Here is a 72,089-nt window from a genome sequence, read left to right on the forward strand (position 1 = left end):
CTGTTACATTGAAATATATTTTATCCAACTGCTTCTCAGCGCATTTACGTTTTTTTACGACTTCTATTGCTCACTTTGATGACTTCAAAGATACAAATTATCAAATCCTGAAAATAAACGAAAGTCCTGTACGATTGAAAGTCCGAAACTAAACATATCAAAAACGGCAATATCAATCTTGTGTGCAATGTTCAATAATTCAATATATGCTGAAAAACTTTCATGGTCATAAATATATTACATTTGTATAAATTATCCAAAATATTTAGAATTTAATTTGAAGACGAACTTTTGAATCTAACGGATTACAGTCGCGCCTCGTTGCCTTGAAACCCCACTGCGTAACAAATCAAAATAATACGTAAAACGTAAAATAGTCTTCATTCATACGATTTCGGAAACATAACATATATTTGGGGGAGAGATCTCGAGAAAGTGGTTCTTTCTGTCATTGACCTCTCGTCGTTATTATTAAACAACAGGCGTGGTTATATATCGGAACTACGGAAGAGTGTTAAATAAATCAAAAGAAAAGCTTTACTCAAACAATAATTTATCTGTATCGGTAGATCTACTCAATTAAGTACATGCAACTAAAAAGGGGTGATCTTCGCACGAGAGCAAGCGACCATATTTGTGTACGAGGTTATGAAATGTTGCGCACCAAGCGTCGTTGAAAGCAGCCAGACATCTTTTCCTCACAGGACCTTTTCACATCCAGATTAAAAGCAGTATTTCCGGGTAAAATAAATCAGTTCATTATAATGTGCTTGCTAGCTGTTGTGTTTAGTTAAAGGCGTAACATATGATTTGTTGTTCTTGTGATAACAATAAACAGAATTATTCGCATAATTTGTTTAGCTAGGTCCTTATTGAATAATAATCTAGCGTTTCACAAACTATTAATATTGATTCTGCACCAAATGTCGGATTGTTTCTCTCGCTGATAATTTCATTGATGACGTTTTTGCAGGCGATAGTAGTAATGGCTGCATGTTAAGGAGAAGTAGGTGGGTGTAAGTAGAATTTATTTACAATGCAATTAAATCGAATGTTAAATGCGGCATGATAAATGAATAATGTTCTTTAAGTTTCTAATTTATTCGACATGTATTAAGTGAAAAATATTCAGCTTTTACCCCATTAGTTCAGACAGTGAATTTAAGCCCATCCCACATATGTAACAACAAATTTGATACTCAATATTCAATAACAATGAGGTTTACATTCAAAAGACCCCTTATGACCGATAGTGTAATTAGGATGAAATACTATATTATATTTAATAATTTTGTTTTTTCAGTCGGAATCAGGGAAAAGTTGGATTTGAAAGAGTATTGGAATAAAATCAATGGAAAAAGAGGAGGTGTGCCCTACTATTTTTGGTGTTTGCAACCGAACCTAAACTGCCTTTTCTCAAGGCTATTTTTTTTTACAGATAGTATTTGTGAAGTTCAGAAAATGCACCGAAACCTGTTATTTTCTACAACATTAAAAATATATATGATAAATACAGAATGAAAGATGAAGTCAAAATATGGGTGATCAATATGTTCAAGTCTGAACAATGCTTTCTAAATGTAGACAGTGAAAAAAACAACGAGAACGAGAAAATGTAAAGACATGAAATACCTCAAGCATTTAAAAGCCTCCAGACATCATTTCCTGGCAGGAAGTTTTTATTTTCAGATTCAAACCAAGATTTCCAAATAAAGGAAATCATTAAATTACAGTGTTACTGCTTGCGGTGGTGTTTGGTAGCTCGTGAAAAAAATGTAATGTATGATGCAGGAATGTTTATGTAATTTATGTCTCTCATGATAATTATAGACAAAATATTATCCCATAAATGTAAAATTAACTGCGAAATAGTTGCAGTTTCTCATAAATATGCAGTTCTAAAAATTAATGGGCGAGGCGATTATTCTGGAAAAATTATCAAAAAACTGGGCTTGTAATGATTATATTTTGTAATACGTATCGTGAGCTTCTTTGAGTTTGCTTGGAAAGATATCGATCTAGGATTAAGAAGACATTCCTCACAATGTATTATTAAGAGGATTGCTACGAAAGAATGGAAAAATGACGTAAAACATAAAACAAAATTGGATACACTGACAAGCCTCGATCTATATACATTATAATACTCGTACAGTACACTCTCTCGAGCTTAATTTTTATCGGTGGAGAAATTTCGATGTTGTTTGTTGAAACAGAATAAAAAACATAAACCTAATGGGGGTTTAAAATAAGTGCATTGGTTCATAACCTAATGACTGGTAATATCTTTTTATAGAATCAGTCTCTTAATGGTCGTAAAATATTTATTTCTACTTTGTAGAGCAAAAACTATAATGACGGACTTCACAAGAATAATTTGTTGTGGAGCATAAGGAGCCTATGTATAAGTATATCATTCATCTAAATTCTGAACCATCTATTATGCAAAATTTAACTTTTCAAAATCACTCACTCAATTTTCATTTTATTTCCATATTTAATTTAGTTCCATCATTACTATTTATTAATATAGCGTTGCAGAGTCTGTAAATATTAAATCTACAGCAAATTTATGACTGTTTTGCTGGTTAATAATTTCAATACTGATGTTGCTACACGCTATAGATATGGTTACATGCCTTTGAACAAGGGGGTACAAATATTTAACCTAATCCCGTAATATACCAATCAGTTGTTATAAATCTGAAATATACCTGATAAGCTATAAAGAAATGCCGAAGCCACAAAAATGACTTATGAATTGTATTTTTCTGGGTAATTTCATTGAATACACGAAAAACGCCACTGTCTTCACGTCTTGAACAAATTGCGTAATTGTTCAACGTGTTCAAGTCTAACTATCGTTGCCTGGTAAATCAAGTATAATATTGAAATGTTTCATGAAGGTAGATTTTAAATACAATTCAGATGGAATTGGCTATCGAATTCGCAGGTTGGAGCATTTTGTTAACATTTGTTAACATTTACTATGATATCATTTTTGCGCTAGACTAGCTTGTTAAACTTGAGTTCACCATATTACGTATTTTAAACTCATAATCTATAAAACAAAATCATTGCGTGAAATTATAAATAAATATTGAGAAAAGGGGCAAAATGGTGGAAATGCGACGAGAACAAAATAGAATGATTCGATCTATTAGCACAAGTTGTTATCTACACCTTGCTTTTTAACAGAAAAAAAAAAGATTTAGATAATAGGAAAGGAAATATTTTTCTAATTTTCCTATTGATGTTTGCTATAGAATATGTCTATTATTATGATACAAAATTCTGTATTACTTTGTCAAAAAAAACATACCTATATTTAGGCTTATCATACGTCCCGATTTAGGCGGGACAGTCCCGCTTTACAGCATATTGTCCAGCCGTCCCGACAAGTCAGCCAAAAGTCCCGCGTTGGCGTTCAGCCATCCAGCATAATACACGAACATGTTCTCGTTACTGTTGTGTTGTTGCTGTGTAGCGCAACGATAGCCTACTTACTGAAGGTGAATGCGTTGTTCTGTTTGTTTCGTTGTTTCCCGCTAACATTGTTCATCAATCTAATTGGCCCTGTTCGAACGTTCACGTGAATGTAACATTGAACAACGTTTTTTTGAAGGTGTTATCTACATCTTGTTATCTACATCTTGCTTGGGCGAATAAGTCAATTCTCAATACTTGAAAACGGCAGACTATTTCATTATTCTTTATTACTTTTGCTGTACATAAAAAAATCTAAATTCGGATCATTTGTATCGTTAGCGTATATTCCTTTCTATTTTTCGAACTGAACCCGATATTTAGACTAGAATATGGGCATGAACTCTCGATGACAATAGGGTCAATAAGAACAGCCGGGATGGCTTCAAATGTAGGCCTATGTAGTAAAATCGGAAAATTTAAAGTTACAGGATCACAGCTAAGGGGTCGTGTCTTTGGAGGCGTCCCGCTTTGAAGTCAAAAAAATATGGTAACCATACCTATATTAGTTATAGGATCAGTTGTGGTAGTTTTCTAATGTTACACAAATTTGCTGTAAATATGTTTAACATAGTGATATTAATATTAGTAGTAATGATAAACGTTAGCAAATTATTTTAACTAAATATCAGCTTATGGTTTTCTAGAATGATACTTTAATTTTTAGGCGCAATAAGAATAGGATTACCCACGAGGTATTGATTGATACGGACTGCGGTATTCAGTATAGCAGAGATCAGATTCGCTGTGATAATCTCTATTCATGCATGTTCAAATGAAATGTGAAAACAAATTCTGATCTATAGAAAATATTCCAAAATACAGCACGCTATCGTGAAGCACCTCTCAATCTCAAGTCCAAATATACAATCATGGAACATGAAACGAGGTATTCTTGAGGGGCCACACAGTAGTTTACTTTCAAAGGGCTGAATATTGCATTAAAAGGCGCCAGTACACAGAGCAAACATACATAAATAAGCTTACGCGGATGTTTGTCTTTGTCATACATGTGATTGAGTAAGAGTAGAGATCCAAAAGAATCTTTATCAATGGTATTACACAATCAGTTTTGGTTAATCCTATTGTACATAGCTAAACCTGCAGGATCGAAGCTTGCTAAACTACGATGATTGTATTAAGCATGCAATAGGAGGCACGGAGCGTTACTAAACCTAGAATGGCGCGCATAACGTATTTAAAAATGTTTTTTTTTCGAGCCAACAATAAAACTGACCTATTCCCATATTTTAATCGTGAATTACGTGTTTTGCCCCAAAAATGAGTTCTATGGTGCCATTTTGGTTGACTCATGTTAAAGAACCGTGGACAATAAATTCTGATTAATGGAAAACAATTCAAAATACATAAAGGTATTGTGAAGCACCTCTCAATGTCAATCATGAACATACAAATTTATTTTGCTGTAAGTCATCTAGAACTAACGAGAAAAGCATTTGAGTGTAGAGAGTGGACTCAACACTCAATACGGTAGAATAGCCAGGCATCAAGCAAAGCCCAGTAGTTGCATTTTTCTCATAGTATATCAGTACATAGAAATGCATATGTAAGTAATAGTTGACATAATTGAGGTTCAGAATAAGAAAATCCTATTGGACATAGTGGTTGTTTAAAAGCTTGCAATAAGATACGGTTCTAATGCCTAGTGAGATGTACCTAGCGTATTGAGAAATATTGATCAACATTTATTTCTTCAAGCCCAATATAAAATTGACGCGACCTATTTGGGCTATTCTACAGGACAATTCCAGAAATTTTGCATGTTGTTAGACGCACAATATATTTTTAAATGTTTTGTTTCATTGTCCAATCAGTTGCTTTATGGAGTTTGAACAAAACTGCACGAAAGTTACACACAAGACTTACTTAGTTGAGATAAAATATGTCCTAAAATATAGCGTGATTCTACAGGACAGCAAATCCACCATGCATTAACATTTCATTGTGTTGTGATGTAAATTTTCGCGCTGATACAGCGGGAGCCCTCAATATTATCTGGTGAAGTAACTGAAGGACCCCTCTATGTGCCACTCAAGTTACTCAATGTAACACTGTAGATTCATGACGATAATGTGCACCTTGTACGTGACTCTACAGGACGTGAAACTACTGGACATTTTCCCACTTCGGAACAGCGTCCACTATCTTCTCTTAAATTCTAACAAGAAATCGTTAAATAGGTACAGACAAGTCCTACACTTAATCTCAATCAACTTAAGTTTAGATCCTCATTGCGAAATAAATTAACTGTACCGAACAATCAAACACTTTTTGTTACGATTCATCACAATAAATGTCAATTATATCAAAATTTCTACTTTTTAGGCCATTCTGTGTTAACCATCAAAAACCTGGGGGAAATTTTAACTTTTTCCATGAAATGAATGCAGTTCAATAAAATTCAAGTGTCCTTTAATATAAAAAATACAAAACATTTACTTTTACTGCACTTTTTAAAAAATTGATGAAATTCAACTTTTGCTTGGAATGGCCTATTTACAGATCATAATTGGGAATTACGTGTTCTGGCACGGACCTTAGTTTGATAGTGTAAACTAGTAAAACAACCGCTGAAAATATATTCTGATTTATAAATAACACTACAAAATACTAAAAGTATCTTGGATTATCTCTAAATGTCAAGCATGAACATACAGTGGTAAAGGATTGGCAAATTTCTTTTGTTATCGGTCATCAGAACTAAGGAAAAATCACCTGAGTGTATTTTGACTTATTAACACGATAGAATGGGCAGTATGGCAGTCATTGCGCGTAGCACTGTTGTTGTGTTTTGCTGATAGTATAACGGTACGTAAAAAAGTCTTTCATAAAAAAAATATGTATGTGATAGATGACCTATTTGAGATTCATATTTTATGGGATGGGTTATGCGATTCATACGTTACCTCAGGCATCAGTGAAAACAAGTGAAACAACCGCTGAAAATATATTCTTATTGATAAAAAACACTTCAAAGTACACAAAAGTGTTGTGAAGTATCTAACAATGTCGAGTATGAACATACAATGGTAAAGGATGGGCAAATTTCGTTTGTTATCAGTCCTCTCGAACTAACGATAAAAGCACTTGAGAGTACTCAGACTTAACACGATAGAATGAATGGTCGGTCAGTCATTGCGCGAAGCACTGTAGTTGTGTTTTGTTAATAGTATATCGGTACGTAAAAATTCTTTCAGTGGTTGACATATTTGAAATTTATAACTTTTGAGATGGATAATGCGAACCATAAAGTTAATTTAAACTTTATGGTATACATTGGTTAGTAGTGATATCGTACAATTTATATAAACGACCTTTATTATCGCAAATTTCGAGATAATGATTATGTCTGAAATCTTCATCTAGAAACATTATCAGGTCAATTCATTTTTTTGTTCTTTTTTTTTTTTACATTGTGCAGACATTGTTTCAAATAAAAGATGTAAAGTATAATTTGATGCATCTTGAAATAACGATAGAAAAAAATATTTAACTGCTATTCTGATAGAATTCTTCAACTTTGGTATAAAAACTTTTGTCAGACATCAGTTTGTACACGTGTACTTGAGATGTTTACCGCTCAATTTGGCGGTGGTGGTATCTGAGTGTGAATTCGTTGAAATTGCAACCATTTTTATGCGCGAAATATTAAACTTGCTGATTTCTTGTATAATATTGTCCTTCATTAATATTTCAATTGTTCTGTTAGATATCAACTTAGTATTTCCTGGACTCGGAATATGAATTTTGGTGCTAATGCCCGGCAATTGTTCTTGCTTGTAATGTCATTACTAATGCTGTTATATGCCGTAAATATGGTTGCATGTCAACAAGGAGGAGAAAGATTTGGAGGGAGAGGAGGAAGAAGAGGAGCAGGGGGAAGTAGGTAGTCTTAATGCTGAAATTATGCAATTGAAATATATGTCAAATTCATCTTGATTATAAATAGTATGTCATAGGAGACGCTTTGAAAACGTTTCAGCAACGCGACATGAGAAAGATATAAAAGAATAAATTGAAATTATTACACATTTACGAGTGGGTGGATGGTTATGTTGTTGTCCGATTTTAAATATTTGTTGGCCAGAGAGTAAATTGAAGCCCACTTGAATATCATTGATTGAATCTCACGTTTTGCCAACCCGAGTGAAAACTTCCTATAAACTCTCAAGTTATTATTTATTATTTTCAGGAAGATTCGTTGAACAATTGGAGCATGAAATCATCGAAGAATAAGGTGATAATATATTTTAAACTTTTTTTTTTTTTTGGCCACCGGAATCAAATGCATTTTTGCTTAATAAATTTTGTATTTTATTACAGGTGTTCTGCACGAAGTTCAGAATATGCATGAAAATATATTGTGTATAACATTATTTGAAAAGCATCTGATGAGCAATAAATAAAAGCAGAATTGAAATAAACCGAATAATGATTTGTATCAATATGGGTAATTTCAATACATACACAGAAAACGGCAACTGAAATATCATCTACTCTACTAGGGGTGGTGGTCCTGGTCCTTGCATTTTCCAATAAAATTCGAAAAAAGAGTGTAAATGTGGGCAGTTGGTATTTTCAAAGAAAACCAGTCCATTAAAACCAGATGAAAAGTGATAAGATTCGAATGAGAGGGTTCCTGGTTAGATAACAGTCTCCTGATGCATGTAATAAACGTTAGTTAGTTTGTATGCTAGATCAAATATCTCGCCGTATTTAAAACTCATTAAAAGGATGAACACAATCAGTACAAGTAGAAAAAACTGTAGGTCATAAATTTATTAATGGAATCCTTGTTTAGGGCAATGTTGTAAAAATCAAGAAATGACATGTTCGTTAATTGAGACTTAGTGAATAAAGCCTCTCAAATAACTCTAATTCTCATGATCAGTTCATATCGTAGAAAGCTAAACAATAAAATAAACAAGAGAGCTATGCTCAAATATAAGGACACGTAGAGTCACATTATTTTGATGACGTTATAGCGAAAAAAAAAAAAGTAATAGCCTTCTGCAGAAAATTGTTATCTTTAACCAATGAAAATTTCAAAGCAATTGGTTCAGTATTCGAAGAGAAAAGCCATTTCTTCAAAACGTGTTGATGGAGACAAATAATAACAATACAACAAATGTTTGAAACGATCGTTATGTCCACTACGTGTCCAATAAAACTTTGTTCACGAACCTTGAGATATTGATCTAAACGTGACAACTTCCCGTGACGAATTGATGCCCGCTTTTGATCATGATCAGAATTATCACCCTCTATATTGTACATACTTTGAATCTTGAAAGAACCCTTCAGCCTTTTCACAAAAAAGAGGTTATGAAAAAAAATTCAAACTTATCGTAAAGTATTCATTTTCCACGATATAAACTAAACCGCAATATTATGTATTATGATCCTTACTCATTAATATTGGATGGACATGATATAATATTGCTACAAGTAACTGTTCTGCAAATGCCTTTTCAGTCTCCGTCTACGCAATTACAGAAATATTTAAAACACCACACCACAGCAAGGAGGAAAAACCAAAAATAATATTTTATTTTTCTGAGTGCCGGACTCTGTCGGTATGTCTGTAATTACTGTGAGATTGTGAAAAATTAAATAGGAGTCAACTGACGGAGGGAATAATTTTTAGAGATTTTTTAACACATTTTAAACGGACAATATATACATGTCTGTATATTACAGTAACAAACATTCTAATCTCAATTAATAACAAGAGATACAGAATGCTCATTGTCAAACCTATTAAATAAAAAGATTGATGCGCATGAAAGTAAACTGTCACTTTTGAGCGCAAAAGAATATCAGAAGCAAGAAAATTTACCAAGTAGACAGACAACACTTCGTCACAGGAAATTATGTATGGAACTCTCAAAAGAGGAATTAACTCTTCGTTCTATTGGTTTAGGTTGAGCTGAGCGCATTGAAATTTTATGCGAAGTGACATTGTGTTTTATTCAAAATTTATATAAATGTGTTGGTGTACCTATTTCCTTATTTGATAGAATTTTACATCATCATATTGATGGAGGATATGTGCTGCTAGAATCTATTGAATTGAATGAAATAAAAAGTTTTCTTTTTTAAACTGGTTTTGAAAAAAATGTTTTGTTTTGAGATTTGCGCAGTGAACGGGATGTATATTTTTTGTATCATTTCAATCGTTGAGTTTTATCATTTCTAAATATCATTTTACATCTCCAAGAGTCTAAAGATGTAATATATGGCTAGAAAAGAACTGATGATATTGTGGAATACCCTGAACTGTTATTGTGCTTGGAATAAAGAGAACTGAGAGCTTCTGAAGCATACATACATCATTTTGTCACAGGAAGCTGAGGCACGCAATTAATTTTAAAATTAATATCTTGATTTCTTAAAAAGAGAATTAGGTTTCATTCTATTGGTTTAGTTGCTACGGCACGCAATGACTTGATCATAAAATTAATGTGAGGTATAATTTATTTTTTTTAAAATAGAATGAACAAATGTGCTGCATTTCTGTTCCATTTTTACAACTTTGCTCTGAACAAGGCACCCAGACAGGGATTACAATCAGCAATTTTTGTCCAATTGGACTGGTTTTTATTTTGTTATCTGTGTCCCAATCATATCTACTTATAATATTCATTATTTTGAATTCTTCCACTTTAGATTTATTATAGTTTTATAATTTTTAGTTCCATCACTAACAAAAATTAATTTAGTATAACACATATGCAAAATATGAATTTTGGTGCTAATGCCCGCCTATTGTTCTTGCTGTTGCTGTTTTAAGCTGAAGATATGGTTGAATGACAATATGAAGTAGTAGAAGAAGCAAGTAAGTAGCAATAATGCTGAATCAGCACGATTGTAAATAGGATTTTCTAAAACTCTAAAGTAATCTTCGGTTATTAACAATCACACAATATAAACTATACAGCATAACTATGTAATATAGAATATGATCTGTGCACGGTAGTTTTTGTTGGACATGATATAATACTGATACACGAGCTGCGCTTCAGATGTTTTTTTACGTATAAGGCATTGTTGTTAATCGCAAAATTGTAACAATCGTTCAGAGCATTCAACGCACACCGCAGCAAAAAAATAGTAATATTATATTAATTTCTGGCGTGGCGGCGCCAACGGTAATTCCATAAAAGCACAGCACATGGGAAACTGAAGTTTAGGCTTTGGATGGATGTAAAGTTAGTAGAATTCTATATTATTTTCATGTTTCTATAGGAAAGACAAAAATATAATTGGAAATTGTGATAAGATATCAGAGGCCCGTGGAATGTAGAGAACGACTAACACAAAAAAAGATCTTAATATTTTGGTTGGTGTCAAATAACAGTAAGATAGTGAAAAAAATTTAAAATGAGACAACTGCTGGAGAGGATAATTTCTAAAACTTTTATATCATCGTGAAGTGTTAGAAATTGCAATTTTTGAATTGCAATTTTTGAAATAGTAAACTATATATATACATGTGTGTATGATCCTGTAGCCAATTTTGACATCCTGATTATTGACAGGGGTAAACTACGCAGTATGTCAAACCACATAAAATCAAAAGGATGGTTTTGGGCATGGTAATGATCTGTCATTTCTGTGCACAACAAGAATGCAACCGCGCAAAGAATATAAGAGCAGACAAACAACATTTCGTCACAGAAAGTTATGTCTGGAATAGGGATGTAAGTTTTCTTTCGAATCGAATATTTCCGAATCGATTCTGATTAATACAACATCACTTTTTCTTCGACTTTATTCAACACACACAAGGTTATTTTTCAGTAAACACGCATTTTATGCAAAAATGGTTCTAATGTTTAATTGAGGTGAACAATAAACCAGCAATCATTCACTGCTGCATCAAACTTCGGTTGCAGTGCAAGAAGTTCAACTCATTTACGTATGTGCCACTGAGTCTGGTTCTCAATCTGGAAACTGTCAGACCAGCAGTAAAGAAGGCTCTTTCTGCTGGTGCTGATGTACACGGTATAGCCAAGTACCGAATGGCCATTTGTGTAGGGATGGAGAATCAGTTTTTTGGGCATGCCACCACAATAATGAGTCTAGCTGTATTTCGGTCCAATTTCTTTTTCAAATACTGTGGAATTTCCTCTGACATTTTAGATGCAATTTCCTCCGATTCAGAGGAGCTTGACTGTTCAATGCCTATCGAAAAGAGTCTTTGGAGAGGGTTTTGTTCAACGTCTGGAGCAGTAACCACAGAATGTTCAACATGTATTTCATCTTGAATTTCTGGCATTGAGGCTCAGTGGCTTCCATTTCTAAAGAAACTTTGACCTAAAATAAAAAAAAATATTAGATGGGTTTGTACAAGTCTATAAATGATATGAAAGGGATAATGTTAGTTTAACCATTTATAAAACTCACATAATGAACAACAGAATCCTCCCAACACATGTAAAAGAAAAAATCACAGTTGTAAATTAGGAACATCACAGCCTATGCGTTTGAAAGAGTAGTTTTGACCTGACTTCACAAATGTAAGTAATATGGTGGTATACCAGATTGTAAGTGAATATTATCTGGACCCTGAAAGAACGATCAAATAATTTCCCTTTATGACAGGGATAGACCCACGTTACTTTTTGGAACATGTTGACCTCTTCTTGACTGGGTGTTTCCAGTATGGAACGAAATCGAAGTTCAAGAGAATTTATGAGAGTGTTCCGAAATTCATTCGTTATAGCAGATAGTGTCCCGTCCTCATTTCTCTTTTCCTCACAATGGCCCACCCGCCCTTTTGCGAGAGAAATCAAAGAAGAAACTGTTACATAGTCAGATTAGTCACCTTCAAGGTGGTCAAAAGCAGCCTGTCAAAATATAAAACAAAATTTTTATTTTTATTTCATACATGTATGTGCTAACTACATTGAAGAGTTCCAAAATCTCTGCTAGCACTGTGAAGATATTCCATGTTGTTTCACCTAATTCCAGGTGGCTTGCTGCTGTTCCAGAAGTAATTGTTGGGTCACATAATACAGATCGAATATTTCATTGATGAGAGATCAAATTTTTGATCATAAAATAGGTGGAATTCCATCTTGTAGATACGACGATTGGCATTTCTATTGATGGAGATGTGCCATCCTGAGCATGCCGATGTCTTAAAGTTGTCATAGCTTTCGTTGATCGGCAAAAGTACTGCACCATATAACGAGCTCCAGCTGCAAAACGGAAGAAATTATTGCACTTAACAATACAAACACTAACAATGAAATAATTACCCATGCAGTTAAGAAGATATGCCCTTTTTCTTTCATAAATTGGGTTTTTACAAAGACAAGTAGTTTTAGATAATAAACCTTTTCAACAGAAATTAAAATCACCTAATACATGAGATATTTATTCAACTTTTAGGCCATCTTTGATGCAAAGCTGAATCGTATGCGCAGCGCATCTAACATGGTACCAACCATATTCTTCATAAAGTGAACAACAAGCTGACACCACATTTGCTCCATTATCTGTTGTCACTGTGAACACCTTTGTCGGACTGATATTAAACTCACTCAATGGTTTTAAAATTTCTGATTTCATATTTTCTGCCGTTTGAGCCTCATCCATATGTTCTGTTGTCAATACATATTTGAGTAATCGACCATCGCTTGGATCTACGGAATGGGCAGTGACAGTTATATATGCTTAAATTCTTGCACTTGTCCACATGTCTGCTCTAAGTGAAACAGATTTTTTGTTTGAGGCCCCTATTATTTTAATAAGCTTTTCTTTACATTCTTTAAACCTCCTTTCAATATGTTTGGTTACAGTGTTACGCCCTGGTAATATATAGCCTGGCTGTAAGTGATATATCAGTGTACGAAAATGCTGTCCCTCAACAAGGCTTATTGGCCGGAGGTCTCCAACAATAACTTCAGTAATCAATCTATCTATTGTCTCACACTGATCCTTAGTTATTAGTTGAACTGGGCAGGCAAGCTGCTCTTCTGAATTGAAGAAGTTCTAGAATTGAAAAAGAACATTAGGTTAACCTCATCTCAAGACCTGCAAGAGGATTTATTGAAAACACTCCATTATCTGACTATGATTATCCAACAACTACAGTAAGACAGAAATTCAGAGCGTTAGCGGACGAAATTCAGAAAACAAGAAGATACCGGTATTGACTTACCCAGCATGAACAGTGTTTTGGGGAGCAAAGGTGTCCTTATATGTAGGCCTATCGTTCACTTCCTTAGGCCGGATAGGGCTTGAAATGCCAGTTGTGATTGTCACAAACGTATGCTTCCTCCGTAAATGGTTTAGCAAGTTTCTGGTAGTGTTTTGATACACAATTTTTTTCTTGCAAACAGAGCACACTGTTTAAAACGTGCCATTTTCCTCCAGTGGCATACAGAAATAATCCCATACAACAGACGTCGGCCTCCTACTCTTTTTTCTAATACCGGGTTTCGACTTCCTATTGATGTTTTGCATTTATCAGTTTATGAAATCTACGTTTGAGATAATCTATGGCTTTACAAATGCACGAAGCGAGTAAAATAAACATACGGAGCTCGCTCGCAGCCACAATAAACATGTCTAAACCCTGTATATATGGGCTTTGGTCTAAACTTGTCTCGGCGACATAGATGAAGCGTCGATAAGGCGAAAATATACCAATTTAACGATTTTAATCGCTGGACAACGTGACGTTAATCTTGCGACGCGGAGAAGACATTGTTTTAAATAAGTTTTTTTTTAATCAGAATCACGGCCCTTACTTAAAAATTGCTTCGAATCGATTCGAATCAGACTTGAATTCTGAATTCTTGAACTCTGAAACTTACATCCCTAGTCTGGAACTCCCAAAAGAAAAATTTACGTTTCACTCTATTGTTTTGTGTTGAGCCGGGCGCAGAAAATATTTCATAAGGGAGAAGTCATAGAATTTCCATACTGTTGTAAGTTGAGTTGATGTAATTACTGATATGATAAATTTTAATAAAATCACCCTGATGAAAGATCTGTGGTGTTGAAATCTATTGAATTAAAAAATCCCCAAAAATCTTCTTTTCTGAACTGGTTCGTAAAAATTGTTTTGTTTTGAGATGTACGCAGTGGAAAAATTTGTGAAATGACGTAGTATAAATTTTTCGCCATTTCTTTCATTTTATCCGTTTAGTTTTATTATTGATAATTTTTGATTAACAGCTCCAAGACTCTAAATACGTATTATATATGTAGAATAAAACAGGACTGATAATTCATTATGCTTGGAATAAAAAAAGCCAAGAGGTTATAAATCAGTCATCCCGTGATACAATGCATTCTTTTGTTGATGTGCAGTGAGTTGATCATAAGAATGAAATGTATAATTATTCTATTCAAGATACAACTAATAAATTACAATAAACACCAGTCTATTTAATACAGTACGCATTCACCATTTTATGTTGTTGTCAGAGTCCCAGTTAGATCCCCTGAATGCATTTTTTCTTTTAGTCTTTCAACTTAACATTAACGTTGCAGTTCAATGAATGCAAATAATGAATGTCAAATAAATTTAGGAACAGTGTTGATATTTGTTAGTCAGACAGTAAATTGGAGCTTACCATTCCATGCATGTTTTAAATATTTTGACACACAGTACCAAATATTAAGAAGAGTACCTGTCCAAAGACTCTCCATGGACATTGTAAAAATGCTAATCTCTTCGTTAATTTTCAGTCCAACTCGAAGAACAGTTGGAGATGATAGAATATGCAGATGAGGTTAACATATAATTCAAATTGTTCAATTTTGCTGTGTCACAATGTATATTTATTTAAAAATATCGTATGTTATATCAGACATTTTCCGAAGAATTAGGAATATACAGAAAATCCGTCTATATCTAATATTATCATATAATATAAACCAGTGGTTCCCAACCGCCGGTCCGCGGACCGGTGCCGGTCCGCGAAGCTTTTTTGCCGGTCCGCAAGAAGTTTTGTTGTTTTGTTGTTTTTATGCCGTTTCAATCGCTTTACCGTAGGCAAAGTTGCGTTGGCTCATTACGCAGTTCTCTTCTGCCGTCATATTACGACGTCTTTCGCGACATGTTGGCGCCGTATTACCCGACATCTTGGCGCCGATCACTCACACTTTTCGCTTTTCCAGCTCCGATTCATCGCGAATGCGCTCCATCAAATCTCGCAAAATTGAGAAGCCTAAAAACCGGCACGCGTGCCTTTACTGTTCTGCGTGCTTTTCCTGATTAATATGACCATTCATATGAAACGTAATGGATATCTCCTTGTTTAAACTAGAAAACAGTCAAGAACAGTATAATAATCCAGTAAGATATGAACTTGTTGCGACTCCACAGGTGGTCACGCGATACACGCAAAAAAAAGCACGAGCCGCAGAGATCTTTTCCAGACACAGTAGGATTTTGAGCTTGTCGCCAAGTTATCGACGACTTTGTCATTGTAATGCAAATTCATTCCGTTTGAGGCGTCGATTAACTGCAGAGGGATTAATATTATGAACCCAATGAAAAAGAAAGGGCTTGATTAAAATTGTGATTCTTCTTTACAGTCCAGATTGAAAAAGAATTACTTATCACAATTTTAGATATCTCTTGATAACGAATACCCATCGCCAAGTAATCGAGCAATCAACTGTGGTCCGTCTTTTCAGCCAGTTACTGCGTTATGCGAAAAAACATTCTCATCACTCGATTCAATTAAAACCTCACTTTGATTAAAACGAGGCAAGGAAATCGGCTGCACGCGGCTGCAGAGCTATGTGTTGCAAAAACTTCTTTGCCTCGTTCGCAATCTTGTATTGGAAACGAAACAGCAGCAAAATTCTCACAGAAGTTAATTGTGCATTATTTTAATGTGAGAATTTAATGCGTGCCTTTCTCACGCATAATGGGTGTCCAGCACTGCATTTCGTTACGCAAATATATGGTATTATTTTATGTTTCACTCATTTTTAATTTTTGGTCGACACATTATTTGATAGTTATTCTTCGTGTGAAATGTTTTAAAGTGTGCTTTTTTGTCTAGAAGCATATTGAGTGCCCGACATTGCATTATAAGACGCAAATATATGTTATTCTTTTCTGTTACGGCCATTTCAATTTTTGCCGGTCCGCGAGTACATTTAATCTAATTTTACCGGTCCGCCAGGGTAGAAAGGTTGGGAACCGCTGATATAAACTACCTAAAATATATATATCCAATAAATCTTATAAAATCTAACTAAATGGAACTGAAATATATAAACTTATAAGTTGTGTCATTATGTGTTTGATTTCGATAAATATACAGAAAACAGTGACTTAAATTTTTTTTATTCTTGCGTCAACCAGAAAATTGCGTGACTGTTCAAGTGTTCAAGCCTGATGAATGCTTAGTGAAATACGTGAAAAGTTAGAATGTTTCAAAGAGGTTGTGATTAGTTTTGTATACAAATAAATTACTCAACCTAATGACCCCTTGTGTCCCTGGGTAATTTTGACACCCCTCTATAAGTTTTTTTAATATTTTATTAACTAAAAATTCCGAAAACATCATTAATGTGTCCTTGAAAGCGTCTTCTTTACGCCTATTTGAATTACAACGCTAGCTACGCATAGCAAATTACGCCTTCGACGCGTGACCTGAAAAAGAGAGAAATTTAAAAAATTTTGTCGAAGAAGTTTTCTAAGTCTGCTACTTATAGTAACCTCAGAGGAGATATGAGCAAAACTTCTTGTTTATCGTAACGCGCATACCGTCAGCATTGAAATAAAACATGAATGAATCTCATCACACAATTCAGACGCGATATATTGAAGTAAATGTCATCGCTTGTCGAATACTCGTCTGCAATACTAAACCTTGTTTCTTTGTGTTTGCTGTGATACACGATTACATACACAAAGTACCACAGTAGTAGGATAATACACACACACATGTAGATCAGGACTTATCTCTCCTTGTTTTGCGTAATAAAGAGTGGTTGGTGGCTCGAAATACTTTTTCTTGTCTAGCAAACATAGATTTGTTCATGTCTGGAAGATTTGGATAATTAAAAGGCGTTTCACAACCTGGACTCAGGGCAAAAACAAAAAGGTGAGAAAGCAAATTTGTCACACAACCTGTGACATAGCAAAAAAAGATAGGAACAAGCATGGATCATGGTTGAATCCAACCATTTGGAGTGTTAAAGTTTAGTGCAGACTACTATGGGATAATATCGAACCTTAAAATAAATTTATATTAATCCTAATCACAAATTATATCTCGGATTAGCCTATTGTGGGTGGGCCGCTACCCAAAGGTTGACATTAAACTTGCAGGTTCAAATAGCAGGTTGTTGCCATTTTTGATCTTTCTACATATTGTGAGGCCAGGATCAAGTATAAAAGATTTGACAACCCAGTTACCTAAGAAAAGTGGCATTCACTAATTCATGATATTTATTCTCTGGAACCTATTATTTATCTTCATTTTGCTTCATAAATTTAATCAAATTGTGATGATGAAAATTACGCCAGCGAATACTGAATGATGAGGGATTTGAAGCATTGTAAGTTAATACAAACATCTATGTAATATTAAATTCCCGTAAGGAAATTTGATATAAAAACACCTTTTCGACGGTTGACTAGAAGTAAACATATGATTGTACAAGGCAGAAATGGGTATAAAGGGAATAAGAAAAACGTTATACCTAGAAACGAAAATTGCATGAAAGAAAAGGGAAAAGGAATTGGTAATTGAGAAATGAGAGAATTAGTACACTATAAATAGACGATTGTTCTTATTACGGCCGCTGTTCACGATGCTACGAATCTAACAGTCTATTTAACCCTTTTGTCGCAGACTCGCAGTCGTATGTTCCGCCGTGTAGGTATAACCGTCGTTTAACTCACTGCTGTACTCACTGAAACCTGGAAACCCCAAGAAACTGTCCAACACAATGTTTTGATGTTACTTCCAAATCGTGTTCAAAGATGACCAAATGAAATAACTTAGATGTTATGAAGCGTTCCAAAATAGTGTCTCAGTGGACTGATGAAATGTTCCAATATAAAGTCTCAATGAATTGAAGAAGTGTATAAACTGCAATTAAAATAAGAGTAAAACTTATAAGCAAAACACAACAGTGATGATCTAAAAATACCAGAGACATTGGCAAAATACAGTATAGGCTACCGGTACTTGATCACACGATAAAGAAGGCATGAATAACTTATGAATAAAGAACAGTGTTTTACTTATACTATACTAATATGAATTTGGAATGAAAATCATATATTAAGCAAGTAGGAACACTCAGCAAATGAATTCCTAAATACAGAAATATCTTCACATAAAATATGACTTACCGATTTTTTCGGCTAATAATATCACAAACAAGCAGGTACTTCAATATTTAACATTAAACAATCTTAACTGTATGGAAAAGAATAATATATTAGACCAAATCAGAGAAGCACAAACCCTGTCAGCCTGTTCAACAAAATCCTGAAAATGGCGCAACCACGAGACAAACTTGCGCAACAATCTAAAGTACCACAATGAGGCGACAAAGGGCAATAAATAAAATGACGGCTGAGCCATCATTTACATGGCTCCCCTAGAAATGCTATTTCTATACTAAAATAAAATTACAATTTCACAATGTCTATTTCTGGCTCCCTCGTCGGGAATCTTCTCCCGTATCTCCACTCTCCAAGAAAAGAATCAACTTTTGGATTGGACGATCAAGAAAGAGAACATCCTTTATACGCTTTCCTCTCTCATCGAGTGTTGAATCTCCTATGTGAACTCGAACTCTTCGAACATGACCATCTGCATCGGGATAGACATCAACAATTCTTGCCATCTTCCACTGATTTCTTGGTGTATTTTCGTCAACGACTATGACAATATCACCAATTTTGAGGTCACGTTGAACTTTGTTCCACTTTTGACGAACTTGGAGTGATTGTAAATATTCTTTACGAAATCGAATCCAAAATTCATTGGCTAAATGCTGTACTCTCCTCCATCTTTTACGCAAGTACAAATCTTCCCTTCCAAATACACCTGGTGGTGGTAATACAAGTCTTGTCTTCGCAGTCAACAAATGATTAGGCGTCAGAGGCAGTGGTGAATCAGGACATGACAAATTATCCACAACTAGAGGACGTCCATTGACAACTGCTTCAGCCTCTGCCATCAGAGTGCGAAGAGAATCCTCATCTAGTTGCCTTCCATTCTTTTCCAGGATGGATGAAATAACTGCTCTAATACTACGAATTTGACGTTCCCAAACACCTCCCTGATAACTTGCAGCGCTGACATTGAACTTGAATGGGAAATAATCACAATTTTCTCTAAGTAAAACTTCTTGAATTTTTGAATGATTCATTGCCTGTAGACCCTCTTTTAATTCTCTTGATGCTCCAACCATGTTGGTTCCACGGTCACATCTCAGTTGTCTGATTGGCCCATTTCTGCAAATAAATCTTCTTAGAGCATTTATAAAGCTGTCGGTTTCTAAACTTGGGGCGATTTCAACACGAACAGCACGCGATGCCATACATGTAAATAAAACTCCATATCTCTTGAGTTCTTTTCTCCTTTCTTTGATAATGAAGGGGCCAAATAAATCTGTAGCACAAAATGAAAAACATGGACTATCATCCATTCTGTCTTTTGGTAAATCAGCCATTTTCTGTTCTTGAAATGTTCCTCTAAGTCTCCTACATTTTGTGCAGTGATGTATAAAACTTGAGACAGCAGCAATGCCAGAAACTATCCAAAATCCAGCAGATCTTATTTCATTGAGTGTAATTCCACGTCCTTGATGTTTCACGACTTCATGATAATGCTTGATTATCAGAGTTGTAATATGATGAGACTTGGGCAATATGACAGGATGCTTCAATTCTTCAGGCAAACTTGAATCTTTCAATCTTCCCCCAATTCTCAACAATCCATCAGATCTTATACATGGATCAAGCTTGAATAATGATGAAGATTTCTTTACAGTATCGAATTTCTTAGGTTTGTTCAATATTTCGATTTCATCTGGATACACTTGACACTGCATAAGTTTTAAAATTATCTTCTTAGCATCTTCCATCTCTTGTACAGTTATTGAATCAAAAGATGAAGTCAAATTCTTGTTTCTACGATTTTGAAGAATTTTCAGCCATCGGCATAGAATGACAACAAATCTCTGAGCTTTGTATAAACTTGAAAACATTGACAATCTCTCCAAAAGACTTGGAAAGGATTGCTCTTTTACTTCAGTCAAAAATGTCACAGAATTACGTATTTCTGGATCTGAAGCATCAAGCTCTTCGAATTCATGTGAAAACTCTTTTTCCACTGTAAGTGGTTTCCACAGAAAATCAGGTCCCTTTAGATATCGATCATGTTTGGTCAGTAGATCTTTTGGACACAAACCTCTTGAGGCATCATCAGCTGGGTTGTTCTTTGTATCCACATAAAACCATTGATTTGGCTCACTATGATCACGAATCTCTTGAACACGGTTTGCCACATATATGTGAAATCGACGAGAATCATTTGAAACATAACCAAGAACAACTTTACTGTCTGTCCAATATGTTTCCTTGATGTTGACAAAATTCAATTCTTGCCTCAACATGACTCCAACCCGAACAGATACAAGTGCCGCAGTCAATTCCAATCGAGGTATCGTGATAGGTTTCAATGGTGCTACTCTAGACTTTCCCATCACGAATGAACAATGAATTTGATTTTTCTGATTGGTCAGTCTTAAATAGGTGCACTGGCCATATCCACGAGTCGAGGCATCACTAAAGTGATGTAATTCAGTTTCCTTGATTTCACCAAAATTACTTGGCTTGAAACATCGTCGAATTTTTAATTCGACAAGATGATGAAGATCATTTCTCCATCGCTCCCATCTTGGTTTCAAATTATCTGGAACGGGTTCATCCCATTTGCACTTATCACAACACAACTCCTGAAGAATGCGTTTTCCTTCTAAGACAACAGGAGCAATAAATCCAAACGGATCATAGATTGAACATACTGTTGACAGAATTCCACGCCTTGTGAAAGGACGATCTTTCAAAGTAATACGAAAAGTGAAACTGTCATCCACAATACACCATTGAACACCCAGTGCTCTTTCAACTGGTATTGGGTTACTTCCAAGATCTAAATTCTTGAACTTTGTCGAGCGATCATTCTCATCAACAGCTTGTAAAACTTCATTATTATTAGACACAAATTTTGTCAAATTGAAACCACCTTTAGCACACATTTTCTTACTTGCTTTGATCAACGATGTTGCTTCTTCAACACTATCAACTGACTTTAAACCATCATCAACGTAGAAATTCTTTCTCAAGAATTGAGCTGCTTCTTCACCTAATTCCTTTTCATAGTCATCTGCAGTCTTCTTGAGGACAAAATTACAGCACGATGGACTCGACGTAGAACCAAACACCATGACTCGCATCCTGTAACAACTAGGTTTTTTCGTGCAATCTCCATTGTCCCACCACAAAAATCTGACAAAATCTCTGTCTTCTTCGTTAATTCGAACTTGATAAAACATTGATTCGATGTCTGCCATGAACGCAATTTCCTTTTCACGAAATCGAGCAAGTACTGATATCAGTGAGTTGGTAAGATCTGGTCCTTGTAGCAAATGCCCATTTAAACTTTGACCTTCAAATTCAGAACTGCAATTAAATACAACTCTGATCTTGTTTGGCTTACAAGGATGAAACACTCCATGATGTGGAATATACCATACATATCCATGATTACCATTGTCACCATTGGACAATCTCTCAGCATATCCCTTTTCAATTGCATCTTTCATGAATGCACAGTAAAGCTCTTTAAACCTTTCATCGTTCTCAAAACGCTTCTTAATTCCTTGTAAGCATCTGAGAGCTAATTGCTTGTTGTTTGAAAGCTTCACTTCTTTGTTTCGAAAAGGGAGAGACATCTCATAATGTCCATCCTGTGTCCTGTGAATACTTGATTGACACTTCTGCAAAAATCTACGATCTTCGATAGAAATAGGTTTGTTCGATGTACCATCAATTTCTTGCTTTTTGATATTATTCTTGTGCATGCATTCAATGAAATCTTGTTCGAAACTTCTCAAAATCATGCAAGGGTTAATGACTTCTTGAACTGGATTTATAGGTACAAATTGAGGAGAAATGATGTCAGGTGCATACAGGTCATGTGATATCACTTTGTTACAAGTTTTTGTAGCATATCCACCAACACATACTGCATCAATCATTCCAACAACTCCCCATCCTAATGCTGTGTTGATAGCATAACTTTCTGTGTCGGCATCTGATATAATTTGCAACGGACGCAATGCTTGCATACAATCAGTGCCAATGAGTATACCAATATCAATATTAGGATCATAGTCCGGGATTTCATCTAGAATATCTTGGAACTTTGTATACTTGTTCAGAACCCTCTTGTCTATAATTTGATTACGATTTACTGGGATGGAATCTCTTGTGTAACATGGAGGCAAATCTATCTTGTGGCCATTACAACCTAAAATTTGCAAGCCCATAATCTTGTATGAATCCACCACAGTCGAACTGGTCATTGTAGAAAGGTTCAATCTCACCTTAAATCCATTTGATTCCAAGCTTCGTCTGACATCATCCGAAATGAATGTGGTATCAGACTGTTCATCTAAAATTGCATAAACTTTTAATTTCTTGCTTGGTCGATCAGCACAAAGTATTTGTATTGGTACAATCCTTGTAGTTCGAATAACTTCTCGAGCTTCTGATGCATGACAGATTATACTTTTCTTACAATCAGCATTCGTTAAACTATTTTCTTCATTTGAATCTATCTTCGTCTTGACCTTGCGAACGAATTCTTCTGAATGTATGGCAGTAGGGTGACCTTTACCACAAGTTTTGCAAGTCTTTCTTTTGGTGCATCCTTTCGAACGATGACCTTTTCTTAGACATGCAAAACATATGCCATTTGACTTGATAAATTCGATTCGGTCATTGTAAGATTTCTTGAGAAAAGCTGTACAATCATTCCGATCATGTGATCCTTTACAACACACACACGAATCTGAGAAATGGGTAGTTTTCGACTTAGCTGTTTGTCGAGAACTGTGAACTTCTTCGCTTGCATCAATAGAGTACGAGTGAGAACCTCTATTATAAGTCCTTCTTCTAACGGGTACATTTGCAGCTTTCTTATTGTTAGCCACAAGTTCATCAAGTACTCCAGTTCCATACAGAGGAAGTGTAGTTACTTTAGATATTTTCTTGACATGATCACAGAATTCAGAAAATGGTGGAAAGCTTCCATGTTTTCTGTGATATTCACATGCATTTGACGACCATCTATCTCTTGCCGACTTTGGCAATTTCAAAACAAGAACTTGGATTAAGTCTTCATCATCCAATTTCTTCAGTAACGTAGAATTTTTTACCAATAGCTTACAACTAGTAAGAAAATGACAAAACTCACGCATTCCTTTTCCGCCATCATTCATAGGTATGATAGGCCATTGCTTCAGTCTTTGCTTGTAAGCTCTGGATATTGTAGCCGAATCGCCATACCACTCCAATAGTGTCGCTTTTGCTTCATTATATGCGTTTTCATCATCTATGCCCATGAAACCTTCAATAGCCTTTCTTGCATCTCCAGTCGTATACTTCAAAAGATAACGAAGACGCCTGTTAGGGTTTCGAACATTTCTTTCAATAAGATCTTCAAAATCTCCAAGCCATATAGGAAATTTCAATAAATCACCATCAAAAACTTCTGGTTCTTCATTTGGCAATGAAGCCCTTTGTTGAATATCAACAACTGTTTCAACTAGTCTTTTAATTTCTGAACTACTAGCGCCATCTGCCGATGGGTTTTGTGGTGCAGTAGACAAATTCAATGGATATGAAACTTCGTTTTAAGCAGTGTTCGAATAAGCAGGATTTGCATTCATATGATTTGTAACAAATGGTACAGCTGTATTTTCAGGTGCCGGTACCAAATTTTCATTCGTTAAAGCAGTTTGTTCAGCAGTATGGAATTGATGCGGACTTACTACAAAAGGTTCGTTCGGTGCAAAATGTGTCACATCACGTCTACTAAAGCTATCATTTTCACAATCAATTTGAGCAAAAATATTCTCTTCTGCTTCTGCTTTAGCAATTTCCTTTTGCAGATTCAGTCTTCTCTTGTCAGCTTGTAATTGTATTTCAGCTTGTTGTACGTTTGCTTGTAGCCTTAGAGCTTCAGCTTTGAGTTTTGCTTCTGTTTGTGCTAATTCTGATTTCAATTTTGCCTCCTCTTGTGCAATTTTTACTTCAGTTTCAGCAAAACTAGCTTCTGCTTGTAATGAGGCTTTCTTGGCAGCTATTTCAGCCAGCCTAAACGCCACAGATGAACTCGATGATGAAGAATAAGATCTATGAGAATATCTTGAAAGACTGGTATGTACAGAACTGACATCTTTATCAGTCTCGATGCTTCTAATTTCTTCAATCGCTTTAGCACGAAATTCTTCAAACAAATGTTGAGCATTTATGAAAATATCATTTTCTTCATTAATAGCATTGGCATCAACTAACAATGCTACATACTCCTTATGTGCTGTACGATAGCCATGAAAACATAATTCGAAGGTTTTCAAATCGTCTTTTATAGTACGCAATGAGACACCATCATCAATACTTTTCAGGAGCTTCATTCTTATTTTTGAAAACAATTCAAATTTCGACTTACACCTTTCCAGAAGCATTTTAACTTGATATTCTTGTCCTTTTTCTGTAAGTGTTCTGCTACGTTCAGACCTTCTGGGATTTTCTCTCATATCATTACCAGAATTAGAGTCCACGTCATCACTTGCATTTGTAGATCTTGCTGTAGCCATGATTAATAATGTATATTCCCTTTCCTTGGTATAAATATCTTGTATTCACTGATAGGGTGAAGTTTCGCAAAATTACAATAACATGTTTATTGATCATCAATATTCTGATATTGTTCTACTGACTTGCTTAGTAGATCTTGAAATCTTTTACCAACTTGTTTGCAATAGTGTAAAATTGTTTACTAACTTGGTTAGTAAAGCCAAATCGTTTACTAACTTGGTTAGCAATCGACAAAATCGTTTACTATTACGGCCGCTGTTCACGATGCTACGAATCTAACAGTCTATTTAACCCTTTTGTCGCAGACTCGCAGTCGTATGTTCCGCCGTGTAGGTATAACCGTCGTTTAACTCACTGCTGTACTCACTGAAACCTGGAAACCCCAAGAAACTGTCCAACACAATGTTTTGATGTTACTTCCAAATCGTGTTCAAAGATGACCAAATGAAATAACTTAGATGTTATGAAGCGTTCCAAAATAGTGTCTCAGTGGACTGATGAAATGTTCCAATATAAAGTCTCAATGAATTGAAGAAGTGTATAAACTGCAATTAAAATAAGAGTAAAACTTATAAGCAAAACACAACAGTGATGATCTAAAAATACCAGAGACATTGGCAAAATACAGTATAGGCTACCGGTACTTGATCACACGATAAAGAAGGCATGAATAACTTATGAATAAAGAACAGTGTTTTACTTATACTATACTAATATGAATTTGGAATGAAAATCATATATTAAGCAAGTAGGAACACTCAGCAAATGAATTCCTAAATACAGAAATATCTTCACATAAAATATGACTTACCGATTTTTTCGGCTAATAATATCACAAACAAGCAGGTACTTCAATATTTAACATTAAACAATCTTAACTGTATGGAAAAGAATAATATATTAGAAAAATTCTCTATACTTACACCAAGTATGGTGCAGTCAAAATCCTAATTTTCAAAACGTTAAAGGGCCGGGGATGGAATGTATGACTGAAAGTACATGATAAACCAATAATAAGGGAGTTTTTTGTAGTTCATTTCCCGTCTGAATCACATCAACAATTTTACATGTCTGAAGGACAATTTTCAAATCGGGTCGGTAAATGCTCATAAAAACGTGGTAATGTATGATACATTATATTTTGTGACAACGATGAAGAGGGGACTTTTTCTAGATTTTTACGAATTGGAACAGAAAAAGTCTTATGGTCAATTTGCAACGAGCTGTAGTTAGCACTTGTATCTATACCTGTCGATATCAGAGGAAAATAAGTTTAGCGATGTTTTGTATCGAAGTACTTAATGTTTCTCCGACTGGAAATATTCATTTCTGAGCACATGCTAAACTATTGACTTTGTACATACATTTGATACTGATATTTCTGCAAGCCATGTACATTGTTGCAAGTCAAACTCGACGAGGCGGGCGTAAGTAGAATTAATATAATGCTCTAATGTGAAATTGAAAAATCGTCTCGAATCATTTCATTTGGTATTTAGTATTAGTATAAGTATATTTAAGTATTTTCTCCAAAAAAAGTCTCCAAAATTAAAAATCCAATCCTACCATTTAATTCATGCTGTATACGCTCGATACGCAAAACTCAATTTCAAAGAAAGTGTCCGAAGACTCCTGAAGGGTGCAAAAACGTCCATGGACAAAACGGACTCATATCAATTTGGCATTTTCAGAGGGATAAAAAGAAAAGTTGCTGATGAACGAATATTGAGCATAAACTGTTAAAGGCTAATGAATTTATTACAGTTAAAGAAACTGCATTGAAATGGATTGATTTAAGAATTTTTATCAATTTGAGTATTTTCGATATATACCCAGAAAACAGTCTGTCTGTCAATCTGACATTTGCATTGTTTAGAAATGTTTGTGTCTAACTTTTTTTTCTAGTCAAAAGTTAAATTAAAAAGGAGCAATGACGTGGACGGCCACTTGACATAATAGATTTTAAATATTTCTGCTTCGAAATAGATGAGGATTGGAAACACGGATAGGAAAACGAGCTACTTGGAAAGCTATGATGAATAATGTCTAGTAAAACAACATGAACATAACTCATCTATTAGAACACAGTTTATAGTTGAGTGCCTTGTAAATTTTGTGTTAGTGAGAAGTGGTCTTACGCGACCAATTCTTGGCAAGTCACGTGAAATCAAGAGAGCAATGATGACATATTAGGACACGAAAGCCAAAACAATGTAGTATCAAATCTTTCACAGTACCGGTAGTCTACCTTGTCAAAAAATTTCCAGAATTCGATGAGCTTAGAAATGCAACAGCGGAACCCCCACAGAGGCAAAATTTCTAATTTTGATGACGTCATCGCACAACACTTTGAAGTAAAATTGAATATCATCGATCCCTCAGAAATTTTTGAAATTAAAAAAAAAAATCTTAAACACTGAAAATTTGGAGAATGGATTCCGTAGTTTCGCCCAATGGGAAAACACCAAAAATATTCATATCACTTACATCAAACCTTTATCATAAATTTAATACATTTGTTAATTGTTGGCAAATGTCGGTACTTCTCGAAGTGAATAATATTGGATTTTGAAGTATTATAGAAACGTGAAAAGGGCAATATTTTAGTTAGATCAAAAATTACAAATATATAATGGAAAAGAGATTACATGAGAGAGAGAGAGGGAGAGAGAGAGAGAGAGAGAGAGAGAGAGAGAGAGAGAAAGAGAGAAAGAGAGAAGATTTTGGCGGTCACGCCTCGTCGATCTCTCATCCCAAGTTTTTAGCAGACCAGGGGAGTTTTTTTAAGTTTTATGCATCTGGTAAAAAGACACCAACTTTGTTGTGCTATGAAACTTGAACAAAATTGACGAAGTATTTCGGTAAAGATATCCGGAGAAACAAATAAGAAAACTTAAAAATAATTTGCAGTGGTTATGTTTGACCATGTTAAGACTTAGTTGCTCTGCCGGTGACAATATGGTTGTTATTTCACATTGTATATTTGTGTGAACATTTCATTGATGACAAAGAAGAAATGAATCGTTCTAATCATTTTAAATTTAAACACTCGTTATTTTCTTCTAGGAAATAAAGTATTCCATCGATTCATAATCAATATCTCGATCATTTCCTCGGCTTGGAAAATCAGTTCATTGTAATTACTTGGAGCTACGAGGTGCTGGGAGCTGTTCACAAGGAAGAATCGTTGTTTCTTGAGGTAGCGACTGAGAGAATAATGTTTTGGATAAAAGTGCACAATCACCATTTTAAAACTTTCACATAAAAGATATTCAATCTAGCGAAATGCTTTGGTTTTTCTTGACTTCTGTTATTTGTTAAAATGATATTTTATAGATACTAATTAATGTTTCACTGTCTCGCAATATGAATTTTGGAGCAAATTCTGAATTATTGTTTGTATACTCAATATTGATACTGATGTTGTTGCAAGTTATACATATGGCAACATGCCAACGAGGAGGAGGAAGTAAGTAGAATAAGTATAATATTGTGATGATACATTTAGGAATTTATTTCATTCTGATATTTAATGAAACCTAGAACATCTGAGAACTTTGATTCAACATCTTTGATTCAAGTTGGAATTTTATTAAAGAAAAATGATGAACAAAGTCGTTGGTTGATGGTATATATCAATATTTGTGAATGAGAGCGATGTATAATCATTATATCAAGTGTGCATTCTTGCTAGTTCGGAAATTTACTCAGGTCGTCCCCTTAAACCCTAAAGTGTGTAAACTTTGGTAGGCAATGCCTTATTCAAAACTGCCCAACAATACCTTCTATATAAATATAAAACTTTTCACATGTAATCTAATCATTTATTTTAGGAGGCGGATTCGAGGAACAATTCGAGATGAATAATTACATATTGGAATAAAATTATGGAAAAAAAATGAACTATACATATTTCAATATTTTGGTGCATGCGATGCAACCAATTTCATATTTTTATAAAATTCTGTTCTTCATTCCGGGCATTTTTTCTGGATTCCAAAATAAAGCACGGAAGCTAATAGAATCTAATAACATATAAAGATAATAAATATTCAACAATAAAAGAAGAATTTGACCAAACAAAGTTGTGCACTGTATTCAATAGGAGTAATGCAGTAGGCCCGTATATATTCTGAACTAAATAGTATCATAAATACCTCTCTCGATAAATATTGCGTTTTGCGTAAGCAATTGCCATCAAATGACTTAAAATAAAGAAGAGTTTGACACCTCACGTTATCGCCCAAGATCAAACACAGCAAATATGTTCATATCGAACGTGTGTGTACATGCATTGCATGCATTAAAAATCATTTTCATATATTTAATACATTTGTCAAGTAAAATTTGAATCATTTTAAAACGAAAAAAAAGTTTGATTATTGCATCAGATTTATACAGCTAAACAGTAAATTAACTAAAAAAGTTGAATGAGCAAAGAGAAATAAAAACAATTTGTGTTTGACAGGCTAAAATTTAGGTGAAGCGATAACTTGCATAATCTGAAATTTTCACATGGTATATTTTTTGCAAACATTTCACTGAGTGAAGAAAAGGAATTGGAACACGTCAAACATTTATAATTTTAATATCAATCATTTCCTCCCAGGAAGTTATAACATTTGGTTCAAAATCAAAATCTCGAAATCCCTAATATGATAATACTTATTTGCTTGCTACATATAGACAGTTCCTCCGAAAGAAAAGGAATGTACTTATAAATATGACTTTTGAAGGATGATCTGTTTTTGCGTCGCTCAATAAAGTTTAAGTTGGTGAGAAATGTTCATGTGGGGCCATTCCTTGTCGAACCACATGAATTATTACAAAAGGTAGCAATGCTTAAATATATGGACACGACGACAAAAGCTAAGTTGTAGTCTATCTTCACTTTAAAAGTACCGGTACCGTCTTTGAACTTCCGCGTATCAAGAGAGTAGCAGAAGATAAGTTGAAGAACCGCTAAATATTAATTTGTATTAATTTTCAAGAAGTCTTCACACAAAATATCGAGGTGAAAAACGAATCACATAGAGCCCACAAATAGTTTTAAAATAAATAAAATGAACGACCTTCTAGCAAAAAATACATTTGTTAACCAATGAAAATTTTAATTGAGGTATTTTATTCATACTGTATCAACAAAAGGAAAAATACTAACAAAAAAAAACAAGATAATAACAAAACGATTCATCTTCCTGTCCTCTTCGTGTCCAATAATTTATACTTGGATATGGTTGCAAATCGTCAGACTTGATCACAATCCAAACCTCCAGATTTGATTATTTGCAATGTTAGAAGTTCACCTTTCCTGACAGCATTTTCCAACATTTGCTCTGAGAAGAGACAGAAGCGACGCAGACTCACAACTGAATGAACCACTAACGACCACCAGAATCAGATTTTGACATAAGCCGAATTATTGTTTTGTTTGAGGCGAATCTTGAATCAATTTTTCGTAAATGATTTCATATAATTTTCACATCTTTGCTCTGAGAAAAAACCTTTACTATGTTTTTGTTACTTACAAATGAACCTTTCATATCGTTACGTCTTTACCCTTTTATTTTGCCATCAAACACAAAATATTCCAATCAATAAAAGAGCGTGATCATCATATGGAATCGTTTACAATCAACAACCTTTCCCAATTCCACGAATTCAACTTAAAATCAGGGTAACTTTTTAATAACAATGAACAAAAGATACTTGGAACTGGAAACGTAAAACTTGATATTGGGTAAGGTTTTCTGCCATAATAATAGATCAAACCAAATAGCTTACTAATATGGCAACATCACAGTATTACCTTCCAAGAACAACACTTCACAGCAATTCGCAGATAGCGATAAATCACAACTATGTGCAGATTAAATCACACAAGATAAACATACAATATACACAGAAAATGAATCAAGATATCAAGAAAAAAAAATTTACATACCCAACGTTTACATTTTAACCACACTCTGAACTGTTGATTTCAAACCCAATTTAAATTCGTATTGTGTTTATAACTCCAATTCGAACTTTCAGTCCTAAACGCAAACTTCAAATTGTAATCCCAATATGAAGCACAATAAACATTTTCGGATGCAACAAATTACATTGAATATGAGCCAAACAGTGTCAACGCATCCAAACAGCATAATTTATAATTCTTGAGATCATCAATTTGTCGAGTCGATGTTAAATAAGAAAGACGTACTACATTTTTAGTGTACAAGTAACTTTTTCAATAAACCAATTGAAATAAAGCTGGACTGTGTTTGGCTATAATAAAATTTCAAATTGCATGATTTTTGCAAACTTATCTCCGTGTGAAAAAAAGGAAATGAAACACATCAATCACTTCGAGATTAAACGCACATCATTTCCTCCAGTAAGTGGTATCATTTGATTTAAAATCAATATATCATGTTCACCTAAAAAATAAATATTGCTTCAATGTATTTATTTTCTTGCTACGTTCACCTTTATCTGAAAAAGATCTAATGTACTCAAAAAATGGTTAGTGAAGGATTTTCTGTTGTTGAGTAGCTTAATAAAGTTTGAGTTGTTGAGAAATATTCATGTGTGACTCTTCCTTGTCAAGTCACCAGAATTAATAAAATAATTTATACTTGATTACGGTAACAAATCACTAGACTTGGTCACAATACAAACCTACAGATTTGATCATTTGCAATGAGAGCGCTTCAGCATTCCCGACAGATATTTTATAGGCATTTGCTCTGAGAAAAGTCTCGCTCACACAATCAGGAATAACGGAGACTCACTACCGAATGAAATCACTGAGGACCCCCCAGAAATAGATTTTGATATAACCACAATTACTGTGATGTATTACGACATACCGGCGTCTATCGTTTGAAGCGAATGTCAAATCAGTTATTATTAAACGATTTTATTAGATTTTTACATCTTTGCTCCGAACAAAGACATTTTTTTTTCTATCACTATTTAAAATAATATTGCATAGCACAATTGTAAATAAGATTGAATAGAAAAACGTTTGAAATCTTTTCAGTAAAACGTTTCAGTAACGCGACATGATGAAGATATAAAATATTAAACTAGGATATGGGAGAGGTTCAGAATCAGATATACATCATTACGTCACAGGAAGCTGAGACATTCAAATTTAAAATTCATATCTTGAATTCTTAGGAAGAGAATTACATTCATTTCAGTTTCTAGTTCCGAATAAACCGAAAACAAAAACTGCAGCCCTGTTAGGTTTTCATATCTTTGCTCTGCACAAAGCAATCAGCCACAAATAATGGAAATAAGCATTTTTGTCCACTTTACTGGTTTTACCGTTTTATGCCGTCATCGATGTCCCAGTCAATCCGTGAAAATGAATGGATTACTTTAAATTCTGTAAATTTAGCTTTTTCATATTCTTATAAGTTGTTTAGTTCAATTCCATTAGATATTAACTTAGTATTTTCCAGACACGGAATATGAATTTTGGTGCTCATGTCCGACTTTTATTCTTGCTGGTAATTTCAATACTGATGCTGTTGCAAGCTGTAGATATGGTTGTATGTCTAAAACCACCAAGTAAGTACAGTGTCAAGCTGGAATTATGTAAATAAATGATATTTTAAATTCACCTTAATTGTAAAAAATATTATGGGATAGTAAAAGGTTTCGGTAACGCAAAATAAAAGATCATACTGAAATTATTCTAAATTTACGAGTGGTGGATATCTAGGTTGTTCAAGCCGGTAATCTCATTCTTTACTTTCAACAGAGAGTTTAAAAACATCGCTAATTTCATGTCTGATTTTGTATTTCCAGTTGCGGGATTTGAGGAACAGTTGGAGATGAAAAAATATTGGAATAAAAAATAATGTGGTATATGTAAATTTTAAATCGTCTATTTTTGGTATATGCAAGCGATACTAAATGAACATTTATGTACATTTATATCCAAGTATTTTCTGCTAATTTCTGAACAAACATGGAATTCGAATATATTCAATGCTATTCATGTAATAATATAAACTATATTTGACATATATCTACATCATATCCTATAAAATTAAAGCTGGAAAATAAACTGGATTTTATTAAATGAACTCATTTTTTGTATGAATATGAGAAATTCAAGACTTTTGAGTAATTGAACAAAATGCGCGTTTATGAGAATTGTTCTAGTCTGATCAATGGTACGAGAAATATTAAAATGTTTTATATTGGGTTGAGGTTAGATTTATATGCAAACTTGTCCGCCTAACCCACAGGGTGTGTTGAACTGTGTTACATTCTTTATGTAATCATTGACGAATGGATTGTTTGTTGAAACTGATTTCGTTTGGGCACTTTTTTAAATATCATACATATTAGGAATAACCTAAATGGCGGATTTAATCAGAGGTATTACAATCAGGAAAAACGTACGTGGTAGTGAAATTCGTAAAGCAATTTTTACAAAAATTGGAGTTGAAATGAAAAGACACATTTGAAAGAGAAATGGCAGAAAACACTTGATCAAGAAAGAGAGAAAGAATTCGTTTTGGCTATAACCTAAAGTCGAAAATAAATAAATAGAAGACAAATTGATATAAAGGAGAGGATAGCTGGTACTTGAGATACGAGAGAATTTATACACTGTAAGCAATGCTTGTTGTTATTATATAACCACGATGTAGAGCGCGCGCAAGACTTTTCAAGCTGTAAAATAATGTCGCATTTTAGCATTTTTGTTGGAACTCAAAACTTGAAGCTAATATAAATTATCCAACTTCTCTGATTTTTATTGGATGCTCTTCAATTCTTAACAAACTCGTTTAGTACAAATGAGTACTTGTGAATTCATGACTATATGCTTTTGTACAGAGCAAATTTGTAAAAATCTAATATAATGGAAGCAAATTAATCTATCGTTGTCACGAGACCAACAGAAAGTTAACAGAAAGTAACTACTACGTTTCTGCGTGAAAAAAGGAAACAAAGCACTCTAAGCATTTCATATCCTCACATACTCAATTTCTTCCACGGTATATTTTGCGAAACGATGTGAAATATATGTTTAGAAGCTTTGAAACAACACGACCTTGTTTGAAGCAGAAACTCAAAACGTTAAACACTATGATGTAACAAACAATATCAAGTAAATACGCCTCAAGCTACCATTAATAATGATTTCATAATAAACAAAGAAAAATACCGTAGGGTGAATATAAAATTAGGTAATTGTCCAATTAGGTAATTGCTGCCGGTCCGCCAAATATATTCCAATATTAAAATATTATAAGCAAATTGTAAAATACAAAGTATTGACGGCATGACCATTAATTTGGTGATATTTTTTGAACTCTCATTGATTCGTGGTACCGGTATTCGTCAAAAATCCATACTTAGTTAGAGGTCCTCTGCCTTTTAAAACTCCGAACGGCTGTATTTTTGTCAATTCTATCCCCTGAGAAGCGTCATACCGGAGGAGTTAATAGCGCATAGTATGGCAGCGTATCTCAAACGATAAGCATCTTATAATGGACCGCAAACTCGTTGCTAAATTATTCGTATTTTTCCTATTCTATTTGTCTTAGAATTGTATTTAATTCGACTGTTTAGTAGGATAGCAATTGTTTCGTCGTGAGAATCCCAATCTATTCCATAAATTTAAGCGCTCGAGTAGGACTATCGGATGCGCCTGATGTCAAATTTACCAAAAAGCGTGTAAAAGTAAAAATTATTTTTTGGTATCAATTACAGCTTTACTTAATTTCGACGCAATGAGAATGAATGCGTAAACAAGAAGTCTTGCAAGGCAATGGCAGTAATGCAAATAAAGCAACCCTGCAAAAATGTTGCAACCATACTAACGATGAAAGTTCCAATTCTATTTCGTCGTGATTTATATACGTGGAAAGGCGCGGAAAATCGTTTGAAGATTTCTTTCAAAAACGAAACGCCCAGCTGATGGCAAAAAGTGGTATTCGATTTGTTTTGGACAATCCTGCCTCGACTTATTTTACCCTCCGAAACAAAAATGTTAATAAAGGTTGTCGGTGAATTAAAACTTTCCGTGAAAAGATTGGGAAGCGCTGTAGTAAGGTACCTGATTGAGAACTTTGCAGTTCGCACGATACGTAATGTGGCTGTAGGCCTATAGTTTAGCGAGGTTTAATAGTAAAGTGATGGCAAACAAGTCAACACAATACTTCGCCTTGCAGATACTTCGTTAGAACCGAGTTTAACACGTATAATATCAAAAAGACGGCAACAAATTTCTCATTTGATCGAATTGTGTTTTCTTACATCTTCTATTTTGTTGTAGTTGCATTCTTTGTCTATGTTTTGTGCTCATAACATTTTTTGATTAATTTTGAAGGTTCGCTGATCCGCAAAATTTGTTTTGAAATTTTACCGATCCGCGAACTGAAAAAGGTTGAGAACCACTGCTTTAAAGAATATTTTAGTTTTTAGGACAGAAGCAAAATATGAATTTTGAATTAATGAATTTTGTATCAACTTAAAATGCAATCTATCGTCAATTTCCCATACTTGGAATATGAATTTTGGTGCTCATGCCCCACTATTGTTCTTGCTGGTAATTTCATTACTGATGCTGTTGCAAGCTATCGAGATGGTTGCATGCCAATGATGATGAAGTTATACAATTGAATGATAATGAAAATGATGAAATTCAGCTTGATTGTAGATAGTATAGGAAGTGAAACGTTTCAGTAACTCGACATGAGAAAGGTGTAAAAGATCAAATTGAAATCATTCCAAATTTACGAGTGGTGGGTGGATTGTTAAGTTGTTTCCCGATTTCAAATCTTCGTTTGCCAGACAATGAATTAAAGCCTGCCATCTCATATATTATTTTTAATGGACAGTTTCTAAACATCGAATAAATTATTGCTAATTTGGTATTTTCATTTGGTTGGACAGTTGGAGATGAAAGAATATTGGAATGAGGTTTTTGAAATATAATGAGGTGAATGTGAATTTTGAAATGTCCATTTTAGTGTAAGCAACCCGTTCTAATTGAACATTTATCTACGTTTTTCAGGCATTTTCCGCAAAATTATGAACATACAAGGAATCCTACTATATCCAATGCTCTAGGTCTAATATATATCTACATCATATCTTATAAAAATAAAGCTGGAAAATAAAAGTGAATTTTATTAAATAAACTTATGATTTGTAACAATATGAGGAATTCAGGACTCTTGAGTCATTCAATAAAATGCGCATTTGTGAGAAGTGTTCTAGTCTGATCATTGCTGAGTATATTACGTAAAATAATAAAATGTTTTATAATGAATTGAGGTTAGTTTTGAATGCAAATCATTCGACTTTGGCGACGTATACAGATACATACACTTTGACTACATTTGTGATCATTCACTATGTCATTATTGACGATTGGGTTGTTTGTTGAAAATAAGTTTGTTTGGGTACTTCTTCTAAAGCCACAGATCATGCATATTAGTTGGAAAAATCCATCCAGGAAGAATCATCAAGGAATAACGTGATGAAGATATTTCAAAAATCTTTTTCTTAGTTTATGTAACAGGTCCTTAACTCATCTTTAAGTATTATTTTTAATGCATTCTATACACATTACTGAATTTACAAGGAAAACTATAAAAACTATATTAATTTTGAAAATATATTCAATACAAACTACTGATAAGAAACATGTAATGTATGGTTAATTGTCTTTTGTAAACTCGGAATATGAATTTTGGTTCTAATGGCTGACTTCTGTTCTTTTTATTTTGCTTAAAACAGGGTTCCCATAATTTTAAATGACATATTTTAAGATTTAATATTTTCCTATAATTTGTTAAGTTAAATTACATTAGATATCAATTTGAATTTTGGTGATCATGCCCGACTATTGTTCGTTCTGGTAATTTCATTACTGATGCTGTTGCAATCTTCAGATTTGGTTGCATGTCAACGAGTAGGAAATAAAGGAATGGGTAAGAAAGATATAAAAGATAAAACCTAAAACATTCCAAATTTACAAATGGATAGTTATGTTATTGCACGAGTTCAAATTTTCGATGGTCAAACAGAAAATTGATACCCACTTGAATATGTATGATTGAATTGATTATTATGTTTTGCTAAAACAAAGGAAAACTTCTCATTCTGTATTCATTTCTGTATTTTCAGGACGCTTCGTGGAACAGCTGGAGAATAAAATTCTCGAAGAATAATGAGGTGATCATATATTCTGAACTTCTATTTCTTGTCATCGTCACCAAATGCATATTTGCTTGATGAATAAATTTCATATTTTATTTCAGGTGTTCTACAAGAAGTTCAGAATATACATGGAAATATATTGTGTATAGCATTATTTGAAATGTATCTGATAGGCAACAAATAAAAGTTGAATTAAATAAAAATTGACTTATGATTTGTATCAATATGAGTAATTTCAATATATACACAGAACATAGCCACTGAAAAATTATGTACTAAGTATCAATCAACAAGTTTAGCGATCGTGGGTAATGTTTGATCTTGACAATCGATAGGTAAATTACGTAAAATGCTGAGATTTGCCGTAGTAAGTTGCGATGAGTTTTGAATACAAATCACTCGACTTGACGTAGAAACCAGCAGATTCAGATACTTTGTTTACATCCGTGATCATTCATTATAGCACCATCTTGACGATTGTGTCTCTTAAAACGAAAAGGATAGAAATAAAATTTACCAAATAAAAAAAAATGGAAAGAGTAGAAAGCAACAATTGAATAAAAATGAGAAAATGCTTGGTGTCATAAAAATTAAGGTGTTATTACACTGTAAGCTTTGCTTGTTTTTGTTACAACGGTTTTATGTATACGAAAGAGCTTTAAAGCAGAAAAATATATGTCTGGTCTGGAGATCCTATTGATAGTGCGTCAGTTTAAAGAGAAAACTTACATAATTTAAACTACCTTCAATGGTTGTCAAATATGTGATTGAGAATACCATTCTCGCCTAATCATTATCAATGCTAAACATCGGAAAAGCAAAGATTAAAAGTGGCAGGCCGTAAAATCCATGTGACATGAAGGTAAGAGTTACATAGCCAAGCATACAGGCTTGAAACCAGCAAACCTACAATGATTGTTGATAAGCGTGGGAGGAGGCACGTTACTAATACCCAGAATAACGCGCATAACAAATTTATACATCTTGACAAAAAATTCATTTATTTCAAGACAACAAAAAAACTTACGCGACCAATTTCCATATTTTAATCGGGAATTACCTGTTTTGGCCCAGAGCTTAGTTTGATGGTGCCATCTCTGTTGACGCATGTTAAACAACCGTAGACAATTATTTCTAAGTTATAGAAAACACTTCAAAATACACAGCGGTATTGTGGAGCACCTCTCAATTTAGAGCATGGACATACACATCTTTTTTGTTTTTAGTCATCTAGAACTAACGAGAAAAGCACTTGAGTATAGTGAGTGCAGAACGATAACTCTTTGTGCAAAGCACGGTGGTTGCATTTTGCTCACAGTATATCAGTACATAAGAAGGCATATATATGTAAGTAAGATGCAACAATCGCTGTAAATATTTTCTGATTTATAGAAAACTCTTCAAAATATCAAACGTATTGTCAATTATCTTCCAATGTCAAGCATCACCAAAAATCACCAAATCATCAGTAAGCATTCACACAATTATTGATATTGAAAATGCAATCCATAATGTTACCTCAACCTTTACATTATACATTGAGTTTTAGAGATATTGACAACTCATTCAAATTTTACTCATTATGGCGGGAACACAAATTATTTATTATGAATAAATTCTGGAAATCATATTATTACAATGTATTGTTAATGTTTTATTTCTCTTTTTCTACAGTTTGCAGACAATGTTAAAAATAAAAGATATAATGTAAAATTTGTTGTACCTCGTAATAACAACAGTGCAGAGAGATATACAAAGCTTTTATATTTCATCCTTGTATACTACAGCACACCGATGAACAAACGGTTTCACCCAAACATTTTAAATGACCCACCCCCTGCAATGTCAAAAAGCCAGCAATCTCTCAGAAAATAGTCCCACGCGAATAGACTGAATAAATCCTTTCAAATACTTTCCCAATAGTGTTATATGGTGAACAGATGACTGTAAATGACGTCCTATTTTAGCATGAATACCCAGCTGTGTTTTTACTACTTCGCGATAATATTGGATCGATAAGTCACGTCTGGTTTATATATAACTTGTCATTTATGGCTTGTTTGAAAGAGGAGGTTGTACACAACACACTGGAATAGACGATTCGTCTGTTCACTACTTTCTTCACTACAGTCGTTACAATTCCAAGCAATTTCTCAAAATTTTCAAATTTTTTTATTTTCAGAGTGTCTACAAGGAAATAAAAATCTAGAGATCTCTTTCTACTAATCTCGCTCGCTAGGCGACTAAGAAAACCTTCCGATAGACACCTCGGTGATGTATTTCGCGTATTTGAACGTATTTTTAAGGGAGATGTCAATAGCTCAGATTGTCAGAGTACATTGGGTTTTAGGTATTAACTTTCGGTGGTGTATATATTTTACGGCCCAACAATTACATTCCATAATCTTCGTCTTTTCGATGTGTAACAAAGATAATGATAACGTAAAAACCTGTGATATTTTTCAGTCACATATCTGACTACCGTTACGCTTATGCTCAATTATGTAAGTTTTCTCTGCGAACTGTAATAAGAATACTTGCATTTAAAAAAAGACTATCAATTTGGGGCCTCAAAATTAACTTGGACTGATTATTGATCAGCTTCGGAGTATTAATACCACAAGCTCTCTTCTCTGTTGTTGAATGTCACGTTTCAATTGATAACAAAGGAAATTCGTTGCTCTTACACGACCGTATATGGGACTCCCACCTCATTGTTGTTTTTGCACAATTTTGCACAACACCTTTAGTAGGATGTTCAACATTTAAAAATGGACTACAACATCGATCCCTCAGGAATAACTTCAACTGATTATTGACAAGAGTCGCGCTATTAATTAATTTATATTTTTGGACAAGTGTAATTCGTTAGATGCTACTACATATACACTAAACAAATTATCAGACCATTAGAACAAGTGCAGAAAACTAAAACAAACAACTGTAGTTTATAAATTGTGTTTTTTAATCGGCAAAATAGATTCAAATTTCAAGTTTGTTATGTAGAACACACTATAAGCAAAATAAGACAAAAGGGTTTCAATGACTAGGAATTTTTAAATCCTTCTGGAATTCTTATAATTAGGCACCGGAATTTTATAGCCAAATCGAAATATATTGAAAATACATATAAACGGTTTTTCGAAGTCTACAAAACTTTATCCGCGGTTCTCTCGTTTCTCAAGTAGGCTACTACGTATTCCCTCATTTTTATACACTTTTATCCCCTTTTTCTATTTCGTTTCTCGGTATAACTTTGCTTCGCTGTAACTCTTTCGCTTGAATTATTTCAGTCATTAAACGACCAAAGAGCCGAGATGGTGCCACAGTTAATGATCACGAATGTAAATAAAGTGTCTGAATCTGTCTGCCAGTTTTCTGTCTCAAGTGATTTGTAATCAACTAACCGTAACCGATTATAAAATATTATAATAGCAAGTTTAATGTCAACCTTTGGGTAGCGGCCCACCCACAATAGGCTAATCCGAGATATAATTTGTGATTAAAAGCAAGTAAAGAAGCCATAAATGACACACCTGGCTCTCAAACTCTGTGTTGTTTGATTTGGCATATGGATTGTAGGTTTGGTTTATTTCAAGATCATCCAGCTAGGCATAAGAAAGCAAAAAGTTCCAATAGATAGCAATTTTTATTTTCTGTTGAAGAATAAAACTCGTGTTGAACCGTTTTCAAAAAAGCAGAATTTAAAATTTTGATTTCAAACCATGTTTGGACAATTAGAACTGTAAATGATGGCTCAGCCGTCATTTTATTTATTGCCCTTTGTCGCCTCATTGTGGTACTTTAGATTGTTGCGCAAGTTTGTCTCGTGGTTGCGCCATTTTCAGGATTTTGTTGAACAGGCTGACAGGGTTTGTGCTTCTCTGATTTGGTCTAATATATTATTCTTTTCCATACAGTTAAGATTGTTTAATGTTAAATATTGAAGTACCTGCTTGTTTGTGATATTATTAGCCGAAAAAATCGGTAAGTCATATTTTATGTGAAGATATTTCTGTATTTAGGAATTCATTTGCTGAGTGTTCCTACTTGCTTAATATATGATTTTCATTCCAAATTCATATTAGTATAGTATAAGTAAAACACTGTTCTTTATTCATAAGTTATTCATGCCTTCTTTATCGTGGATTGGCAAAAATGATTGTTCGATTGTGCGCAAACTCCTCCCTCACTAACTTTCAGTGGCGCATAGATTTTACGGCCCAACACTTACATTGGCCACACTGAATTTTTTTAAACGGTCCCCTAGATATACTCCTCCGGGTATACCTCCAATCTCCTCTAGGGCTTGCAACAATATTGAACTTACTCACTTATCACTAATTTCATACAATTGATTGATCAATGTTTTAATGCAGTGGTTCCCAACCGCCGGTCCACGGACCGGCACCGGCCCGCGAAGCTTTTTTGCCGGTCCGCGAGAGATTTTGTCGTTTTGTTTTTCTGCCGTCTCAATCGATTTACCGATACCGAAAAAAATGGAGTTGCGTTGATTTATTACGCAATTTCTCATTTTCGTCATATTGCTGTTTAATAAGTGCGGCCCGGCGACTTCTTGGCGCCGTGTAATCACACTTTCCGCATTCCCGGTCCCGATTCATCACGAAAGCGCTTCGTCAAATCTCGCACGAATCCGAAGCCTGAAAATCAACATATTTATACGTGCTTTTTCCTTTCTGCATGCTTTTCTTGATTAATAAGCCGAAGTTGTGTTGGTTTATTACGCAATTTTACTTCCGCCGCCATATTGTTGTTTGATAAGTTCGGTATTAATGGCCGGGCGATGACTTGGCGCCGAGTAATCACACTTTTCCGATTTTCGGTTACGATTCAACGCGAAATGTCAAATCACGCAAGATTCAGAAACCTGAAAATCAACATGTGTGTTTTTTCCGTTCTGCATGCTTTTCTTGATTAATATTACCCTCCAATTAAAAGGTTATGAATATTTATTTGTTTAATTCGGAAAATGTCAAGAACAGTATAATATTCCAGAGCTTCACCTTGACACCCATCGAAATATGAACTTGTTGCGACCTTGAAGGTGGTCACAAGACGTGCGATAAAAGCACCAGCCGCTGAGATCTTTTTCGAGTGATGCACAGCAGGATTTTGAGATTGGTGCAAGTTAACAACGACTTTATTGGACACGTTTAGTGGCCATAACGATCGTTTCAAAAATTTGTTGTTATTGTTATTTTCTTTCGTCATTATCATAAAAAAATCGCTTTTCTCTTCGAATACTGGACCAATTGCTTTGAAATTTTCAGTGGTTAAAGATAAAATTTTTCTCCAGAAGGCTATTACTTTTTTTTTTGCTATGACGTAATCAAAATTATAGCCATTGGGTGGCTACGTGTTCATATATTTGAGCATAGCTCTCTTGTAATTGCAATACAAATTCATTTTGTTTGGGGCGTCGATCAACTGCAGAAGAATTGATATGATGAACCCGATTTTAAAGTCCAGATTTATAATAGAATCACTGTTACAATTCATTCTTGATCTCTCTTGATAACGAATACCCATCGCTAAGTTATCGAGCAATCAAACTGCTGTCCGAATTTTCAACCAGTTACTTCTAGCTTTAAATAAAACGAAGCAAATAAATCTACTGTGAGCCGCTACAGAGCTACGTGTTGCAAAACCTTTTTTCGATTCCTCGTTTGCAATCCTGTATTAGAAACGAAACAGTAGCGAAATTCTCATTTGAGTTAATTATGTTTGTACATGATTTGGCATGTACATGTTTTTTATGTGAGATTTGTACCTTTTTTACACATAACGGGTGCCCAGCACTGCATTTTATTACGCAAATGTATGTTATTATTTTATGTTCCACCCATATCAATTTTTGGCCGGCACATTATTTGATAGTTTTTACTTATGTGAAATGTTTTAAGTGTGCCTTTTTGTCTAAAATCATAGTGATTGGCCGACATTACGTAGATATATGTTATTATTTTCTGTCCCACTCATTTCAATTTTTACCGGTCTTCGAGTACATTTTATTTATTTTTCCCGGTCCGCCAGGGTAGAAAGGTTGGGAACCACTGTTTAATGGATAATGTATTTATTTATAACAGGTATTCTATATAACTGGATATTTTCGAATATAAATTCAAACTAATAACTTCTTCTTCATCTCTGTACCTCTGTGAGAGTTGTTCCCGACGCTCTCGCTAACATTATACCGACTTAAGACAATAAATCTGACTTGTTAGACGAAACGTTATTGACTAAATTGTGTGAAAGTGAGATGCAAGATATTTGAACCACTCAATAAAAACCTTTTTTTGTTTTGCTTTTGCTCAACAGATTGTAGCACGGCTGTACTCAAGCAATACCAACCTAATAATATATCTTAATTGATGGCGTGTTTGTTTAGGTTAATAGATAGTATTTCTTGCGTGAGGTCACATTTACATCGCTTCATGGAGAATCTAATTGATTGTAACTAGAGGAATGTTTGCTAAATATGGTTTGTTATATTTTAGGCCTTCAACGTGATTTTTACATTATAACATGTCATAATATATGATAGTATCATATAATTCAGATAAAACTGTTATACATCTCTTACAAACCTTATGAAGCAAAACAACCAGATCGCGATATGTTATACAAATTATATTCATTACAATCCCAGTCTATAGGTATTTTATTTATACTAATCGGCTTGTAAATTCCAGCAAAGAATATTTATGAGAAAATTCAACTATTCAGTGACAGTCAAGCTTACAATTGCCTGCGAAGCGCTATATTTATATTCAGTTATGATAGAACTAAACAAATTACTGAGATATAATTTTGCCTATAGTTATCCCAATAAATATAAATAAATCGTACATCACACCTTTTTTACGAGCATTCAACGAACAGCACACAGTAAGCAAGAACTTTATTATAAAATGATTCCATTGGTATTGATTTGAATCTGAATGTAAAAATTTCCTGTCAGGAAATGACGTTTGGATGTCATTTACGAGGGTTTTGCGCGTGTCGTGCGGTATCTTCTGGCACGGATTTGAAGTTTCCTGCATGCGAAACTCTCTAGTAATTTTACTATAGTTAATTAAAAATACCTGATATTTTTTACTATTTATTTTCAAGTATTTGTTACCGTATTAAAACGGATTTCTTCGCTAGAACATCATGTTAAATCTTCCATTCTAACCCTAAGAACGAATCAAGTTATGTTGTTTGATTTGATGTTCCATCGTACGATAAAGGTGAAAAAGTCTCCATAAAAATATAATTTTATTATATGACTATACGTGCATTCCACATATACTATAAAATATTGTTTGAAGATTGTATTGATAGTTCGATCAGGCGTGACTGAACAAATTCTCTTTCGTTTACGTTATCCACATCGTCTTTTCCTCTCTCATTCTTCACAATTTTTTCTCGTTACCTGCGTTATCTCAAATTACTTGCTCTGTTACTAACATCGTATAATTAAGACTGGCTTTAGTTCTTAGCTGGCTGATTCCTAAACTAATACAAGCGTTATGGTAATTTGCTGTCTCATTGCATATCTAGAGCGAAAATTAAAAAATCCCCACTCTCATTATTTAAATCTCTTTTGTTTTTTTCGTTAAAATCAAGGTTTTGATAACAACTCGAGCAAAGAGATGGACGAGGCATTAACGATAATATCATTCTCTCTCGTTATCATCACATTTCCCCACATTTTGATTTCTCCTCGATATTTATTTGCAATTTCTTGCATTGATTTAGTTTCATTGAATTTGAAATACGTAATAACACGAACTCAGTTTCACCATCCGATTGAAAAGCAAAAATGATATGATAGTATGTCATCATGAATGTCAGCAAAGTGTTTCAATATGCAAATCAGAAAGTCAAGTCCAGTGAAATGTATTCAAAACTTATCTCAAGACATTATAAATCTTCCAATATTTTAGTTGATTAACCAAGAACTGCTGGCCAGGCTTGGACACAATCATCCAATTGCCCATGACATGGAGCAGATATATTTGAGATATATAGCAACTCGTTTCTCGATTATAATTTTGATCTATCCGTTTTACTCAATTTACCCAGCAGCTGACAGGCTTGAATACTACCTACAAACGCACAACTTGTTTATTGACACTAGAGTAAATAATTTTTCAGCGGCCGTTTTCTGAGTATATATTAAAATTATCCATATTGTTACAAATCATAAGTCAATTTATTTCAATTCAGCTTTTATTTATTGCTTATCTGATACATTTCAAATAACCTTCTACACAATATATTTCCATGTATATTATGCTCTTTATGCAGAATACCTGAAACAACATAACATATTTATGATGCAAATGTGCTTGTGGTCCCATAGGTCAAAAAAAGAAAGTTTGGAACAAATGATCACCTCATTATTCTTCGAGAATTTTATCTTCAAAATGTTCCACGTAGCCACCTAAAAATGGGAAAAAAATTGACTTTGAATTTTATGGGAACTTTGCATTTGGGTTGGCAAAACATGATAATGAAGTAGGCTTTAACAAAAATTTGATCTCGGTCAACGAACTAACTATCCACCGACTCGTAAATTTGAAATCATTTCAGTTTCATCTTTAATATATTTCCTAATTCGCGTTACCGAAACGTTTTTAAAGTATTTAACCTATGTCATATCCCTTATTATTTACAATCAAGCTGAATCAGACATATCTACAAATTGCATAACTTCAGCATAAACAACTCTACTCACCTTCACCAAATCTTCCACCGAACCCTCCTCTTTGACATGCAACCATAACTGCAGATTGCAACAGCATCAGTAATGTAATCACCAGCAAGAACAATAGTCGAGCCTGAGCACCAAAATTCATATTCCGACTCCTGGAAATACTAATTAATATCTAATAAAATAATGGAAATATTCATGAAAGACAATGTTATACAAAAAATCAGCAAATTTGTTAATTCGCGCAAAAAAAACTTTGCACTTTCAATGAATTCACACTAAGATACTACCACCGCCAAGCTGAGCGGGAAACATCTTAAGTACACGTCGCCAAACTTATTTCTGACGAAAGGTTTTTATACCAAAGCTGAAGATATCTTTCAAAATGACAGTTAAATTTTTTTTTTTTTCGATCGTTATCCAAAGATGCGTCAAATTATTCTTTACATCTTTTATTTGAAACAATGTCTGCACAATGTAAAATGACAAAAAAAATGTACAAAAGGTACAAAAAATGACCTGATAAAGTTTCTAGACGAAGATTTTATACATAATGATTATCTCGTAATTTGCCACAACAACTTTCGTTTAAATGAGTTTTACAATATTTCTACTAACCGATTATACCATGAGGCTTGAGGTAACTCTGTGGATTGCATAACCTATCCTAAAAAAATATGAATCTCGAATAAGTCATCGATCACTTACATATTATTTTTTAGGAAAGACTTTTTTACGTACCGTTATACCATTAGCAAAACACAACTACAGTGCTACGCGCAATGACAGCCCATTCTATCGTGTTAAGTCAAAATACAATCAAGTGCTTTTTGGACACGTAGTGGACATAACGATCGTTTCAATATTATGTTGGTCTTGTTGTTGTTGTTGTTGTTCTTTGACACTTTTTGTCATCTAGTGTAAAATCTGAAAAAACGCTTTTCTCTTTCATTACTGGACCAATTGCTTCGAAATTTTTACTGGTGAAAGATGAAATTTTTTTCCAGATGGCTATTACTTTTATTTATTTCAAATATTTCTGTTAGCTCTGTGAGATTTGTTTTGTTTGCTATGACCTCACCAAACATTCTGCGGACGCATAGCCGACACTCCTCTTCTTTTTGATCACGTGCCATCGAACGTCGATGGTCCGTAACGAAGTCCTTACGGTACTTTGCTACGATTTTTTCCTTACGCTGATCGACGGTACGGTAAACCGTACTGTACTGCGAACAGACGTGTCCATATATTTGGGCATAGCTCTCTTGTTTCCTTAGTTCTGATGACCGACAACAAACAAAATTTGCCAATCCTTTACCACTGTATGTTCATGCTTGACATTGAGATATAATCCAAGATACCTTTAGTATTTTGAAGTGTTTTCTATAAATCTGAATACATTTTCAGCGGTTGTTTTACTAGTTTACACTATCAAACTAATGTATGTGCCAGAACACGTTATTCCCAATTATGATCTGTAAATAGGTCGCGTAAATTTTACATTGGGCTTGAAGAAATAAAATGTTGATCAAAATTTCTAAATACTCTATGAGCATCTTACTAGGCATTAAAATAGTGCCTTATTGCAAGCAATTATTACAACCATCATAGTTTTGCCATATTCAAGCCTGTAGGCTTGGCTATGCACAATAGAATTTTTTTATTCTGAATCTCAATTATTTCAACTACTACTTACATATGCCTTTCTACGTACTGATATACTATGAGCAAAATGCAACTACAGTGCTTTGCTTAATAATTTATCATTCTACCGTGTTGAGTGCATTCACTATACTCAAGTGCTTTTATTTTAAATTTTGGATGAATGCTAACAAAATAACAATGCTTGACATTGAGAGGTGCTTCACGTTACCGTTGCGTATTTTGAAGTGTTTTCTATAAATCAGATATTATGTCCACGGTTGTTTAACAAGTGTCAACATAGGTGGCATCATTGAACTAAGCTCTGAGCCAAAACACGTAATTCCTGATTAAAATACTTGAAAATGTCGCGTCAGTTTTATTTTTGGATTGGAAGAAATAAAATTTTGATCAAGATTCCTAAATACGTAATGCGCATCTTTTAAGGCATTAGAAACGTGCTTCACTGCAAGCTTATCAACAAACATCGTAGTTTCGCCAGTTTCAAGCTTGTTAGCTAGTCTTTGTACATTAGGATTGGCTAAAACTGAATGTTCGATTGTAAACTAACTACTCCCTCACTTAACTATTAGATTTCAGTGGCGCATGGATTTTACGGCCCAACACTCACATCCCATAATCTTTGTCGTTCCAATGTGTAACAATGATAATGATTAAGTAAAAACTTGTGCTCTTTTCCAATCACATATCTGACAACCGTTACGCGTATAGTAGCTTACGTAAGTTTGCTCTGCGGACTGACGCTTTTAACAGGATCTCCAACATTCGAAAATGGACTACTTCCTCGGTCCTTCAAAAATAACTTAGACTTATTATTGACCAGCGTCGCGCTGTTAATACCACAAGCTCTATTCTCTTTTGTTCAATGGGACGTTTCGATTGATAACAAAATAAATTTGTTTGTTTTTACACGATGAACACGATGCACAAGTGTAATTCTTTAGATTCTTCTGCATCTACACAAATCACCCTAGTCCGTTAGATTAGATCAAGTGCAGACAACTAAAACAAACCAATGTAGTTTATAAATTGTATTTTCTAATTGGCAACATGGATTCACCATAAATTCACATTTCAAGTTTATTTAGTAGAACTCACTATCAGCGTAATAAAGCAAAAGTTCGGCTGCTCAGTTCCAAACCCCTCACCTTGAAGTAAAGCATACTTTCTCCTACATGTTATAACTAATTTGAAACACAACACTCAATATCAAAGCAAGTGCCATTCTAGAGAATAGTACTTTTGACGACAGTGTGAAAGCACCCAATAAACTCTGGGTCAATTTGGTATTTTGGGGATTTGAGAAACAATTGGATTGGAAGATTATTGGGATAAAATGATGTGAATATACATTTTAACTTTCTATTTTTTTTTCTGTATGTAATCGGGAAAAAGTGTATATTTGCTAAAACTGTTTTTTGTTCATTACAGTCTTTCTCCGCTTTAATGAATATACTTGAAAATTATTATACAAAAAACTATTATAAGCATATAAAAAACGTAATTGAATACATTGACCAAAAGTTTGCCCGTAATAATCCAATGTAACATCTTGGCAAAATAATACGTATTTCGACTGGAAGTTATCGGATTTTATGAAGTGGGATTGGTAGCCCAGGGTTGGTTGGCTGTAACAAACTCTGTTAACGCAAGTTGCAGAAAATGAGGAAAATATTTTCTTGTTTTATTGAAATACATTTCTGAATACTCAATGACAATATCGTATATGCGACTAATAAACGCATGGACACAGAATATTATTCGGAAACTAATATTTCACTGATTCTGTGACAAGAATTTGAACTGGCGTGGCACCATTGTGGGGGAATCGTATAATGAACAAACCAAACAAGATCGCAGACAAATTTGAATTTCTCGATACTTGAAAAATCGTGAAAAATAATATTCCACCGACTTTTATATTACCGCTATAAAAATCATGAAAACCTTTTCAGTGAAACCTAAATAAACTGATATCAAACAATGAACGCAAATACTACTAGCACATCAATATCAGATACCACGTCAATGTACAAACACGAAACAAGGAATCTTTCACATAACACACAAAAACAAATACCACCCACCTGCGTTCAATTGTAAAATGATTTCCAGATTTGGGTTGTACTTCTGGTACAACCCAAAGATAGTTTCAGCAAGTCAGCATGAATGACATTTTAATAATACTGTAGTTAAATGGCATCAGAAAATATTGTGAACAATATTGATGTGAGACACTATGAGATATTACCAGATGATAGGAGCACTCTTGTTCGAGATTAATTACAAGAGGAATATCAATTACTTAGTAGTTTGGTGGATCCTCTTACTAATGCGTTTTGACGCCCGTCTGATTATGCTGCATATGCTATCTATACCTCTTGAAAAAGGTAGTGTTTTTAAAAAGGCTATGTGTCTTCGTAATAGGTATGTCTATTTCCATTGTAGATTGACTATACTAATAAAAATACATTTTATCTGAATATGCTCTGCCCTTTTTAAAAAAGAAAAACACGACTTTTTTATGAAATTATATTTTAAAATTATTATATTTTTGGAAAAGTGATACTAGGTTTTAAAACAAATCATATTTTGGTTAAGATTATAATTTCGGAAGAACTTTATAACATTATAAAATTATACCAATTACCCTTGCTTTTAGTTTAGTTAACTGCGGATAAGAATGATTAAAATCTGGTTATTTTTGAATATTGAGTTATATACGTTCGGCGCCAGCCAATCACATGAAAAAGTTATTACTTTTTCAAGACTGAACTAGTAAATTACAACACACAAGTCTATTTGTTGGGGTTTCTGAAATTACTAATTCTGAAAAAAGGACAAGATGCAGCAAAATGCAAATGCAAAACACACATGATACCTAAAAGGATATACGTAGAAAAGACTGAGTGCGCTGTGAATGAGTTATGGTATGCTAAGCTTTAATATATATACATATACTGTATCGTTAGCAATTACAATAAATATCTATAAAAAATTCGTATATGTATAGATATAGTTATCAATATGGCATATCATTCGGTCATTATTGCTGCAAACGATATAGGTAGTATAAACATCGGTAAGTCCACCGATCGATCAGATCAAGAAGGAACTGGTCAGAGGCAAGTGAAAGCCGCTGAATTCAATTGTCCAAGTTCAGGCGACAAGAAATCACATGTTCTGGTCATTTGCAATTTTCAAGATGAACTTCTGGGATACAGAATGGACGTGAAGATGTTGGAAGAAAGTGGAAAAATTTTGGATGTGAAGTAAAAGTGTAGAACAATTTAAGTTCCGAAGCTATGAGAACAGCTGCTCATAATTTTGCCAATCGAACTTGCACTGGCAATGAAACCTTCATAGCTGTTTTCGTATTGTCACATGATGAGGAAATTGATTATATTCAGGGAGCGGACGAAAACATTATCAACGTATCAGAGATTATTGATCGATTCTACAACAAAAATTTAAGATTACAAAACAAGCCGAAACACTCAAATTGCTGCACAGAGGCAGCGTCCGCCTAGGGTTACGTAAGCGTGTGACACTCTTGTTACTTTCGCAGCACAAATAAAAACTTTCACATTTGTGGACAAAAAGGGGAAGCTGGTTCATACAAGCTCTGACCGAGGTGTTCAAGGCAAATGCTCAGAGAAAGCATATGGTCAACATGCTCACAATGGTCAACAAGAAAATGGAAGAGAAGACAGCCAGACACAGTTGAGACCCAGATATTGATGGCGCTAAGGCAATGAGTGAATTCACTTCTACTCTTCGTGAGGATGTTCACATTGATATTTATCGACAGTAATATTTATATTCGAGTAACAATTTAGTGCACATAGCACAGATTCCAGCAGCACAGAGACTACATGTGAATAATGATGTAAATTCTATCAAATAAGGCCATGCGTACACCACCAAATATTATGGAAGTATTAAATATTATACAATTCACTCTCTCATAAAATAACTCAGCTCAATCTAAAACAATAGAATGAAGAGTAAACTCATCTTTCGGACGCTCCGGACATAACTTCCTGTGAAAAAATGTTATCATCCAGCTCTTGAAAGATTCTTCGTGTTTCTATATATTTTCTTTTTGCCCAGAAATGACAGTTGACTTTCATGCACAAGATCATTCTACTGATGTTTTTCTTTATTAACAACTGTATGCGAAGCAAATAATATCCATCAATGACGGAACTGAACGAATTATGAAGATATAGTTTTGTCTATCGTTATCATAGAAAACAATAAACCATACATTACATGTTTACATGTTACAATATCATCATTTATTTTACCAGTGAAAACAACAGTCTTATAGCATTTGCTCCAAAATACATATCTCAAGGTTATGAAACCTTAAATTAATAAACTGTAAGAATTTGATTTTTTAAAGGTAAAATATTTTTTTACTATATAATAAAAGTTAAAAATATTATTCTGAACCAAACATTCCAATATCAAGCGTTTTAAAAACTTTTCTTGTTTCTGAATGTACTACAACGAAAAATCTGGAAATTTTACGTAGTAAATAAAGTTGGGCATGACTAGGAGATTGTACAAAAATCTTATGTCAGACCATACTCAATGAAAATCAATGTAATTTTATATCATAGCTCGTGGCGTGTTGGCTGGCGTTATTCAACAGATATAAATTATATAAAAATGATTCGTCATTGTGATATGGCTTGGGGCTATTCAAGTTAATTATGTCCAGTGAACAACAAGTTAAAAACAATTATAACTTAACTAACCGGTTTTACGTCCTTCAATATTATTAATTTAAAAAACAACAGTACGTCACTAAAATAACAACTTTATCACTATGATTCTTTTCTTAAGAAATCAAGATGTTAATTTGGAAAGCCTCAGCTTCCTGATACGAAAAGATTTATATCTGCTTCTAAACATCTCAGTTAACTTGGTTACAAGCATAATAACAGTCTAGGGCTTTGCACAATATCATAAATCTTATTCAAATTTTATCCATAAAAAAATATTAAGATTTATAGAGATGTAAAATAATATTTAGAAATATTAAAATGTAACTGATGAATTGAAATCACACAAAAAATATATACTATATTGCCAATATAATTATCACTTCTCAGATTTCAAAACAAAAACAAGAATTCTGAACTCGTCTAAAAAAAAAATTTGTTTTATTTAATTTGAAAAAATTCCAGAAGCACACATACTCCATAATAAAGATGATGTAAAATTCTATGAATTGAGGTAGTACGTATACCAATACATATTATGGAAATTATAAATATCATACAATACACTCTCCCATCAAATAGTCATTGCGCGTAGCTCAATCTAAAACAATAGAATAAATAATAAATTCTTCCTTTGACAGTTCTAGACATAGCTTTCTGTGAAGAAATGTTGTCTGACTGCTCTTGTAAAACTCGGCGTGTTCTGTATATAATTTTGTGCACAAAAACGACAGTTTACTTCCATGCGCAAGATCATTATACTAGTATTTCACTTTCTATTATTAATCTGCTCGTCTTTTAGTTTCTCACAACACATATTTTATAGAAACTGCAAACTTTGGCTCACAGTTATTTTCACAACTGTTTGAGAAGCAATTAATTCTCAATTAATCAATTAATCAATCAATCAAGCAATTAATCTCTAGTAATGACGAAACTGAACAAATTATGAAAATACAACTCTGTCTATCGTCATTATAGAAAACAATAAACCATACATTACATGCATGTTCACATGTTTCAATATCATCATTTTATTTACCAGCAAGAAGAACAGTCTTATAGCATTTGCTCCAGAAATAATATTTCAAAGTTATGAAACTCTAAACTAGTATCTTGTATTGATGTATATTAAAATAAATTATGAAAATATAAAAATAAAATAAAAAATAAAAATTATTTTTCAGGACCATGTTTTCTAAATAATTCCATATGGAGATCAGAAGCTTCTATAAATTGTAAATAAATCCTTTCTCTCCATCAGATTTGCAGAATTTTTAAAAAATAAAATACTCTCCAGCAATATATTAAAATTATTTTACTAAATTGAAGCATTCTCATTTCAAACGCTATAGAAAATTTTCGTCCTTTTTACTGTACTACATCAAAATATCTAGGAATTTCATTCATTGAATACAGGTAATCGTAATTAGTAGATCGTACGAAACATCATATACACGGCTGTACTCAATTGTCTTAGCTCGGGGAATATTTGCTGATAGTATTCAATTGTATTTTTAGACCAACGTTATTTTTATTTATTTTTTAATAGAAAATCCTAATTCATCGTAGCACTTGAGGCGTACTTTGGTGATATTGTTTGTTACATTTTCGAGTTTAACGTTTCAACCTTCTGCTCAAACAAGGCCTTGTTTTTTCAAAACTTCCATATTTAACTTACCAAAGTGAAATAAACCACCCTAGACGCTTTATAAAGTGATGTATTTTGTAAGCAAAGTCTACTGATATTTTATTTTATTAATCAGCTTTTTATGTTATTTCGAACGATACCTACTTATACGAAATTTTTGCCTGATGGTTTTGCCCAGAACTAACAAACGCTAGTAAGATGATGCAACGCGCGTCTGGAAATTAGTTTTTTGAAATACAATTTGGATATACCAGAATTGTTTTAAAAAACTTCATTAGTGTTTTTACAATTTTGTTACTCGCGAATTAGATAAATTCTTTGCATATAAAGAATGGATTTTGAAGAAAAAGAATAGTAGTGAATTTCTTTGGTTTTAAAATGTAAGAATTAAATAAGTTATAACCAAGCTTATAACAAGCCATAAAAAAATAAATAGCGACAGGAAATGGAAAACACAATTGCTAAATTTGGCTTGTAAATATTGCTTGTTTCAACTTTTATTGGACTTTTTCTGATCCAATTCGTAAAACACTAGGAATACTCCTCTCCTTATCTTTACCAAAAAATACAATAAATCATACTTTACATCGTTCTTATGAGCATTCACCGAATACCACAACAAACAAGGACATTATGATGAAATAATTTTCTTTACCTTGAAAACATGATTTGAATATGAATGTGAAAACTCCCTGTTAGTAAATGCTGTCTGGTTGCTTTCCAAATGCTTGATGGGCGTAGGTTCATATCTTCGCACACAAATATGGTAGGTTTCTCGCATTCAAAAATGGCCACTTACTTTGACTTCAAGCCCGGAGTGGAAGAAAGGTTAAATTTTCATATGGTTAAACATAATTACTGCTGAGTATTTCATATTTCCATCTTTGCCATTTTGTTTCCGTATAACTTCAAATATCTTTTTACAATACTTTGCTAATTATTTCATTATGAAGTTATTCGTGATTAAATTTTGAATATCATTAATCAGCTGTCTTAACGCATATCTAACACACAGATTAAATAAATTCTCTCTCTTATTATACAATTCTTACTTGTTTCTTCCTTTCCACCTTTCCTTGACTTATTTTCATTGATTCTTAGTTTAAAATACGTTGTAAAACGAACTCAGTTTTATCAACCGATTCTGGCAAAAAATGATAACATAGTAAATGATCACAAAGATGAACAAATGATTCGAAGGCCAAGCCCAGTTATTTGAATTCATAACTTATCATTATGAAACATTTCAATATTTCACCTAAATTACCAAACACTGGCCAGGCTTTAACACGTTAAACATTAACGCAATTTGTCCGTGACGTAAGAGCAGATATATATCCAATGACCATTTTCTGTGTATGTATTGAAATTATCAAGAATGATTCAATTCATGGGACAATTTTTTGGCTTCGGCTTTTATTTATTGCTTATCAGATATATTATAAATATATAGCAACTCTTTTTTTTATTATAATTTAGACCTGATCAGTTTCACTAAATTTACCTGGCAGTTGTCAGGCTTTAACACTCCCCTCAAGCGCAAAAATAGCCGATTGAGACAAGAGTAGAAAACTGTTCAGTGACCGTTTTATGTGTATATATTGAAATTACCAATAATGATACGAATCATGAGTTAACTTATTTCAATTCAGCTTTCATTTATTGCTCATCAGATACATTTCAAAATATTTAATACACAGTATATTTCCCATGTATATTCCGATCTTCATGCGAAACACCTAAAACAACATACAAAATCTATTTAACAAATATGCATTTGGTTTCGGTTGCTAAAAATAGGAAGACCAGAATATATGATATGATCATCTCATTATTCTTTCAGGATTTCATCCTCCAACTTTTCCACGAAGCCACCTGAAAACCCAAAATTGGCTCAAGATTTTATGAGAACTTTTACTTTGGGTTGGCAAAACATGATATTGAACACCCATTGATTTAAAATGATTTGATTGTATTCTTCCATATCTTTTTTATGTCGCGGTACTAAAACAATTTCAAAGTTTTTAAACGGTTTATATACTATTTAAATTAATGCTGAACTTGACATTCAGCTTTAACAACTCTACTTAACTCATCCTATTCCATATCCTCCCTCTGCTCCTACTCCTTGACATGCAACCATATATACAGCTTGCATCAGAACTAGTATTTAAATTACCAGCAAGAACAATAGTCGGGCATATGCACCAAAATTCATATTTCAAGTCTGCGGAATACTAAGTTAATATGTAATAGAATTAAACTATTTATGGAAACAATAAAATACAAAAATCAGAAAATTCGTTTATTTCGTATACAAATTAATTTGCTATGTTATAAGTGTTTGAACCTTCACGTTTGCTGTCTAAGTGATTTGAATACAAAACTAAGCACAAAAACTTTGAAACTGTTTAACATTTCACTTATTTTATTTATAATTGATCAGGCTTGAACACTTCTCACTGTCGCGCAATCACGAAGCTACATAAATGATGGAAAAAATTATAAATAAATTTAGTGATATTGACAAATTGCCATTTTTATAACATACCTGTTTAAAAATGATTCTATATGAAGCTAACGAACGTATATCATAAACATCACTATGCTCATTCTAGGGCTCATCCAAAAAAGCATTCTAAAAAGCATCCTCATCCTTAATCTTGGAAACATATTAATCTCGTCATTACAGTTACAATTCCGTTCCGTGTAATTGAATTTCAACAAACAGTCAAGACATTCTATTCATAGAATTAAGTCGAACTGAGCAAGTATAATAATTATTATGTACGATTGTTATAATAAAGAATGTAACCGTATTTCATAGCTCGAGGCGTGTATTCAATTCTAAATTTTATTTTTGGCTTAGCGTCATTTTTGCTGTTCTTCGTAGTATTCATACTTTGTAGATTGAGACGTGCCCGCTTAATATGGTTGTTTAAATTTCAAATGCCACCATAGAGCTTCAAATAAATCCTAATATTTTTTTTTTCAGAAATATCAGATCTCTACCAATACCAATCTCTTTTATATCTGCATGCAAAAAATCAGCTAAAGATGCGTTTTACAAAATATAGTTTTTCCAACAAACAATCCAGACATGTCATTTATAACATAACGTTGAACTAAACCTACCTTATAAAGCACCTAATGTACGATTGTTGTAATCAACAAAGTAACCATATTTAATAGCTTGAGGGGTGTATCCAATTCAAAATTTAATTTTGGCTTAACGTCCGTTTTGTTTTTCTTCGTAGTAAATTTATAATACTTCGTAGCTTGAGACGTGCCCTCTTACTGTTTTTTATTAAATTTTAGGTGCCACCTTAGAGTTTCAAACAACTTCTAATGCTTTTTATTTTTAGAAAATTCTGATTGATATCAATCAAACTCTTCCATCTATTTCTTTTATATCTACAAGCAAAAACAAACAGCAAACGATGAGTTTTACAAAATATAGTTTTTTTTTAACAAACAATCAAGACATGTCATTCATAGAATAAAGTGGAGCTAAGCATATTTTATAAACAACCTTAATGTACTCTTTGCGTAATCAGCAACGTAAACCATATTTCATAGCTCGAAGCGTTTATTCAATTCTAAATTTTATTTTTGACTCTACGTCTTTTTTCTTTTCTTTGTAGTAAATTTATAATACTTTGTAGTTTGAGACGTACCCTGTTTAATATGGTTTATTTATTTTTATACGCCGCCGGATTCAAACATATACTAATGCTTGCTATTCTTTAGAAATATGTAGATATCAATCAAACACTTTTATATATCCCTTTTATTTCTATAAGCAAATATAAAAAACAGTCCCCGATGAGTTTTACAAAATACAGTTGTTTGTTATTTTAGTTTATTCTTATTAATCTTCCCGGCTTTCAGTTTTTACGACACATATTTATGAGAAACTTTGGCTCACAGTCATCCTCACAACTGTATGAGAAGCAATTATTGTCTAGTAATGACGGAACTGAACTAATTATGGAAATATAATTATGTCTATCGTCATCACAAAAAACAATAAATTAAATATTACATGTTTATTATGAGCAGTTTTTATTACATATTCTTTTCAAAAACATCATATATATATTTTTCCTTGAAAACTCAGTAATTTGTCTAGAATGCCTAAATTGAATGTCTGAAATAAAAATTATACCTATTTAAATATGTTTTTTTCCTGTTACATACACTACGAATAAGGTATATGAAATATGTTCACCACATTAGTCTATGATGATTTTTTTCAATCCATCTTGGATGGGCAATAACGACAAGCCTTGTTTACAGTGCATAGGTTCTTCTGTTTCTCTACTACCACTTTTTCTATCCTTTTCGTTAATGTACTTTTCTCTCTCTTTCTATTTTTATCAATCGCTAAATTTGCCTGTTCTGTCCTTTTTAATTTGTATATTTTGCTAAGTCTCTCTCATATGTTTACTTTCCTAACACCCTCCAATTTTTGTAAACCAAATTGTCATATGGGTACTTAATAATTATAAAGTGGTTTGAATCAGTTTATTACGTTATTGTAACTGATGCGTGATCTTTGGCTATATCCAATTGTTTGTGTAATTCGAGCTTCGATCAAATTTACCATGCAAATCCCGACATAACTTTCATAAATGAGTAGAATCCGCTCCTTCCAATTGTATGGTATATTTCAACTAATATGTTTAAAATTTGGCTTTAAAAGAAGTATATAAACAAATTCAATTTTGAAAAGCAACCCAATCCCCAAGGTGATACCATCCATAGTAATTGATCACGGTAATAGACGAAGTGTATAAATCTATAGATTACGCGGCCAAGTGGAATTATTTACATTCAAAACTAAACTCAACCCGTTATATAACACTCTGATATTTTATATAATATACCTAGCATTAATCATACTAAAACACTTATCACAAATGCGCATTTTGTCGAATGACTCGATAGCATTGAATTTTTCATATTGATACAAATCATAACTTCATTTATTCCAATTCATTTAAATTTCATAGCTTTATTTGTATAAGATATGTAGATATATATTAGACCTAGTTTATATATAATGAATAGCGTTCAATATAGTAATTTTACTTGTATATTCAAAATGAAATCAATATTCATCTAGTACCGGTTGCATACACCAAAACAGACGTTGAAAAAATAAAATATTATTATTCTATTTTTATACCTTGCTGTGGTGTTTAAAATATTTCTGTAATTTCGAATTCTAAAATACGTCCAAAGTTCTAACAAAAATGCAGAAACGCTGAATTCTGCCATTATTTTACTGCTTGAAAGGTTGTGCGCGCGTTTATCGTTTATCAGGTACCACTGTTCTCTCCTTTTTTCATCAAATAATTATAAATCGGTTTTATTCAGTTAATTAGATTATTGTAACTAATGCGTGATCCTTGGCTATATCCGCTTGCTTGCAAATTTGCGCTTCGATTAAATCCTCCAAGCAAAGCACGACCTGACTTTCACGAATGAGTAAAAGCCGATCCATCCAATTGATTGGGTTCTTATTATATACTATATATGATCTTTAAAAGAATTACCTACACAAACTCTGTTTTAACAAACAACCGCATTCCCAAGGTGATGCCATAATGAATTATCAAGGTTGCAGACAAAGTGTTTGAATCTATAAGATAAGTCGAATGAATTGCATTCAGAACTAAACTTAACCCGTTATGAAACGTTCTGATATTTCACTTAATAATTATTGATTGATCAGACTAGAACACTTCTCACAAATGCAAAATGCGCATAGTATTGAATTTCTCATATTGATATATTTTGATACAAATCATACATTCATTCATTAAAATCCAGTTTCATTTCTAAATTTATATTTAAAGATTTGATGTATATATATATATATATATATATATATTAGACCTAGTTTTAATTATAAGAATAGCATTGGATATAGTAGGATTCCATGTATGATCAAAATTCGGCGGAGAATATCAGAAAAAAAAGTTAAATAAGTTTGCATTTAGTACCGATTGCATACACCAAATTAGACAATTTAATTAAATATAGATTAACATTATTAGTTTTTGTGAAAGTTATCCCAATATTCTTTTATCTCCAACTGTTCTTCGATTCCGGCCATTGAAAGTACAAACTTATCAATAAGATTAAGCGATCTTTTCAAATTGTCCCTTAAAAGTAAAAAAATGAGATGATAGGCTTGATTTCATTGTATATCAAACGAAGACTTGAAATCGGGCAACAATCTAATTATCTACTCGTGAATTTGAAAAAATATCAGTGTGATCTTTCAAATTTTTCTTATGTCGCGTTACAGAAGCGTTTAACCATTCCATACTATTTAGTATCGAACTGAAATTTTTATAACTTTTATTGGCATAATTACTGCATTGACACTATACTTACTTTGGTGGTCTTTGGCATGCAACCATATCTACGGCTTGTCATAACATCAGTAATGAAATTACCAGAAAGAATAATAGTCGAGAATGAGAACCAAAATTCATATTCAGAGTCTGGGACACACTAAGTTAATATTTAAAGGAACTGAACTAAACAAACTATAGGAATATAAGGAACGTTAAGTTAGAATAATGCATTTTTTTTTCTATAAATTTGACACTGGGACACTGATAACAGCACAAAATAATTAAACCAGTACAAGACAGCAAGAATGCTTGTTGTAAATTATTGCCTGAGTGTCGTATTCATGACTGCAGAGCAAAGTTGTAAAAATAGAACATAATTACAGCACATTTGTTCACTCTATGTAAATAAGAATAAATTATACTTCACGTTCTTTTTTATGATCAAGTCATTATATTCCGTAGCTACTAAAGCAATGGAATGGAATATAACTCTCCTCTTAAGAAATCAAGATATTGATTTTTAAATTGAATGTCTCTGCTTCCTGTGACGAAATGATGCATGTTTGCTTCTGAACCTCTCGGTTATGTTTGTTCAGGACAGTTTAGGGCCTTGTACAATATCATCAGTATTATTTTATTCTATTCATATAATATATATTTAGACTCTTGGAGATGTAAAATAATATTTGGGAATAATATAATGTAACATTCGATTACAACGTTTCGAGTTTCTGCTTCAAACAAGGAATTGTTGTTTCAAATCTTCCATACATCTATCTCACATTCCCAGGCGAAATAAACCGGCTTGACGCTTCTTAAATTATATTTATCACAAGCCCAGGCTACTTATATTTTATTTTATTAATCTACATTTCATGTTATTTCCAAAAATGCATATCAAGGAGAAACCGCAACTTTTGCTCGATGGTTCTGCCTAAGACTACTCGGCTAAGAAATAATAACAACAAGAAGCTGTAAAATAGTTTTTTCATATTAAATCCGAGTATAACAGATTTGATTTAAAAAACTTCATTAGTGTTTTTACAATTCCGTGACTCACGAAATAGATTCATTGCATATATTGAATACAATTGATTTTGAAAGAAAGAATTAAAGTAAATTTCCTATGTTTCAAATCGTAAGATTTAAATCAGGTATAACCAAGCTTATTTCAGCAGACGCGTATCCATTAGTTTCATTCTTATAAATCAAATATTCTTTAAATTTTTTATGAAGCCTTTCTATTACAAATTTGTTGAAGCAATTAAATGTTATGGCATCAATGGTATATTTGAGCTACAAAGAACAGTTATGCTCTCACTGTATTTATTATAATGATTCATCCCACATCACAGCTATCAAGCACATTACGACAAACTGGTTTTCCTCTGATTGAGAATTTGAGATATTGACGTCTAATCAAGATATGACAACTTTCTGAAACAAATCATTTCTTTCAGGATGCGAAATGCTTGACGGGCTTCCTATTAATCTTTATTGTTACAATGTGAAGTAAGTTGGTTCTAAGACAACGATAGATTAATTTGTTTCCATTATCTTAGATTTGCACAAATTCTAAACGAAAGCCTGCGGCCAAGTTCAGTAATTAGTATTAAAAACTATACGAAAATCAACAATTTTTACCTATTTTATTAATAAAACCTTCATAAATTTAGTAAATTGCACTACTTCACAAAAGCGTGGTGGAATTGACTATTATTTCATATCGTTGATACAAAAACGGTTATCTTTCGCGGATAGTTTCTGGGGTCTGAAAATTCGAATAAGCGTTTCGAAATAGTAAATGCTGTGATCTTTGCCATAAAATTATGCTCGGGCCTTGCACAAAATTCATAACGTGAAAACATACGTCCAGCGGTGAAAATTGTTTATAACAACTTTAAACCTATTTAGCGTTTTTAGCGATAATAATTAAGTGTTGTAATGAAATACAGTTTGTTTGCCTATTTCAATTATCTCGCAAGTGCCGACAATAACATTATTGAATGGCTTTCGCTATGGGAGAAACATTTTGAATTGTAACAAAAATGAATTGGGTTGTGAAAAAGTGAGAACACGAGTGATGAGGGGGTAACGTGGAACTGAGAGCAAAACCCAAGCGCCTGATCGGCGGTGCGTTTGACGACTACGTATTACACGGCGGTCGCGCAACCGTAATGTGAGGTGCTCCGGAGACGCTCTCGTTTGTAATATCGGAAACTATTAACCATTTGTTCGCGTTCGACTATCGCATTCTTTATGAGTAGAAAATGTTCGTGTTTGTGATAGGTGTGTCGCGAATATTGAAAGAGCTACATAGTGTGCCGCGATATAAAAAAAAAAGGTTGGAAACCACTGACCTAGATTTTTGCAATCTACATATACTTAGTTCGACTTTTTCGTCTTTATAATATGGTGTTAGCCTTTTTTTATGGGTGCCGCTGATCAATGTACCAGTACTGGTTTCTCGCGTCTCCTTCTCCCTGATATATGGCCTATTTATATTTTATTGCAATTTGTATGTTTGTGCCTATTTTCAGTATGGTGAAAAATAAACGACTGATTACTGATAGATGCTTTAATATTTTTGAGCCTATATAACATGAAATGTTCACGTGATTTTATTGTCATGCAAGTTGTTTCAATCTTTTAATTAATCCCGAAAAATCCCGGGATTATACGACTCAATCCAAGTATACTGCTCAATACCGGAATTGCAAAAATTGGTCCCGAACACTGATTTTTTGGTCAAGGAGCTGTTAGATGGCAAAAGGATCAGGTTTGAAGATGATCACATCAATCAATATACACCATTCCCCGATAAACATTATTTTATATCTAGGTTGAAATCACAATTTCCTAGTTGCGTTATCGTGAACCCTCCCATCTAACATCTAAACATATTTGTAACACATAAAAACTACCACAAACCAGTTGTCGGCACTCCGTGTGGTCCTGAAGTTTAGTTTAGTTAGGATTCCTTCAGTTGTACATCGTCATCGTGATGATAATCGCTATCTCGTCGTCGTCATCATTACAGTGTTGTTTTCTCGTATTCGACGTGTCGCATTTTTCTCTTTCACGTGTTATCGTTTTACGTATTTATTTTATTATCGTCCCCTAAGCTCAGCAAGATGTTTAAGATTGCATTTCTGGTGGTAGCAGTTTAGGATTTCATTTCTTGTTAAAGCAGTTTAAGATTACATTGCCTTTATAGCGTTGAACTTTGAATTTATTCAGTAGTCTCCTTTTATACTGTATTTCGAATCGTTCGATATAACATTATGATATTTGCATGTCTACAGCTCGTATTGTATTGCATTTATAGTTACTGTTTTACCTTGGTTGTATATCTGTCGTTTTGGGACTATGCTGTTATATGGAGTTGTTTTGTGTAAGTATTAGTTTTATATTCTGTATCATTTGTCTTTGATTTATTTGGTGCTAATTATTTCATTTGTATTTTAGTCAACCGTTTTGAATACTTTCAATAAAACGAGTCTGGCAAATCGACTTATCATTTCCGGGTCCCAAAAGTGACACCAGTATATATTTGAAAATTTCTGTGACATGTGTCTACTAATTTGTACCAAATTCTATATAAAATGAAAATTTAAGGATTTCAATGTTTTCCTGTTGCCATTTTTTGTTTGGTAATTTTCTAAACGTCTGCACCAAATATTGAGCAAATATTTCAGCTTTATCTGGAAATACCATAAAAAACATTTAGAAAAAAGAGTAGCTATTGTTACCTCACTTTGTAATATTACGTATCTTTCCTGCAACTGTTCTGTTCATCTCAAATACTTCTAATCATCGATCTCTTAACTTTTGACTCTATCAGAGTTTTGTAGTAGCAATAAATATGAATAATACTGACCTATATAAATTAGGCGCAAAATGGCATGATCGATATCCAAGCTGAAAGAAGACTCTTCCAGCTTCTCTTGCACTTGGCTTTGTGGACTTTGGACTTAGATGTCAGCCTCATTTTTATAAACAACGAGGGTAACATCTTCAGGCACACTGCTAGATGTTCTAAAATTAAATAGGGGACCTTGTCACCTTATACTCATTACATAGTACGGTTTCTCTGTGTTGTTTCAGGTCAATGATGTTTACTGAATGGGAAAGGCAAGTTTTCAGATTATTGTTATACCTCGTTTCGTTTCAAATAAAGAGTTTTGTTTCTATGAAAGTTTCAATTCGTTTTATTGACATATCAGTATTCTTGGCGGAGTGTATGACATGGACTTTTATTCAATATTCCTAGAAATGGAAATAGGACATTTGTAGTAATGACATATGGGTAGAGCAAATAGGTTTTTTCCACCTTCTGCGTTTGCTGTACGAGTTCAAAAACTCTCAACTACTCACTTGCTACCATATTTTTTTACATTCACCCCCTGCCCACATTCCTACACTCAAACATCTATTTCTTTTCTTTCTCCTGTACCTATATTTCAACCTTCACCTTGTCTTGCATTCTTTCAATGTTAAAAAAAGATACCGGCACTGTTATTTCAGGTTATATTTGACACAAAATGAGTGTCCTCTCTAGTCTCTGAAGTGCAAAATACAATTACTACCCCCTTGATTTCCATTTCCTAAAATGCATGGCTTTATCTCGAAACAAATTTGAGAGTTAGAGCAGGTATTCCGAATTTCCTGAAGAGAAAGGAATAGATCACGGCTGTTAATAAAATGATTCAGGTTGATAATTCTAGAATGACCCAGTTCTTTGTATATTGTATCAAATTTATCAAGGTTTGACAAAGAAGCCCAAATTCTGTACAGTATCTGCAGCAGTATTTTCAGATCCTTGTTTGTGCTCAATCGTGTAAAAAAACGATTCCAATTTGAGGCGCCACAGCTGTAGTTTAGTATTCTTCATTTTTTTGTTTCTGGTTGAATCAAATATACCCAATATTTTTTATTAATCCGTCAACAATCTGAAATGGCGTCCGGCGTCCATGCAAAAAATGCCCCCATTTACGTGTCGCCTATATTATTGCCATAGCTTCTTGGTTCATGGTCTGACAGAGTTTATAAACACGCATTAGGAAGGTCCTAACGCAAATTCAAAAATGCAGTTTATCTTCATTTTTTAGTGGCAAGTGGCAGTGTTTAATCCGTAGGGCAATTTTCAGTGAATAATCACGGAGACATTTTGGCATAATATGCGAAGACCCTTAAATTTAGAAATTTCGTTCACCATCTAATAATGTAAACTTGTTTATTGTCATCGAATGGTCAATCACCATCCTCTTTCGACGGCAGTCATCCTTAGTTACAAGAACTCGAGCTCGCCATGGTGTTTCAGCTGGTTCAATACCACCAATATTTAAAAGTTTTTTGCACATCATTACGTATAAAAAATAAATCATCTTTTTCGTATCCTATGGGTTTCTAGTCATCAGAGATATGTCTAAGCAACCGAGTCTGACAAGGATCTCACTCCAGTTAACAGCAGTTCTGTGTTTTTATTTAGTAAGTTGAAACATACATAGTTAGGGATTATTTTTTGATTTTCAGGTTACATGTACGAATTTTATCGCAGAGAAAAGTAAAAGTTGAATCCCTATTATTCGGCAGGTTGAATGTTTTGACCTGCGATATTCAGGTATAGTAACCCAGTACCAAGACATTTAAAATTCATTTAAAAACTTAGCATCCTAATCATCAAAATAAATCAAAGGTTATTTTGAAGCTCAGCTGCGTTTTGAACATAATCAAGATTCACGTTTCCAGAGTGAGGTAAAATGTGAAGATAAGGCTTCGGTGCTCGCTTCTTTAAAAACAGCAATTTTGCACCTCATTCTGTGGGTGGATAAAAATGCAAACAATACCTAAATTTTACTACTTATCTATATTATGTTATCTGAAGAAATGAATGCTCTATGCGGAGTATCTGAAATACAAACCAAAGTGTTTAATACAAATTAAAAGTGTATAATTACTTTTGAGAGACCATGTATAACTTTTAAATATTGATATTTATATGTATCAGCAATGTAGAATTAGTGGGGTGTACCAGATTTTAGGAAAGGTTAAAAGGGTGCATTACAAAAAAGGTTGACGAGCACAGGGCTAAGCTATGATTGATCGATCAAGTTTCTGGTCAACTTGGCATCTATGAGACTTTCTGCTGCTTCAGAGTCTACAAGAGCAACATCTCTGAAATCATTGATGAACACTTCAGCTAGAGATGCTTTTAAACTCTTGTGGCTCCAACAAATGGAAATGTAACTTTCTATTAGTCTCATATGCCACTGCAAGATTTTATTTTTTTTTTAAATTTAAATTAAATAGTTTTACCGACCCTAGAATCCACAAAATTTCCTACAAACTACCATTTAAAAAAGAATAGTCGATGATATGCAAATTTCATGTTTGTTCACTCTCAAGTTAGTTTTTTTAATCATTTAAAATCAATGATAGATAAAAACTTTAACAGACAGAGGCCCAAAGGTTCCCCTCTTCAGTCATCGGGTGCTTCATCCCAAAGTTCTTTTGTTCTCAACTGTTGATGCTGAAATCCACCTCCAAAATAAAAAAAGTTGCTTTATTATAATCCCTACCCAACCGGTCGCTCGGGGGCCATTTTACATGGGATATTTTTTGTCAACCATTAAGCGCTAAAGCTTCATTCATAGTTATTTGATAGCGTGTGCTAGAGCTATATTCAGCAATATATGTTTAAAACGCACTTCTCTAAACATATTTTTCTATACGCCAAAATTCCAAAATTCCCATTGGACTTGTGAGATTTAGTGTCTAGTAGAGGGTTAATAATTATTCATAATTAATTAATTTTTATTTCGCGTTTTCTGTGTTATTTTCCAACAGAAAAACACCCAAAGCACTATTATAGCAAGAATGGTTACATTTTGATGACGTCACACCTCTATTTATTACTGCATAGACCCCCCTCAATGCAAAAAATGTTACTTTTTCCGACGGAAATGCGCGTAGGAAGACGTAAACATTCTAATGCGCGCCGTTACGCGTGGAAATTACCATTAATTTTACGTTTTTTTTTCACGTTTTAAAATTCTCTATACCTACACCAAGTATGGGGCAGTCGAAATCATATTTTTCAAAACATCACAGGGCCAGGGATGGAATGTATAAGTGAAAGTACATTATAAACTAATACTAAGCCAATATAAGGGAGTTTATTCTAGTTAATTTCCAGTCTAAGTCACATCAACAATTTTACATGTCTGAGGGACGATTTTCAAATCGATGCTATTTATAGCCTTTATTGGCCTTCTCTGACAAGCTGGAGTCTCTTTTTCTTGAAATATACGACTCTACTACAGAACCTTGACTGTAAAACATCATTAATACTATTAATACCTTTTAGAGTTGGACTAGGCATGAATAATACTATGTATATGCCATCCGGCTGCGTTGGGTCATTGGTTCGCAAACGATAGGGCGTGCTCCACAATTTGCGTGGAAAATTTTCTAAGATGCGTTAAGCTAATTGAAAAAAAAACATTTGTTAGATTTGATTTTGCCCGTTTTATTTCAGATATTTCTATTTCGTTTTTTTTGGATTAATACTTTTCAACCTCGTATTTTTCACGTCATTATAATTTTTTTCAATAAAGCATATATCCTTTTGTATTACTATTTGTTATTTGTAGCTTATGGTGTGCAAGATATTATTGAGGTGGAGCGCAAGTTTTGACACTGATTTAGAGTGATTTCTCACTATATAAGTCAAAATGGGCTTTTAATTCTCTTATATTCGATATTGCTTTCGTTTAGGTATTGTATCTTTTAAGGCTTAGGCTTCTGGTAGTGAATTTCAGTTTCAGTACAATTGATGCAATTTCGACAATGATGATATTTTAAAAGCATCACCACAATATTTATAACCGTATTTTGCGGATCACGAGGCACGCCTGGTTATTTGAGACGCTCTGTCAATAAATTGTGTAGATTATTCTTTTTTGTTACATAAGACGCATCGGGCTACAACACGCAACAGTTTTAAAAAAATTCGGGTTGCCGAACAAATTTTATCGTTACCTCACTCGTCATTCAAAAAATGCTGTGATCTTCAGATTCATATAACCATTTTCATCGCGCAGGAATCAATGTAAATCAATAAACATACATAAAAATACCGGGAAACATAAATTCCAACAATTGATGAAGCGTTGCAAAAGACTCAGTGAGTCATCCAATCAGCGATACCTTATTGCTAAGTTTTGGCAGCAAATACAGCGAGGAAACAATTTTTTAAAAATATCAACCTAAAATACACAATCATGAGAAGATCAACAGATTAGTGGGGAAAAGCATTGTGAATTTTTTAGATAGATGGCGAACTAGCCACATCTAGTGAACGAGATATGACTCGGTTATTGCAAGCACAACAACATGTTGCTGACTAATATGACAAGACATAAGAAATGATGCTGCTGCCTTACAATGAGGTACGTTATGGAAGCGGACGACAAACAATTAACTCACTGGCGCAATATAATTCTTGGAATAAGAAACATGTATGCATTTTGCTAATGTCACATGAAGAGTAACAACAAATAACAACAAAGTTGCTATAAAACAATAATTAAGACAATTGCTTTACCCCAGCTCATTACGAAAGACGGCGGTTTGTTCATGATATACGCACGACCGATTTTTTATAAAAAAAGAATTTGAAGTGCGCTTTATGGTCGGTATAGCAAATTTACTTACCAATCCTCCTCCATCGTAATTGGCATGCCACCATATCTATAGCTTGTATCAACATCAGTATCAAAACTGAGTACACGAACAATAGTCCAGCATTTGCTCTGAGACCCATGCCTCGAGTAGGTCAAACACTAATTGATATACTGTATATTAAAACTAAAAGAAAACCATACGTATTACAAAATATAGTTATTTCAATCCCATTCTATTGTTATTTTTTTTTATTCCTATCAATCTATGAGTACGGTCTGTTTTAAAATATGTAGTCAAAGTTTAAAATTTTTGTGTAAACAGCAGCAATTTACCTATTTATACTGCTAGGAAACATAACTCTTACACTGCACGATCACTGCATTCCTACGCACAGTACGTGGTAGCAAGCAAAAATGTAATTACCTCATTGGTAGCTTGACAACTTCCTGTATGATTTCCTTTGCGACTTCAATATTTTTGTTATGCCATGGCCGCATAAAATAGTAATCTGGGCCGGCCTTAGCGAAACAATTTGCACGGGGCCTAGCTTAAGTATATGTATAAAGCAAAAGTTATTAATTGGCTAACACGAGATATAATTTGTGATTGAGGGTTAATATATATGTATTTTAGGGTTCGATGGTATCCCATAGTGGTATGCACAAGACTTTAACATTCCAAATGATTCAACCATGATCCATGCTTGATCCGAGTTTTTTTTTTTGCTATTTCACAGGTCGTGTGACAAATTTTCTTTCTCAGATTTTTGTTTTCGCTGTGAGTCCAGTTCATAAAACGCATTTGAATTATCAAAATCTTCCAAACATAAACCAATCTATGTTTACAAATCTAGACAAGAAAAAGTAATTTGAGCCACCAATCATTCTTTATTACTCAAAACAAGGAGAGATAAGTCCTGATCTACATGTGTGTGTATTATTCTACTACTGTGATACTTTGTGCATGTAATCGTATAAATAAATGTTTACTATCTACAACGAAATTATGTTCACTTGGCAAGAGAAGATTTTGAGAGCGAAAGCAAATCAGTCATTGTCGCAGAAAACACAAAGAAACATGGTTTAGTACTACAGACGAGTAATCGACAAGCGATGAATATTTATTCCAATATATCGCGTTTGGATTGTTTCATGAGATTCACTCATGTTGTATTTGAATGCTTACGTGTTGCGCGTTACGATAAAAAAGAGATAATTCTAGTTTCTCTTCTGAGGTACTATACGTTGCAGGCTTAGAAATCTTCATACACAAAAAATTTTAAATTTCTCTTTTTTTCACGTCATGCGTCGAACGCGTGATACGCGATACGTAGCTAGCATTCTATCTCAAATAGCCATAATAAAGACACTTTTAAGGACACCTTAATGATGTTTTTGGCATTTTTGGTTGGTGAAATATCAAAAAAAGTATAGAGGGGTGTCAAAATGAAACAGGGACACCCGAGGTCAATCTAAGATATAAAAGTGATGTATAAAAGTGTTTGTTTGATATCCGATAATTCTGAAAACAAGCCTTAGGATTTGTTTGAAGCTAAATGGTGGTGCTTTATATTTAATAAATTACATTAATGGGACAAGCCTCAAGGCTACAAAGTATTATAATTTACTACATAGAAAAACAAAAAAGACGTTGGCAAAAAATAAAAATTGAGAATAGAAATTTTAAATATACTTGCCTCGAGCTATGAAATATGATTACAACAATCGTGCGTTGAATGATTTATACAACCTGCTCAATTCCATTTTATTTTTTGAATGAAATGTCTAGACCAAGTGGTTCTCAAACGGTGGGACGCGCCTCACAAGGGGGGTGTAGACAATTTTTTGAGGGGGCGTGAAGTTAATTGTAAATAATTTATTTGTGAGATTTGATCTTCCATTTGAACTTCGATTTTGGATATTCACATTTGTTTTTGATGTAGTTTCATTCACGTATTTTCAACGTGTTTTTTGAATGAAACATTCGTTCGCCTTACTATCTGTTATTTGTAGCCTATTGTTAACTACGTATTTTTGAGGTGGGCTCGAGCATTGCCAAATTCTAAATAGGGGTGCGGCTTAAAAAGTTTGAGAACCACTGGTCTACATTGTTTGTTAAACTCAATAAAACAATAGAAAAGATGTAAAATGTTTAAGATGTAAACTATTTAATATATCGCTTTGTCGAGCAGAAACTGTAATAACAGGCGTACAAGATTAATTTGTTTATGATTGATGTACGTTAGTTTTATATGAAATCATTTACTCACACAGGTCTATTATACGAAATGTTATCTTCAAAATCACTCATTTATTTATATTCATACTTTTTTCTATAATTTATGTAGTCCCGAAATTGCGCGACATTAAGAAAGGTTCAAGTCTGATCAATTCTAGGTAAAATATATCAAATGTTAAACTGTTTCAAAGCTTTAGTGCTTAGTTTTGCATACAAATCACTTGCAAAAGCAAACTTGCAGGTTCAAACACTTTTGTTGCCATTTTTGATCTTTCAAGAAGGCATCATCTTGGCAACGACTTTTGAAACTTTGTTTGTTTTGTTACGTTTTGTAATTCCGGGTTTAAGCCTAAAAACATGTAATGTAGAATTCGTTGCATCTTGTGATAGCAATATACAAAACTATTAAACAGCCATTCTGACAGAATTCTTCAGCCTT

At 33.5% G+C, this 72,089-nt stretch overlaps 1 protein-coding gene and 3 long non-coding RNA genes across 4 annotated transcripts; 2 read left to right on the forward strand and 2 right to left on the reverse strand.

Moving 5' to 3' along the window:
- Positions 1-7,254: 7,254 nt before the first annotated feature.
- On the forward strand, positions 7,255-7,931 carry LOC144424436 (uncharacterized). The gene is made up of 3 exons (XR_013476717.1): positions 7,255-7,389; positions 7,700-7,744; positions 7,831-7,931. It is a non-coding gene; the product is annotated as an uncharacterized LOC144424436 (long non-coding RNA).
- Positions 7,932-18,286: 10,355 nt separating this feature from the next.
- Positions 18,287-26,270, reverse strand: LOC144427132 (uncharacterized). Its single transcript, XM_078115850.1, has 4 exons — positions 26,214-26,270; positions 24,612-25,947; positions 18,854-24,428; positions 18,287-18,587 (listed from the first exon to the last, which is right to left on the reverse strand). Exons 2-3 carry the CDS (start codon positions 25,399-25,401, stop codon positions 19,153-19,155), a joined length of 6,066 nt encoding a protein of 2,021 aa, XP_077971976.1. The 5' UTR covers positions 25,402-25,947; positions 26,214-26,270; the 3' UTR covers positions 18,287-18,587; positions 18,854-19,152.
- A 10,971-nt stretch (positions 26,271-37,241) lies between these two features.
- LOC144424414 (uncharacterized) lies at positions 37,242-37,838 on the forward strand. The gene is made up of 3 exons (XR_013476708.1): positions 37,242-37,356; positions 37,553-37,600; positions 37,687-37,838. It is a non-coding gene; the product is annotated as an uncharacterized LOC144424414 (long non-coding RNA).
- Positions 37,839-45,751: 7,913 nt separating this feature from the next.
- On the reverse strand, positions 45,752-46,615 carry LOC144427284 (uncharacterized). Its single transcript, XR_013477855.1, has 3 exons — positions 46,332-46,615; positions 45,990-46,037; positions 45,752-45,906 (listed from the first exon to the last, which is right to left on the reverse strand). It is a non-coding gene; the product is annotated as an uncharacterized LOC144427284 (long non-coding RNA).
- Between the last annotated feature and the right edge of the window lie 25,474 nt (positions 46,616-72,089).

The sequence above is a fragment of the Styela clava genome, chromosome 1 (assembly GCF_964204865.1).
Source record: "Styela clava chromosome 1, kaStyClav1.hap1.2, whole genome shotgun sequence".
In the NCBI taxonomy this organism is placed as follows: domain Eukaryota; kingdom Metazoa; phylum Chordata; class Ascidiacea; order Stolidobranchia; family Styelidae; genus Styela; species Styela clava.

Coding starts and splice junctions, on each gene's coding strand:
- LOC144427132 (XM_078115850.1), bottom strand. CDS start 25,401: ATGGCTACAGCAAGATCTACAAATGCAAGTGATGACGTGGACTCTAAT. Junction 24,429..24,611: donor AAATGATAGCTTTAGTAGAC/GTGATGTGACAC, acceptor CTTAAAACGAAG/TTTCATATCCATTGAATTTG.